The 57,557-nt window shown below is 39.4% G+C and overlaps 1 protein-coding gene across 1 annotated transcript; it reads right to left on the reverse strand.

Moving 5' to 3' along the window:
- Positions 1 to 11,061: 11,061 nt before the first annotated feature.
- DNAJC12 (DnaJ heat shock protein family (Hsp40) member C12) lies at positions 11,062 to 46,587 on the reverse strand. The gene is made up of 5 exons (XM_027596212.2): positions 46,358 to 46,587; positions 31,661 to 31,739; positions 24,013 to 24,152; positions 18,783 to 18,987; positions 11,062 to 11,599 (listed from the first exon to the last, which is right to left on the reverse strand). Exons 1-5 carry the CDS (start codon positions 46,433 to 46,435, stop codon positions 11,505 to 11,507), a joined length of 597 nt encoding a protein of 198 aa, XP_027452013.1. The 5' UTR covers positions 46,436 to 46,587; the 3' UTR covers positions 11,062 to 11,504.
- Positions 46,588 to 57,557: the final 10,970 nt, after the last annotated feature.

Consider the following 57,557-nt stretch of genomic DNA (forward strand, 5'->3'; position numbering starts at 1 on the left):
TTACAAAGAATGCAGGTCTGGAAAGTTCCCTGCAGAATGACAAAGGTTGTTTATAAGGACAGAGAGTGATGGGAGGTCCTTGGGACCAACTGTCAGTTACTACTTCTTCTTGCAGAACCTTTCAGGGGTGAGATGTAGCACTTGAATTTTTTTAGTACCTACATTAATCCAGCACAGTCCCAACTCCTTTGCAAGACTGACTTGAGGTGGATTCTCATTAGAAATGAATTTATTTCTAAAATGCAGGCAAAGAGGCACAGACACTCTTATCTATTGCTTTTCTTGTTCTTTTTGCCATGGAAATTAGCCAATATATCGTTCAGATCTACTTGTGACTATTTGATTTTCATTTCCATTCATCCGGGCTATGAAAAATGACCACTGCTCAGGCAGATTGTTGCTTCCTGAGCCACTCTTTTCTTTTTTTTTTTAAGATTTTATTTATTTATTTGACAGAGAGAGCACAAGTAGGCACAGTGGCAGGCAGAGGGAGAGGGAGAAGCAGGCTCTCCGCTGAGCAGGGAGCCGGGCCCAGGACCCCAGGATCATGACCTGAGCCGCAGGCAGACGCTTAACTGACTGAGCTACCCAGGCACCACTTGAGCCACTCTTTTCTAACATGTATTAATATATCAATACCACCTTCAAGTAGTATGTCTTTCCAAATTATTCTTTGTTCCCCCGCCCCAATGCTTTTTAAGCTTCATTTAAAAACAAAAACAAAAACCCTCTCACCATTTTTCTCGAGACTGTATAAAACATCCAGCCTGCTGCTAACTAGGCCATATCTTCATATTTCAATTTTTTAGTGGCTCTGTTTTATTAACTATTATTATTACTACAGCATTTGAGAATTTCTCATTGGGGCATATGTTTGGCCACTGGAAAAATAGAGATTTTCATCTTTCCAGCTAAACCTCACCACACAGCTGTAACATTTCCCAGTTACAACTCTTCTGCAATGTCACTTTCTAAAAATGATAAAAGTATCAAAACACTTGTATCTGTCTTAAAGTGTATGTTTAATGCTTCTATCTTCATGAAAGAAGATGTTAGTTGAAAGATGTTTTCCATACAGTATTCTTTCTTAGAGTTAAGTATATGACACTTCCTTCATGCTTTCCACATATTTGAAAACGCTTTTGAAGGGGCACGTGCACCCTAATGTTTATAGCAGCAATGACCACAATAGCCAAACTGTGGAAAGAGCCCAGATGTCCTTCGACAGATGAATCGCTAAAGAAGATGTGGTATATGTACACAATGGAATATTACTTAGCCATCAAAAACGATGAAATCTTACCATTTACATCAACATGGATGGAACTGGAAGGTATTAATGCTGAGGAAAATAAGTCAATCAGAGAAAGACAATTATCATGTGGTTTCACTCATATGTGGACTATAAGAAATAACACAGGGGATCAAAGGGGAAGGGAGGTAAAACTAAATGGGAAGAAATCAGAAAGGGAGACAAACCATGAGAGACTGTTAGCTATAGGAAACAAACAGGGTTGCTGGAGGGGAGGTGCATGGATGGATGGGGTAACTGGGTGATGAGCATTAAGGAGGGCACGTGATGTGATGAGCACTGGGTGTTACATGCAACTGATGAATTACTGACCTCTCATCTGAAACTAATGATATATTATATGTTGACTAATTGAATTTAAATAAAAAAATAAAATAAAATAAAATGTAGGTTTTAGGGGTGCCTGGCTGGCTCAGTTGGCGAAGCATGCGACTCTTGATTTCAGGGTTGTGAGTTTGAGCCCCACGCTGGGTGTAGAGACTACTTAAAAATAAATAAAGAGGGGCACCTGGGTGGCTCAGTCATTAAGCGTCCGCCTTCAGCTCAGCTTCTCATCCCAGGGTCCTGGGATTGAGCCCCACCTCAGGCTCCCTGCTCCACTGGAAGCCTACTTCTCCCTCTCCCACTCCCCCTGCTCGTGTTCCTGCTCTTGCTCTCTCTCTCTCTCTCTCTGTCAAATAAATAAATAAATAAATAATCTTTTAAAAAGAAATCTTTTAAAAATAAATAAGTGAAATGTAGGTTTTATTATTATTCAGGTATGGGGAGGCCAACAGATCAGAAGACTGACACTGAAAGGAAAGTCTGTTACTCAGACTAGAGGAGGGGGCACGCCACACCACAGAGGCAATGGGTCTGTCCAGAGGTCCTGCAAGCAAGCAAGGGGGAAATTATGGGCTAGAGCCTTCTTTTTTTTTTTTTAAGATTTTATTTACTTATTTATCAGAGAGAGAGAGAGAATGAGCACAAGCAGGAAGAGCTACAGGCAGAAGGAGAAACAGGCTCCCTGCTGAGGGGAAAGCCTGATGCGGGACTCGATCCCAGGACCCAAAGATCATGACCTGAACCAAAGGCAGACACTTAACCGACTGAGCCACCCAGTCTTCATTTTGGTTTCTGCCAAAAGAAGCTGGTGAGTCAGGGTAAGTAGGTTTAAGATTGGCTGCTGGTTTGAATGATCTCTGCAGGCTCTGAAGCCCAGGGGCCGTTCCTTTTTGTCTGGTACCGGTCCCCAGGACAGATTAGGGCAGGGGAATAGTGGCCTTGAGTGTAAGAGCTTGAGGAAGGAGGCAGTGGGGTGTGGGCTCAGGACTGGTGTGTTTGCAGACAAGAGGCCCAAGAGCAGGTGAATTGTTCCCTGTCTCTAGGAATTGGCTAGCCATGGGAGGGGCAGTCTCTCCAGATTTAGTAAGGTCTCATAGGTCAAAACATCAGAAAGGCAAAAAAATAAAAAGGCATGGTTTATAGTATATATAGTATCAGTCATTATCTCAGCAGGAAGCAGAAGGCACATTCAATTTAGGACAATTCTATATGGGTGGTTTTTTTTTCTCTATGGGTTTAATAAACAATTTACAAAGGTATGGAGAGGGTACAAGGAAACCACAAGGGACAGAAAGCTGTCACCACTCCTACGAGGGGAGGGAATAGCCACCAGAACCCAGAAGAAAAGTTCTGAAAAGAGGGCTGCCCCAGAAAAGCAGTGACCTCCCTTTAGGGGACACAAGTGGTGCAAGGTGACCCTGCAAGGGGGTAACCGCACCTCCTCATTCTTCTCCCTCCCTCTGCTCCCTGGCTGAGCCTCCCCATTGGCCAAATGCAACTGGTCAGCCTCGGCAGCTGAGGACAGCAGAGGGCGGGTCTGAGGGACAAACGGAGAAAGCCAGGACTCTGCCTTACATACAACTTGGGAAGCACACTGTGGAGATGGAGAGGCAAAGAAACAAGCAGGTCTGGAGTCTCTGCACCATCACAGCAACTAGCAAACGCTTTTTGGGTGGATCTTTCTCCTACTATTAGCCCAAAGCTGCCATCTTGTGGCCATCTGAGGAATGGTGACTCGACCTTATAGATTTGAAAAATAGTTTTATTTTTAATTTCTTGAGGAAGCCCTGTCCTGTTTTCCATAGTGGCTGTACCAATTTACGTTCCCACCAACAATGCATAAGAGTTCCCTTTTATCCACACCCTCACCAACACTTGTTATTGTATTGTCTTTTTGATGATAGCCCTTCTAACAGGTGTGAGGTGGTACCTCATTGTGGTTTTGATTTGCATTTCCCTAATGATTAGTGATGTTGCGCACTTTTTCATGTTACCTGTTGGCCATTTGTATGTGTTATTTGAAAAATTGTCTATTCAGTTCCCCTGCCCATTTTTAATAGGATTATTTGAGCTGGGATGCCAGGGTCCTGGGATTGAGTCCCACATTGGGCTCCTTGCTCAGCGGAGAGCCTACTTCCTCTGCCTGCAGCTCCCCCTGCTTGTGTTCTCTCTCTCTCACTGACAAATAAATAAATAAAATCTTTATAAAAAAAAGGATTATTTGAGTTTTTGCCATTGAGTTAGATGAGTTCTTTATATATTTTGGATTTTAACTCACTATCAGGAATTGACTTGCAAGTGTTTTCTCTCATTCTGTAGGTTGTGTTTTCATTTTATTGATTCTTTTGCTGAGCAGAAGCTTTTTAGTTTGATATAGTCCCAGTTATTATTTTTGGCTCTGTTGCTTATGTTTGGTGTCTTATCCAAAAAAATCATTGCCAAGACCAATGTTAAGGAGTTTTTTTTTCCTATATTCTCTTTTAGGAGTTTCACAGTTGAAAGTCTTATGTTTAAATCTTTAATTTATTTCAAGTTCATTTTTGTGAGTGATGTAAGACAGAGATACTATTTCATTCTTCTGCATGCTGTCATCCAGTTTTCCCAACACCATTTATTAAGAAACAATCTCTTCCTCATTGAGTATTCATGGCTTCCTTGTCAAATATTAGTTGGCCATATAAGTTTCCCCCTTCTTATTAAGATACACCAGTCATATTGGATGAGGACCAACCCTAATGACCTCATTTTAGCTTGATTTCATGTGTAAAGTCCCTATTTTCCAAATAAGTTCACATTCAGAGGTTCTAGGAGTTAGGACTTTAAAACATCTTTTTGAAGGACTCAATTCAACCAATAACATGGAGTATTTCAAACATAATACATATGCAAACATATGCAGAAATAGAGAGTCTAGTGTAATGAACCCTATGTACCTATTACTGGGTTCAACAATTATAAATACAGAGCCAATATTGTCTCACCTGAACCTCATCCACTCCCTCCCCTCCTATATTATTTTCAAGCAAATCTCAGACTTCTTATCATTTCATCCATAAATATCTGATGCACCTCTAAAAATAAGGACTTATTTTAACCCAACCACAATATCATTATCATACCTAAAAATATCAATTATTAATATCCAGTTAGTGTTCAAATTTCCAATCATTTCACAAATTGTCTCAGTTTTTTTTAACACTACATTTGAATCAGGATCCAAATAAGGTTCTCAGAGTCATTGACATCTAAACTACCTTCCTAGGAGGTGGGTTAGCTATCTCAGCATCTTTATTCTCCCTCTGGTTGGTTGAGCACTGGATGATTTTGAATATATAAAGGGAACTCTGAATTTTAAATGGATGGAGGGAGATCTAGGCAGGGGGGAAGAGGGAATGAAAAGACAGCAGGAGGTGGGAGGAGATTCAAGAGGAAGATTTAGATCCAGGGGACACAAGACCCTGATGAGAGGAGCCTGTGGGTAGGGGAAGTGGCCCAAATTGTGGTGGGAAGTGGCTACCAGACAGACTATGAGAATAAGGAAGTCTGGTAAATAACATTTTTTACCTTATACATCAGCTATCCAGAAGTTTTCTCTTTCCAAACACACCAAGCATTGTCAAGTCTCCAAGCTGTTCCTCCCACTAAAAATACTCTCTACCACTCCTATCCCAGCTCCTCAGCATGGAGAACTCCTGTACATCCTTCAAAACCCAGTTCAAATATCCACACTTGTGAAGACCTCTCTGACCTCTCCCCCACTCAAAGTTGATTTACTCTCTATTTACCACTCCATAAGGCTTTGGACACACCTCTCCTAGGGTACCCTACAAATTATCCTATCATTACCTCAACTCATGTCTGAGTCTCCCACTAAGCTGTGGGCTCTCTGAGGCAGAGAGGCAATGTTGGTTCATCTTTGTATCCTCAGTCGCCAGCACAGAGCATTCAACAAATTCTTACTAAATGAAAGAAAAATCAGAGGATGAGAAAGAAAAGAACAAAAGGAAAGAGAAAGCAAAGATGAACTCAAAAGAAGAGAAGAAATAGAGACAATAAAGGAGGATATACGTAAGGCAAACAATTGATCTTGGCAAGGCAGAACCACACAGCTTGATTTTCAGGCCACAATACCAAGTCAAATCTGGTATTCAGCAATGCTGAATCAGGTGTTTGTTTAGTAATCAAAATTTAAAACTTACATAAAAATCCAGATTTTAAACAAAAATAAAACTGTCTAGTGTAACCAGGGCCTAACCTCTTCCGTGGTAACCATTGGCTGTATCCGAATACGCTTTCCCAACCCAGTACTGCCAACCGTAGCCCCAGCACAAAGGTTGAGTGTCACTGGCCACTCACCATGACAGACTTCATCCATTTACTTCGCCTGCCTGGCTCTTTTAAACATTAGTTTGTCACCCTTATCCCAGGCAATTTTCTCCATCTAGATGCTCTGTGGCTACCAAAAAAAAAAAAAAAATTATTGTGATAATTATTCTAGAGCTGTACTGTCCAGTAGAACTCTCTAAGATGATAGAAATGTTCTGTAATCTATACTGTCCATATGTATACTGTCCTATATGTGGCACTTGAGCATGTGAAATATGGCTAGTGTGACTGATGAACTGCGTCTCTAAAATTATTTCATTTTAACTAATTTAATTTTAATTGTAATAGCCACATAAGGCTAGTGGCTACTGTATTGGAGCAGTTCTAGGGCAGTGCTTCTCAAGATTTAAAATGCATAGAGATACCTGGCGATCTTGTTAAAACACAGATTACAACTAAGCATATCCAGAATGGGGCACCAGATTCTGCATGTCTAGTAAGTTCCCAGGTGGTGCTGATGATTCTGGGCTTTAGACCATACTCTGGAGAGCAAAATTGTATTGCTCAAACTTCAGCATCCATAACGAACCCATGGAGATTCCAGAGAGATTCCAGAGTCCTGGGCCTTATCCCTCATAGATTCTGATTCAGTAGATCTAAGGTGGTGTCCAATAATTTGCATTTGTATCAAGTTCCTGAGTGATGCTGGAGCACCATTCTAGAGTTTGGGAAGGTGTTGGAAAAAAAGTTTTAGTCACTCTCTGATTTTCTTTCCCAATGGCTACTATTAATAGTTAATATTTTAAAATAGTTAATATTTTTGTCCTACATCGAGGTATTTACTATCCCATTTTACTGATGAGGAAACTGAGGCACAGGGACATGAGTAAACTTGCCCAAGGTTATACTGATGGTTAAGTGCTCTCTGCAGAGCCACGTCTTAACCACATATTTTCACCAAGGATGAAATCATTACGGATGTCTGCCAGTGTAGTGTCCTTGCCTTGATGCATAGACTCCCTGATTCCTTGACTTTAGACCAAAAGAATTAAAACCAGAACAGTCTGGTTTGGGTTCACAATTTTCCTGGGTTCGTTTCATTTCCTGGTACAATGAAGTTTATGTCTCCTCATTTTACAAGAGAGGAAATGGGCTCAAAGAAATGAAAGGACTTGCCTCAGGCTACATAGCCAATCACTTCTCTTTAAGTATTCTCTGGTGAATAACCTTCACATCGGCTTTTTTTCCTAAATTTTTAAGCTTTTATTTCTAAATTTTCTTTTTTTTAAAGATTGTATTCATTAATTTGTCAGAGATAGAGAATGCGAGCACAAACAGGGGGAGCGGCAGGCAGAGGGAGAAGCAGGCTCCCCAGTGAGCAAGAAACCCGATGTGGCACTTGATCCCAGGACCCTGGGATCATGACCTGAGCAAAGACGGACGCCCAACAGACTGAGCTACCCAGCTGTCCCTATTTCTAAATTTTTCAGTGCCACATTTTTATTGTTTAAGCACTGATGGAATTTCTAAAACAGCATTTTCAGCTAGCTGCTACTGGTGGAGACACATCACCCCCACCCCTACGGAATCTCTTGTGCTCATCTGCCCACTCCCCCCGCCCCTCCCCACTGCTCATTCTCTCTCAAATAAATAAATAAAATCTCAAAAAAAAAAAGAAACAGCAAGGAAGAACAAGTTATTAGAAGGGTGGAGAAGACACATCCTCTTTCTCTGCCTTCCCTGTCCTCACTAGTCCTCGACTTCTAAACCACACACTCCTCCTCAGTCCCACACTGTCCTGGCTCCCAGCAGAGGTTGGAAGCAGGCCAACTCTGGACCTGGTCCTGGGCAGAGATCCCGTGTTCTACACAGGGGAGATTCCAGCCGCAGGCAGAAGAAACTGGATCAGAGAGCTCAAGTGATTTCCCCTAAATCCCACAGGTTAGAACAAGAGAAAGATCTAGTTCTCCATAAACCTAACCTAGATTCCACTATGAAAACATTCATGTGGGGCAGCTAATTAATACAAGGAACTGTCCAAGCGAAAACAAAGAAATGAAAGATCCCGGATGGGAGGAGAAAGGATGAGAATGAGCTGCCTGCTACAAAATATTCTCCCTCAATGAGGGTAAGATGACACAGGCAGCTGAGAAGTAATAATGCTGAAGACACAGCCACACTGATGCATATCACAAAACCTGAAATTGAAGGGAACTGAAGCATTTCATTGTGACACATTTCATCATTTTCTCAGTAATTGCATCAGTTTTATAATTTCTTCCATCACTGACTCCCCAGTGGTCCTGGCATCTCCTCATCCTCACTGTGGAGGTGGCGGGTAATGGTGTTTGCCTCCAGGAAATTAAAGACCCCTCTCAATAACTGCATTAGTCATCGGCACTTGCTGCTGTGATTGATCTTGTAACCACCATCAGATCTGGGCACAGAAAGGATATGAAAATTCATAAGCAGGAAAACAATGTTATCTTCCCCTTATCCAGCTCTCTCTTTACAAGAAATAGCTACAAGCCTTTTTTGCATTTCTAATTTGCTCATCAAGGGCCATATTCTTGACAGGCGGGGATCTATCCATTCAGGACTGGAAACTATCCTCAGTCACAGGAAATTGTGAATTCTGTCTCGGTTTTCCAGAGTTGCTCTGTTGAGTTGCCTGTTGCTCTGTTACTCAAAGGAGCAACAATATTTCAGAATTATATTGCAGCATCTCAGGACACCCAGAAGGCAGGAAGCTATAACACTGAAAAAACACACTGTTCTCTTCCTGGCTCTGAGAGAAGTTACTGGAAGAAAAGTATACTCTGGTTTTATTATCACTTTATATCTTGGTCACCCCCTGATATCAAGGTTCTGGGGAGGTGATGGGTAAATTGTTCCATAAGCACAGTTCTTCAAGCTGAGCCACTCAACAAATGCAGCCTAGATTAAAAAAAACAAAACAAAACAAAACAAAAAACAACACAAAAACCTGCAGGCAACAATCCCAAAACCCTATTTTCTGGGTTTTCCAATCCAGTGACCCTAATATCTTTGAAACTTGCCAAATTGCATCAGTTGTTTGTTTAAGAATGTGGTAATCAAATTCTAAATGTACATATGTACTCTTTGATCCATTCTGGTGTTTGCTTTTTACCCGACAAGTGTACTTCACATGCAAGAAATACTATGTACAAAGCTATTCATTACAGTGTTATTTGTGATTGAAAAAAATGTAAAAAACTTTGAAAGGTATCAATAGAGTAGAGGACAAGTTAAATAAACTGTGTGGTTCATCCACACCATGGAATATTATAAAGCACATAAAAAGAACAAGTTAGGGGCGCCTGGGTGGCTCAGTCGTTAAGCCTCTGCCTTTGGCTCAGGTCATGATCCCAGGGTCCTGGGATAGAGCCCTGCATCGGGCTCCCTGCTCCGCGGGAAGCGGGCTTCTCCCTCTCCCACTCCCCCTGCTTGTGTTCCCTCTCTTGCTGTGTGTCTCTCTGTCAAATAAATAAATAAAATCTTAAAAAAGAGAGAGAGAGAGAACAAGTTAACACTAATGCACTAAAATGGAAAAATCTCGAAGACATATCAACTGAATAAATGGAAGGTGGGCAGCACTGTAAATAGTATGCTACCATGTATGTAAAGAAGACAGATACGGCGGCGCCTGGGTGGCTCAGTCGGTTAAGGGTCTGCCTTCAGCTCAGGTCATGATCTCAGGGTCCTGGGATCCAGCCCTGAGTCGGGCTCCCTGCTCAGCGGGGAGTCTGCTTCTCGCTCTGCCCCTCCCCCCTGCTTGTGCGCTCTTTCACTCTCTCTCTCAAATAAATAAATAAAATCTTTTTAAAAGGAGAGAAATACATGTATGTGTATAAATGCACAAGATGTCCAAGAAAAGATATACAAGAAATGATGCCTCTGAGAAGGAGAATCAGGGGACAGGGATTGAGGGGTGGTCCAGGGAACCGAGCCATGCATCTGTTATTGATTATCAAGATTTCACACACAATAACAGGGTGCCTGGCTGGCTCACTCACTAGAGCATACATACATAATAAAACAGTAGGAATATAACTAAAACATAGTGCTTACTATGTGCCAGGGATATTCTAAACACATTGCATACTTGAAATTAATTTGATATACCTCTGTTAAACTATAAGATAAACAGATCCAGCTGTCCCCTAACCAGGCCTCTCCTGAGACAACTCTGTGAAGAGCCCCATGTCCAGTCTGGGCTGAGCTTGAGATTTATTCCTCCTCACACCAACTCCCACACAGGTCCTTCCTCTTTTTTTTTTTTTTTTTTTTTTTTTAGGGGTGGGGAAGGGCAGAGGGAGAGGGAAAATTATAAGCAGTCTCCACCCTCCAGCACGAAACTCAATGCAGGGCTCAATCTCACAACCCTGAGATCATGACCTGAGCTGAAACCCGAGTCAGGTGCTTAAACAACTGAGCCAACCCAGGCACCCCCAGTTCTTAGTCTTTGAATGTTCTTTGAATAAACACTTTATTTTCCAATAAAATTAAAAACAAGCCTTAAAAAACTACTTTGTTTCTATTTTTGAAGTAAAATTTGCAGATATGGTAACAATGCCAAATCACATTTTACTGAAGTGGTAAAAAAAAATTTTTTTACAAGAGAACAAATCTACACCTTTATTTACTTTTCATTAAATTTAAACCCTTGAGGGGTACAGCATCATACGGATTCTGTGGCCAATGGCTTTAGCAGGAAGGTTGTTTCGGTATTTGGCACAAACCATGCCACTGTTTCCATGAGCACGAGTTACTTTTCCCCAGATTACTCTGGGGTTTTGTTTGGTTTGCCACCAGGAGTCACTGTAGTGTTCTTTGCTTTGTACACATAAGCACATCTCTTGCCTAGATAGAATTCCGTTTCATCCCGAGCATTAACAACTTCGGTTTTAAGAAGAGCTGTGTGCTCCCCCTGGTTCCGGAGACCCCGCTTATAGGCAGCAAAAATGGCCTTGGACCACAGCCTTCCAGACATTATTTGGCATTATAGGAGTCCTGTTCCCAGCAGGCTGCACTTATTTGCACCCAAAGTTCAGCAACAAGAAATTACAAATTGATTGTGAATTTTGGGAAGTTATTTATTTCGCTCTATAGGATTTAGACACATAATTTCACATTTCATTTTAAGTCAAGAGTCAGAAAACATTTCTTGTACAACCAGCACTAAGAGAGATCATGGTATATCAATGAATTATTCAAATACAGAGATAGCTTTTTAAAATGGAGTTCTATAAATAACATTAACAGGAAAATACATACCATACAAGCTAACTTTGGATCTAAGAGCTTTAATGTATTCAAATATTAAAAGAAACTAGTCTGAAATTTTTCTCATTTAAAAACACATTATGATAGAATGGGTTTAAGGATAGAGGAATCAATCCCTACTGAGTGATTCACAAACATGACAAAGAAACATAACATTTTTAAGATTTAAACAAGGACTTGTTGGCAGCACAGGAGATGGTCTTGCTTTCTGTCTCTCCTATCGAGCAGGGACTTTTCATATTTCATAGTTTCTGAATTTCCTCAGGAGTTCTGAGGGAGCATCCCTAGACCAGCGGAAACGTAGGTGCCAAGAGTTCACATCTGAAAAACCTTTAAAGCACAGAAGAGATTTTAAAATCAGAAAGGTAGGAAAAGAAAAGTCACAGTGTCAAGGCAAAATAGCTTGCTGATAAGATATCACTGCAATAAATAAAATGCAAGAGTAAGTCTTTAATATGGATTATCAATATCTTATAGAAACTGATTATCTTAAGCAGACTTTTGAATCCTTTTTTCAGCACACACACACTTTGATTTGGCCTGGTGCATCCATTCATTTATTCATTTGTAAAGAAATATTTATTTAGCACCTATTACATATTTCCAGCCTCTATGCTGAGTACCGTGAAACAACAGTGCATGTCTCCTGATGGGGGTCACAGAAGAATCCAGAAAACTATTAATGTGGCCAAAAAATAAATTAAAAAAAATATGGAGGGAAACACATAGGAGAATGGGAGACCAGAGAAAGGCATTCAGTGTGGACTAGGTAGAATAAAGGTAGAATGAGAAAAGACTTCTGGAAGGAAGTCACATTCAAAGTGACCAGGAGTAGGAATTAGCTAGACCAGGGTGTCTCAAACTTGCATATGCATAGTCATTACCTGGCGATCTTGTTATATGGCAGATTCTGATTCTGGATGTCTGGGGTAGAGCCTGAGATTCTGGATTTGTAAGGAGCTTCATTCCCTGACCACTTGATCCAAATAGTACCCAGCCCCCACCTCCATACCTCCCTGACCCCTTACCCTGCTTATTTTTCTATAAAGCCCTTGTGAATATTTGATATTAAATATTCATTTATTTATATATTATATACGGGGAGACCCCATTCAAAAAAAAAAAAAGAGGAAGGGACTTCTCTGTGGTCACAAAACATAACAGTAAAATGAGGAGTAGATCCCAGATTTCTTTTCCCTTTGATTTATCTACTTTGATTTTTTCTATTTTAAAATTTTTATTTTTTGAGTAGGCAGTATATTCACATGGCTAAAATTCAAAAGGCACAAAGATTTACTCCAAAAGTCTTCCACCTTCCTCTTCTCTGATATTCCCAGTAGACAAATTTGTTACCAGTTGCCTGCCTATCTTTCCAGAGATAGTCCAGGTATATAGAAGCAAATACATGCACACATTCTCCAACACCACCTTCCCACCCCTTCTTTATCCTAAATGCTAATATATGGTCCATTATTCTGCATTTTGACTTTTTGTTTCTAATATATCTTGACGTTTGCTCTTTATCAGTATATGAAGAGCTTTCTCATTCTCTCTTACAGTGTAGGAATATTCTATTGTACAATATACAAAAACGCAACCCTACTAAGGGGCATTTATTTGCTATTCTGCAGTGAGTAACATGGCACACTAGTCATTTTGCACATGGGTGATCTGTAAGATAAAATTTGTGAAAATGGGATTGCTGGGTCAAAGTCATTGTGCATTTGCAGTTTTAATAGACATTGCCAAACAGTTCTCCATAAAGCTTGACCCAGCAGCAGCTGATTTTCCTACACCCTCATTAACACTGTGTTAACAAACAGTAACCTTAGCCAGGCGGATGAGTACAAAAAACTTAGTAACCTTTGCCAAGACAGATGAGTAGGAAACAGTGCCCTTTTAATTTGCCTTTCTCTTGGTATGAGTGAGTTTAAGCATCCTTTCATATGTTCCAAGGCTATTTGTGTATTTTCTGTTCTATGAACTATCTGTTCATTTCCTTTGTTCATTTTTTTTAACTGGATGGTTGATCCTATGTCTCACTGATTCATAGAAGCATACATTAAGAGAAGTTATCATTTCACTAATTACATTGAGATTAACATCTTTTTATATGTTTAAAAGCCACTGTATTTTCTCTCCTAAACTATTTATATAGTTTCCCTCCGTTTTTCTTTTGGATTATTGATCTTTCTCTTCTTGATTTGTAGAGCCAACTTTCGAATTCTTATCAGCAAGAATTAGTTTATATGGATCAAAGAACCACATGTGCTTAAATGATTAATAATAAAAGGATATTTATAGATGTCTCCAGTGGTGGGAATTTGGGCAATTCACTTGCAAAGAAACTGGAAACAATTTTCCAACAGCTGCCAAAAGTAAAAGGTCAATGGTAAAGGATCTCTGGAAATACAGATAATTTATTCCACAATAGTAAGATTTCTTTAACTCTAAACAACTTTGTTAAAAATTAAAGAAAAGGTCATTTTCCTTCTCTACTAGAGGGAGGGTAAATTGGCATTCAATTTGGCAAAATTTATCAAACTCATTAAAATGTGTAAACTTTTAACCCAATAATTCTACTTCTAGAAATTTATCCTAAGGAAATAATCACAGATGTGCTCAAGGGTTTAACCATAAGGATATTTATCATGACACCATTTATAAATCTTTTTAAAAATCAAGAAACAATCTAAATCTCCAGCAATAGAAAGTTGGTTAAAATCTTTGATATAGTCATTAACAATTTTTTAATATTTATGGTCATAGAAAAATTCTCATAACATATCACTAACTGACAGAGAGTTAGAAAACAGTTTATAAGGACGCCTGGGTGGCTCAATCAGTTAAACATCTGCCTTTGGCTCAGGTCACGATCCCAGGGTCCTGAGATCGAGTCCCACATCCGGCTCCCCGCCCAGCGAGGAGTCTGCTTCTCCCTCTCCCACTCCCCCTGCTTGTGTGCTCTCTCTCTCTCTGACAAATAAATAAATAAAATCTTAATAAAAACAAAGGTTACAGAATAATGTAGAAAATATGCTTCCATTGATATTTTAAAATATTATCTAAATATCTGATCAGAAAAATATGCACAGAACAGTTGACAGTGGTTTTTTAAGAAAATGATCCGTTTGTACTGTCTTTAGAATTATCAGAGAACTCTTAATCTCAGGAAACTGAGGTTTGCTGGAGTGGTGGGGGGTGGGAGGGATGGGGTGGCTGGGTGATGGACACTGGGGAGGGTATATGCTGTGGTGAGCGTTGTGAATTGTATAAGACTGATGAATCACAGACCTGTACCCCTGAAACTACATAATACATTATGTTAACTTTAAAAAAAAGAATTATCAGAGAAAACAAATTTAAGAATTTCCTTTTAGGGAAAAAATAAAAGGAAATTTCTGAAAACCTGTGATTGAAATACACACACACACACACACACACACACACACACACACACACAATATGTACAGTATGATCCTCTTAGTTTTAAGATAATATGAAAATATACCAAAAGATCAAGAATAGATATGTCTCTAGGTGTTAAGATTACAAATTGTATTTTCTACCTTTTGTTTGGCCACATTTCTCACATTTCTACTGTAAATATACTTGTTATTTTGTAGTTTGAAAAAGGTGTTTTCTAGCTTGGGTTCCAATAGAAATAGACCCCCCAAACAAGAATTCGAATGGAAGAGGCTAATTTGTTATTTGTTTTTCAATAGGCTCCACACCTAACATGGGGTTTGAACTCACGACCCCAAGATTAAGAGTTGCATGCTTGGGCATCTGCATGGCTCAGCTGGTTAAGTGTCTGCCTTTGGCTCAGGTCATGATCCTGGGGTCCTGGGATCAAGTCCCACATCAGGCTCCCTGCTCAGCGCAGAGCCTGCTTCTCCCTCTCCCTCTGCCCGTCCCCCCTGCTCATGTTCACATGCTCTCTCTCTCTCAAAAAAATAAATAAAATCTTAAAAAAAAAAGTTGCATGCTCTTCTGACTGAGCCAGGCTCAATAAAGTGGCTTAATTTGAAAGGTGATTCAAGGAGGTCCTGGTGAGGGACTCCTGGGTGGCTCAGTTGGTTAAGCATCTGCCTTCAGCTCCAAGTCATGATCCCAGAATCCCGGGATCAAGTACCGTATCAGGCTTCTTGCTCAGCCGGGAGCCTGCTTCTCCCTCTGCTTGCCGCTCCCCCTGCTTGTACTCTCTCTCTCTCTGTGTCAAATAAATGAAATCTTAAAAAAAAAAAGAGGTCCTGGTAAGAAAGTAGGGAAAGGAACCAAGTTTATAAAAGGTATATTATCAGGCAAGTTGCTACCCTGGGCAACTGGGGCTTGATTGCATTGGAGACCCCTGGAAGACAATATAAAAACCCCTCAGAGTTAATCCAATTTGAGAAGTAAAGGAGCCTCCCATTCACATTCATCAGTATCTGATGACTACATCCAAAGGTGTTTATTCCCTGGCACTTACTGCCTAGCCGGCTCAATTGCCAGAGAAAGCCCTTTGGTAGAAACCATAGAGTTGGTTGGCAATGGGAAGGCAGATGTCCAGAGACTATGGCAGCACACATCTGCTACATAGGATCTTTTTTTTTTCTTAATTCCAGAGTGTTACACAAACTATTTTATTCTAGAATGGCATTTATCAGAAGCCATATTTATTGCATATTTAAGTGGAAGGAAAGGAAAAGTGAGATTGTCTCACACACCAGTTTTCAGAGGCTGTGCTCCATATTTTACTGGTTGCAGTGAAGAGTCAGAACAGGATGGGGACTATGTGACAGACGTTCATCACAGAAGAGGCATCAAAAGGCAACCTCGAAAGCAAATATCAACCATTGCTTAAGGAAATTAATAAATATGCGGAAAAGGTATGTGAGAAGCCACTCCGGACTCGGTAAAGCTCACATGAATAATATTTCTTAAATGTTGATGTTACAGACATTTACGCTGCAGTAAAATAAAGTTATAAATAATCATACGACTGCACTTTGGTATATCAAACTCCAACTTTACGGTGCTAGTCATTACAGCCAATAATCTCTTAAACAGCATTAAGAAATGGTAAATGCAGTTTTTAGTAAAATTTCATAATTCTTATTCTCCAACAACAGCTTCTCAGAACAATGACCCTCCTCTCACTGCTCCCCCCCCCACATCCTGCCTTCATTCCTCAGTCACAGTAAGCGAACATACTTCACCATGTGAGGGCATCAAAACTGACATCACACATGGCACACCTGAAACTAACATAGCACTGTATGTTAACTACACTGGAATTTAAAAAATAATAAGACAGGAGTACCAAAAAAAAAAAACCCAAAAACCTGACATCACAATTTATTTTGAGTAAATTACAATCTATCTATCCTGTGGAATACTTAACCTGCTGTTTAAAAGGACATAATAAAAAAATAAAAATAAAAATAAAAAAAGGATGAATTCATTCTAAATCTAAGAGTCTAAGGAGAGGCCCCATAATAATAAAAGCTAACACCAAAAAAAGCACCTACCAGGTACCTGGTCTAAATATTTTACATAATTTATTTATTCACTACTCAAAAAAACCATAGGAGGTAGACACTAATGTTTTGGCCATTTAATAAGAAAACACAGATACAGAGAGGTTAACTTGCTTGCCAAAGGTCATGCAACTCATCAGTGGAAAAGCAGGGATCTGGTTACAGAGTTTGTGCTTTTCAGCACTGTGTAGCAGTATAACACCATTCTTTATTTTTAAAGCCCTCATGAGTGAACATATATTTCTATATGCTTGTATTAGCATAGAGAACAATGTGGAAGGAGACGCACCTGGGCATCTGCACTGGTTACTTCAGGAAATAGAAGCAGAGAACGATGGGAGCCTGGGGTAGACATTAAGTCATTGTCTATATATGATTCTTTGAATTTTCTAATAACAAGCTCCTATTAATTGGGGGTTTTTAAATATTTAAATAACTAGTTTTTTAAAGGAAGAGAAAATTTCATAGAATCTGATGCAAGGGATTCCAGCCCCGTTCCTGAGTCTCTGAAGTGATCAGCCACAAAAGCCCCCGCCCCCGCCGCCCCTGCCCCCCCCCCCCCCCCCCCCGTTTCTGGTGAACTCAGACTAGGTCTGAATCTGAAACAGAGTCACAGGGAGGCCCTAGGGGTTCAGGAAGCACAGATCTGAACATTCCAGGGCTGAATAGAGAAACATCTGTATGTTTGCTTGTGCGTAGGTGTTTGTATGCATGTATTTGCTTAAAACACTGTTTTTTCTTGAAATTCGGGCTCTGCTTTGATCAGTTTGTTACATTATAACCATGCCCAGATATGAGGCTTGATGTAATCAATGTGCAGACTCCACAAAGGGATATCTTGAGTAACCAGCACAGACACCTGAATCACACCCTGAGAATCCTTATTCTAGCAGGTAATGAGCATATAGAAGTTCTTCCCAAAGGGAGATTTCAAGTGACTATTTCTAGAAAGACTATAAGTCACCACAAACTATCTAATTATCTTATTTTCCTCACAAGGACCCTCAGGAGCCTTTGGTTTAAAGGCTAAATTCTAAAGAGGTGTTGAATCACAACCCTGAGAATCAAGCAAGAATCTGAAGGACAATGACAGTGTGTGTACATAACACACCTATAGATCAACACAGAGGGATGGCTGGAGACACAAAGAAATGATAACAATAGCTGACATTAACCCAAGACCAGCTTGGTAGGTGAATCACTGTGCTAAGCATTTTGCATGGATCTCATTTAATCTTCATGATAACTCTATGAGAAGGTACCATTATGATCTTGATTTTATAGATTAGGAAACTGAAATCTAGAGAAGTTAAGTAACTTTTACCAAGTAATAGAGATCATACGTAGTAGAGCTAGGTAGTGTACCTTGGGAGCTTAACCTCTATAATGCACTGCTTCATTGGATCTATATATCATTCAGAATGTCTACAGAGCTACTTCCAAATAAGGTACCTTCTCAAGGTAGTGCAATGCCTTACAAACAGACTCTGAAGCCAAGTTGCCTTAGTTCAGCCCCCTCCCCTGCTGTATACAAGCTGTAGAGCTTTGGGGAAATTACTCAGCCTCCCTGGACTTCAGTTTTCTCATCTGTAAAATGATAATAATATTGGTGCCAATCTCACAAGCTTGTAGTGAGGATTAAATAAATTAATGTATATGAAATGAATATAAGACAAGATAATACATGTAAAAGTAATGCACATAAAGAACATTCCTGTACATAGTAAATACCCAATAAATGGCAGTGTTATTTCAGTCCAGCAAAAGACACTCCCAGAAATGCCTCAAATTTTCCCTTGCAAGGAATGTATGGAGGAATGTGTCTTCCAGTGTCTATATCAGTGCCAAGTAAGTATCTTTTAAGGTGATAAAGCAATCCTTTAATTTGGCACTACTATTTAGTTGGAAGAGGCTGAGAATAAATACATTATAAACCAAGCCCTTTAATTTCAGACTTTCTTTGTTCTGCAAAGCTGCATGACTACACTTACTTGGAGAATCAGGATTTTGTGGGGAGAATGACTTCTCCAAGGACTTGGATTCTTTCTGCTCCATTTTCTCTGTGATTGAACCCAGCTCCTCTTTCTTTATATCTCTTTGCTTGTTCCATTCCTCATTTTCAATCTTGTCGGTATGAGGCTGGTCAGATTCTTCCAGCATCAGATCTTTTTTACCTCTGACAGTCCAGTGCATTGACTACATTAATTAAAAGCAGACACATAATATAAAATCAAAATTATATAGTATTCTATATTTAAAGTTCAATGTGTGGTAAAACCTGACCTACTATTATGAATTTTTCTGTAGGTTTTATTTCAAAATAAAAATGTTAATTTTGAGGTGCCTGGCTGGTTCAGTCAGTGGAGCAGGTGACTTTCGATCTCAGGGTGGTGGCTTTGAGCCCCAGGTTGGGCCTAGAGCTTACTGAAAGAAAGAAAGAGAAAGAGAGAAAGAGAGAAAAAGAAAGAAAGAAAGAAAGAAAGAAGAAAGAAAGAAGAAAGAAGAAAGAAAGAAAGAAAGAAAGAAAGAAAGAAAGAAGAAAAGAAAGAAAGAAAGAAGAAAGAAAGAAAGAAAGAAAGAAAGAAAGAAAGACCTGGGTATCTCAGTTGGTTAAGCAGCTAAGTCTTGATTTCAGCTCAGATCATGATCTCAGGGTCCTGGGATAGAGTCCCGTGTCAGGCTCCACACTCAGCCAGGGAGTCAAGTCACTCATGGATTCTCTCCCCTCTCCCTCTGCACCTCCCCCTGCTCATGCTCCCTCTCTCTCTCTCCAAAATAAATAAATAAATAAATAAATAAATAAATAAATAAATAAATAAATAAATAAATAAATAAATCTAAGAAGGAAGGAAAAGAAAAAGAAAGAAAGAAAGAAAGAAAGAAAAGATGGAGAACTTGATTGGCTCAGACAGTAGAGCATGCAACTCTTGATCTTGGGGTTGTAAGTTTGAGCCCCACACTGGGTGAAGATATTACCTAAAAATAAAATCTTTAAGGGGCACCTGGGTGTCTCAGTAGGTTGGGTGTCCATCTCTTGATTTTAGCTCAAGTCATGATCTCAGGGTTGTGAGATCAAGCCCTGCATAGGGTTCCATGCTCAGTGGAAGTTTGCTTGGGGTTTTCTCCCTCTGTCCCTACCCCCACCTCTCACTCTAAAATAAATAAATAAATCTTTTTTAAAAATAAAAATGAAATCTTTTTTTAAAATATTAATTTTAGGGGCTCTTGGGTGGCTCAGTCGGTTAAGCGTCTGCCTTCAGCTCAGATCATGATCCCGGGGTCGTGGGATCAAGCCCCACATCAGGCTCCCTGCTCCGCAGGAAGCCTGCTTCTCCCTCTCCCTCTGTCCCTGCCCCCAGCTCATGCTCTTTCTCTCAAATAAATAAATAAAATCATCTTTTAAAAATGTTAATTTTAAAAAAGGGCAGTGGCCTTAGCTGGGGCAAAAAAAATCTGCTTTTGGTTTGGTTGATTGGGGTCTGTTGTTGTTTAGTTTGATTCCTTTTTCTGCATGTGCAGAGTAGAAGAGGCTAGTCATTGGCATCCTCTGTGGAGGGAAAGGATATTGGGAAGGTCAGTGAAAAATAGAAATAAGAAATTCAAGAATTCAGGGCCCAGAGAGCTGAAAATGTGGTCCCTCAACATCACAAGTCAGCTAAGTGTCCTGTACAGTGTATCTACTCCGCGTCAGTACTTCTTGGAATAAAAGTGCCTACTATTTTCCTTAGATGGTGTTGAGGATTCATGACTTACCTACAGTAAATGCTTTGATAGCCAGCAAAGATATTCTGAGATAATAGTTTTACTCATCCATCTACTTTATAAGAATAAAATATTTTATGGGGCGCCTGGGTGGCTCAGTCGTTAAGCGTCTGTCTTCGGCTCAGGTCATGATCCCGGGGTCCTGGGATCGAGCCCCACATGGGGCTCCCTGCCCAGTGGGAAGCCTGCTTCTCCCTCTCCCACTCCCCCTGCTTGTGTTCCCTCTCTCGCTGTGTCTCTCTCTGTCAAATAAATAAAATCTTTAAAAAAATAAAATAAAATATTTTATCATCAGACCCTTGTATCTGCTGATCCCAATTAAAGAAATACACAGGGAAAAAAATCCCAACTGTATCTAACCTCATATTCAGGTGGCTCTCGTGCTTTGTACTTCAATCAAAGGACATGTAAGAGCAATGCTAAGCAGCCTGGTTTGCTGGGACACAATTAGGTCTCATGTCTGTGTTTACAGAGTGTATTTCTCAGTTCCCCTAAAATATGAACTGGGCAGAACAACATTTAACATCAAGCAAACTAGTGTGGAATGACTCAGTTCAAATGATCATCAGTAAAAATATCAGATGATAGCAGCAGATAGAGACTAAGAGGGAGATTAGGGGCGCCTGGGTGGCTCAGTTGGTTGGGCGACTGCCTTCGGCTCAGGTCATGATCCTGGAGTCCCAGGATCGAGTCCCGCATCAGGCTCCCTGCTCGGCAGGGAGTCTGCTTCGCCCTCTGGCCCTCCCGCCTCTCATGTGCTCTCTCTCATTCTCTCTCTCTCAAATAAATAAATAAATAATCTTGAAAAAAAATAAGAGGAAGATTAGGAAAAGGACAGTCTGTACAGCAAAATAATGAATTGCCCCAGACAAAAACAATCACTGTGTGCAGGGGGTGAACTAACGCTAAACAGACACCAAGACTGGGTGCAAAGGTCACTGTCCTACAGTCCGTGAAATTGGTATGTTGTTTATTCTACCTTCTCCACTGACTTGCTTACCAGCTTTCTTTTTTTTTTTTAAAGATTTTATTTATTTAATTGACAGAGAGACACACACACACACGCACAGCGAGAGCAGGAACACAGGCGGTGGGAGCGGGCGAGGGGGAAGCAGGCCTCCCGCCGAGCAGGGAGCCCGATGTGGGGCTCAATCCCAGGACCCTGGGATCATGACCTGAGCCGAAGGCAGTCGCTTAACCGACTGAGCCACCCAGGCACCCCGCTTACCAGCTTTCTTTAAGGTGTTTTTCCCCCTAGGAAGTCGTTTTTTAAAATTCTGGATGTTGGGGCACCTGGATGGCTCAGTCTGTTAAGCATCTGCCTTCGGCTCAGGTCATGATCCCAGGGTCCTGGGATCAAGCCCCGCATCGGGCTCCCTGCTCTGCGGAAGCCTGCTTCTCCCTCTCCCTCTGCTGCTCCCTCTGGCTTGTGTGCTCTCTCTCTCTCTCAAATACATAAAATCTTTAAAATAAATAAATTAAGTTAAGTAAGTAATTTAATTTAATTCTGGACCTTGTTTAATAATAAAAAATTGTGCCTACATGCCAGTAAACATTAAATAGACAATAGAAAAATAAATAAATAGAAAAAAAGTCAATTGACTCGTGAGCCATGGATCAGCTGAATATTCAAAATTGACTAGTTGTTTTTATTCTGGATCAACATGAGTGAATTTTTAACTTGTCTGGGTGATCTTTGACATGCTTTTGGATAACATTCAATTTGGACAGACCGCCTTCTCAACAGGCCCAAAAGGTGTTGAATTACGAACTGTTTCCCCTCTGACTGGGGAAAGTGTAATCAAACAGGCATAGTAGGAAGCTTCTCCGGTTGTTTGTAGCCAACTGGACTCACGCCAAGGACACCTCACTGAGCCCAGGAAACCAAACACAATTAGACAAATAGACTCATGTGAAGGTAACTGGCAGTCCCAACAAGCCTTCACAGAAGCAATCGATGTCAAACAATCAATTCACCAAAAATGTGTTCCTATTAACTTTTTTTTAAAGGTTTTATCTATTTATTCACGTGCGAGAGAGAGAGCACGAGCAGGGTGAGGGGCAGAGGGAGAAGCAGGCTCCCCACTGAGTGCTGAGTCTGATGTGGGGGCTCAACCCAGAGCTCCACCCAGGGCTCGGGGTTTGTGGCAGGGCTTGACATCAGGACTCTGAGATCATGACCAGAGCCCAAGTCATATTTTCTCTATAATATATAAAGGTTGGGGTGCCTGGGTGACTCAGTCAGTTAAGGGTCTGACTTGATTTCAGCTCAGGTCATGATCTCAGGATTGTGAGATCAAACCCCAGTTTGGGCTCCATGCTGGGCATATAGCCTGCTTAAGATTCTCTCTCTCCCAGGATGCCTGGGTGTATCAGTTGGTTAAGCATTTGCCTTCGGCTCATGTCATGATCCCAGGGTCCTATGATCGAGCCCCACATCAGGCTCCTTGCTCAGTGGGGAGCCTGCTTCTCCCTCTGCCTGCCTCTGTCTCTCTCTTTGACAAATGAATAAATAAAATCTTGAAAAAAAAAAAACAGATTCTCTCTCCCTCTGCCCCTCCCCTCCTAAATATATATAAATATACATATTTATATATAATATGTTTAATAATATATACAAATATATATTTTTATATACTGAAATATATATATAAAGGTCAATGTAAGAACAAAGTAAGTGTATAACACAGTAATTATAGTGATTATTTTTATATTTAGTTTTTTAATAGCATGAAGAAAGAGAACACAATGATTTAAAAAGTCTCTCTGCATCATCCAATGACTCTTTCACCAGAATTTGTAACAAGAATAAATTTAAAATAATTTACAGCTTTCTTTAATTAATCAGGCTCTTTTTTATGGAATTTATAAGCCTTGAGAAGAGAATAGGCCGATATGAACTAAAAAGATGGAGGAGATGAATTTGCATTGGTTCAAAATTCAGCAGTATTATATGAGCAACTTGAGAAGCACAGTTGTCAGAAAGTATAAAACATAAATGCTAATGAGGAGTGTATACACTGACTCAAACAGCCAAGGAGAGACTTACAATTGTAGTCATCAGCTCTTCTGGTGCTGACCCATTGAATTCCCCTTCACAGGATTTGTGGACGCTGAGTTATATCTAGATTCCACCAGCTTCTTGGTCTTCTCCGTCCTATTGCCTATTGACTTTTTTTTTAAGATTTTATTTATTTATTTTGACAGAGAGAGAGAGAGAGAGAGAGAGAGCACAAGCAGGGGGAGGGGCAGAAGGAGGAGCAGACTCTCCGCTGAGCAGGGAGCCCAATGCAGGGCTTGATCCCAGGACTCCGGGATCATGACCTGAGCCGAAGGCAGATGCTTAACAACTGAGCCACCCAGGCGTCCCTGCCTATTGACTTTTTAAGCTGCTACATGAGTCTCATCCATGGGCAGCCTGAGCTTCATGAATTCACTACATCCCAGAGAGGAACCTACCGTTTTCACAGAGTCACTCAAAGCTTCCCACTGCTGGAATGGCATCGACATCTGGCTCCTGCGCCAGTGGTCATAGCGAGCGCGACTCTCTGTATTAGTCAGAATATCCTTTGCCTTCTGCAGTTTCTGAAAAGTCTCCACTGGAAAACAAATCAAAAGATGAGCACTTCTCTCTTGAAGGAGTTATTTTAAACTCCCAAGCAAAGTGATCTCACTGGAATAGGTCTGTTATTTACTGGCTATGTGACCTTGGGCCAGTTCACCTCTTCAAGCTTTCATTTCCTCACGTGTAGAGTGAATTGCAAGGACAAGTGAGATCATGTATGTAAAGGGCCTGGCTCACAGTTTATCCACTCTCTTCACTGAGCTCCAATGATGTGCCAAGTGCTATTCCAGGTGCTGATGACACAGGTGTGAACAGGAGACATGAACTATTTAGTGGGATTGACATTTACAAACACCAAAAAAATTATAGTTTTGTCTACTAGGAAGAAAACTACCTTTTCCAGTGGTAGTTGTGAGGAAGGGTAGTGATCAGGCTAGAGGAACAGTGTAAATGAAGACTCTAAGGCAGGAAGGAGCATAGTGATTTAAAGAAAGTAGAAAATGCCCATGTGACACAGGGCTGGGAAAGAACAATGAGGAAATGAGGAATGGGCCTGTAGAGTAGACAAGGGCCCAGTCATCCAGGACCTTAGAGGCCTAAGGATTCTGGTCTGTTTTTGTTGTTAAAACAATAAGAAGTTATTGGGAGGGTTTAAGCACAGGAAGTAACATGGTAGGTGGTTGATAAATGGTAGCTTTGTCGCTGATCTATTTGACCAGATGGCATGCAATAGAAACCATCCATGTCCCTTTTGTAAACACTTCCAATGTCTCTTCTGCTCTTCAGTGAAGCTCCAACTTTCTATAGAACAATACACAAAAATCAATTGTGTTTCTATACAGTAGCAATGAGCAATCTGAAAGTGAAATTAGGGAAGGAATTCCATCTACAATAGCATCAAAAAGAATAAAATACTTAGAAAAAAATAGTAACAAAAGAAGTGCAAGACTTATATATTGAAAACTGTAAAACACTGTTGAAAGAAATATCTAAATGAATAGATATCCATGTTCAAGGATCAGAAGACCTAACATTTCTAAAATGGTAATATTCTCCAAACTGCTCTATAGATTTAATGTAATCTCTGTCAAAATCTTTTTTTGTGACAAGTTGATCCTAAAAATCCATATGTACAGGCAAGGGTCTCAGAATAGTCAAAACAATCTTGAAAAACAAAAACAAAGTTGGAAGAACTCACACTTCCCAACTTAAAACTTTCTACAAAGCTACAGTAATGAAAACAGTGTGGTACTAGCATTAGAGTAAACATAAATAAATGGGATAGTATGAGTCCAAAATAAATCCTCAAATTTACAGTCAAATGGTTTTCTTTCTGTTTTTTTTAAGATTTTTTTTAAGATTTTATTTATTTATTTGAGAGAGAGAGAAAGAAAGAGGGCACAAGAGGGGGAGGGTCAGAGGGAGAAACAGACTCCCTGCTAAGCAGGGAGCCCAATGCGGGACTTGATCCCGGGACTCCAGGATCATGACCTGAGCCGAAGGCAGTCGCCCAACCAACTGAGCCACCAAGGTGCCCAAGATTTTATTTTTAAGTAATCTCTACACCCAGTGTGGGGCTCAAACCCACAACCCTGACAGCAAGAGTTGCATGCTCCACTGACTGAGCCAGCTAGGCGCCCAAAGTCAATTGGTTTTCTACAAAAGTACCAAGACCGTTCAACTGAGGAAAAAATCATCTTTTGGGGGCACCTGGGTGGTTCAGTCAGTTGAGTGTCTGACCAGGCATCCATATGGTTTACTTCCTCCAAATGTCATCTCAGACCCTGTCTTGTAGAGTGGGGTCTTCCCTGACTATGCTATATAAAATGACTGCCCACCAGCCCCATGCCTTTATCTCCCTTGCCCTACTTTACTTTTCATTATAGTACTTGCCCCCAGCCATTAGGTAGTTTTTTATGATCTATCTCCTCTACCACAATACAAACTCTGTGGAAACAGAGACTTTATCTGTTTTGTTCTCTGACGTATCCTTTGCACTGAAACAGCATAGCCTGTGCTCAAAAGGTATTTGTTCAATGAACCAATAAGTGAATGCTTCCTATCTTGAGTGTGAGAAAGATAATATATAGTGCTATTCCCTGAGCTCCAAACAGCAAAGAAATGACACATATCATTAAAACATTTTGTGAATTAGGAATATTTTAATACTATCAGTGGGAAAACTAATTTAAATTGCCCTGATAGTGTTTAAAAATACCTCATGGGGGGGGTGCCTGGGTGGCTCAGTCCGTTAAACTTCCAACTCTTGATTTCTACTCAGGTCATGATCACGGGGTCATGGGGTCTAGCCCCATGCCGGGCTCCATGCTCAGCGCAAGTTTCTTTGAGATTCTCGCTCTCCCTCTCCCTTTGCCCCTCCCCCCGCTCACATGCACTCTCTCTCTCTTTCTAAAAATAAATAAATAAATAAATAAAATCTTTGGGGCACCTGGGTGGCTCAGTCGGTTAAGCGTCTGCCTTCTGCTCAGGTCATGACCCCAGGGTCCTGGGATCGAGCCCCACATCAGGCTCCCTACAGGGAGCCTGCTTCTCCCTCTTTCTCTGCTGCTCCCCCTGCTTGTGCTCTATCCCTCTCTCTCTCAAATAAATAATAAAATCTTAAAAAGAAATTATTTAAATAAATAAAATCTTTTTTTAAAAAACCCATGGGAAGTAATCCAGAGTCTCTCAAACAGGTGTTGAGGCAAATGTACAGTCAATACTGACAGTATTGAAAATACTGAAATATTCTGTACCCCAGTTGGTAAAGAATTGCTATTCCTGAGCCCCCATCCTCCAAACACCACCACTTTTAAGTGTTTCCCCAACAAGATACTCCCTGCCACAGCAAGGTCCCTCCAAGACCCTGCCCCAAAGCTGGACAGCACAGTACCTAATAGGCCATTAACTATTTAATATCACCACTGGAGGTAGTAGCCATTAGTGAGTTAAAGGGAAGACCCTAAAGATGAGGCTATTGAAAACTACAGGAAAATAAATAAACTAATAAAAAGCATCTTGCCATAGCAGCTTGCTCCAGTGAGTAATCCTTCTACCACTGATGACAATTTAAATATCTCACTGTACAAATAAGATGTCACTTTTTCCAAGGCGAATAAAAAGCTCATTAAATTATCACCACAGATGCACATGCCAGTTACTACTACAGCAGTGTTTATAAAGATTTACATATTTATCTATGAGTCACCTTCTCTTTGCACATTACTGTTAGCCTGGTTTCAGAGTCTGCAGAATGAAAGTAGCCTGCCTGGGATTATTCTGATGTCAATCCCTCAACAACAATTGATAAGCAGAAAGCTAAAGATACTTTATTTTGCCTGATACCTGGCCTTTCCTTCTTCCATCCTCTCTACCACATTAAAAATGAGTTTGGGTTTATATTTGTGCTTTAATATGTCAGCTAATCAAATGAGTCACACAAGATAAACATTTACCAGTTCTGGTAAGAGAGATCTCATTTTACAAGCTTATATGAGCAAATGATGCCAGGACCTTTGAGAGATATTCTGTTTTAACTCCTAGATCTACTCTGAAAATACAGAGGTTCTTTTAAATTCATATTTCATGATTGAATTTGTATTATTATAGTCACCTTTAAATGTAGACCACTTACAATTACTTGAAAAATAATAATAAAAACATAATGTCAGACCATACTATGAAAAAAATATGGAAGAAAATATACCATTGTTAATAGTGGTTCCCTGGCAGGGAGCGATAAGAGCAGACTTTCACTTTCAACATTATTTATTACTGTATGTTATTTTTATTCAAAGGGGAAAAAGCAATTAAGAGTTTTTAAAGTGAGAAAGCATGGAGACATGGAAAGATATCAGTTAGCAAGGACAAGGAGCTCTCCTTCAAATATCCAAATGTCATTGCAGCCTACAAATCAATAACAAAAATGCCATTTCACAGATCTTCAATTTAGTCTGAAATCCCTTTCTTCAGGGTCAGGGAGAAGTTAATAAAGCATTTGCCTGAAACATTTACTGTCATGCACATACACAGGATTGGCATGAGCACCAGCCAGGAGTTTTGCGCTCAGTGACACAATTTCTACAGCACACCGGGTGTGGAACCTGCTAAAGATTCTCTCTCTGCCTCACCCCCAACCTGCTCTCATGCACAAATGCACATGCACTCTCTTTCTAAAATTTAAAAAAAAAAAGAAATTTTTTTTTATCTTGGAATGCTGTATAAAAACAAGAAAAGAAAGTCCACTGAATCATAATTGCCAACATTCATTGAGCATGCAAGCTACCTCATTTGTCCTTCATGTTAGATGCATGAAGCAATATATTACTGGTCTACCCATTTTTCCTATGAGAATGCTGAGGCTCAAGAGATTGCCCAAGGTCAACTAGCTCATCAGTGGGATCAAGGAGCAATCCAGACAGACAAGACTGTGCTCTATATCTACTACTCCATCATGCTAGCAAATTAGTAATTATAGTGGAAATGGTTGAGACTACACTTAATGAACCAAAAAGGTATATATATACAAGTTTAATTGCTCCTACAGGCAGTTGCTCTATAAACTTTCACCTTGATGAAATATGTTTCAAAATCTGCCTAAATGTAGTCTGGATTTCTGCCAAACTAAAATTCAGCATCTGGGTGAATTTTTGTTTAATATTTTTTAAGATTTATTTATTTATTAGAGAGAGAGTGCACGCACGCATGGGAGAAGGGGTAGGGGCAGAGAGAAAGGGAGAGGGAGAGAGTCTCAAGTGGACTCCCTGCTGTGCTCAGAGCCCAATGTGGGGCTTAATCTCTTAACCCTGAGATCATGACCTGAGCTGAATCCAAGAGTTGGATGCTTAACTGACTGAGCCACCCAGGTGCTCTGTTTAATATTTTAAAACATTTTTATCAGTACCCTTAATCCTTCTTCAAGTGTATAAAGAACCACTTACATTTTCAGAAAGTCATATCAATCCAAATTGAGTAAATGGATGCTTGAACAGATTTGAAAACAATTTCTACCCACAGGTGGACTCATCTATCAACTGCAAGCCTCACAGGGGAAGATATTGATGTCTGTGTACCTTTCATTTTAAACAATACTTACATTTAAATGTTTCTCTGAACAAGAAGCCTCGAGGTAGCCCATATGTGAAAACTCCCATTACTATGGCAACCAGAAATGGCAATGATTGCACAGTGATTCATCGTGTATCCCAAATAGAAATTGTTTGCCAGGGACAGAGAAACAACTCAAAGCCATGCTTTATTGAAAAAGAACCCAGTTAAAGAATAACCTGGGGTGGTGGTTGTTTTTAAGTGTGTATTAAATTTTTATACTTTTATGTTAGGACATCTATCTTTTTTTTAAAAGAGGGAGAGAATGCAAGCTGGAGGGAGAGGGAGACTGAGGGAGAGAGAGAATCCTCAAGCAAACTCCCCACCTGAGCTCAGAGCCCCATGCGGACTCAATCCCAGGACTCCGAGATCATGACCTGAGCCGAAATCAAGAGTTGGCCACTCAACCAACTGAGCCACCCAGGCGCCCCAGGACATTTATCTTAATAGTAACTCCAGTTCAAAGAGGTAATTAATATGTCTCCTAAAGAAATGTTCATGAATTTATTCATTCAGTCATTTAATAAATGATTTGTACAAAGTGTCCTCCATGGTAGGTGCTATGTGAGGTGTGGGGCATATTAACTGCAAACAAGATAGCAGGAAGCCTGCCTCACTGAGCTTTCAGTATGACTGACAAGCAAACAGGCAAGGAGACAGTGTGATACACAGTTTTCTGCCTGATGTATAGGGTGCTCTGAGTAAGTGGGGCACAGGTGACTTCCCAGAGGCAGCGATGGCTAAGCTGAAACCTGACACAGGAGTGACCTAACCAATCAAAGCAAAGCAGAGAGGTGTGCAGGCCTCAGAGGGAGCCAGACAGAGGAGGCAGCAGGCATAAAGGTTTGAAGTGGAGGGGCACCTGAGTGGTTCAGTCAGTGGTTAAGCATCCAACTCTTGATTTCAGCTCAGGTCATGATCTCAGGGTCGTGGGATCAAGCCTGCACCAGGCTCTGCACTGGGCATGGAGCCTGCTTAAGATTCTTTCTCTCCGGGGCGCCTGGGTGGCTCAGTTGGTTAAGCGACTGCCTTTGGCTCAGGTCATGATCCTGGAGTCCCGGGATCGAGTCCCACATCGGGCTCCCTGCTCAGCAGGGAGTCTGCTTCTCCCTCTGACCCTCTTCCCTCTCATGCTCTCTATCTCTCATTCTCTCTCTCAAATAAATAAATAAAATCTTAAAAAAAAAAAGATTCTTTCTCTCCCTCTGCCCCTCACCCATCCCCTCCCCGCTCTCTCCTCTTTAAAAAAAAAAAAAAAAGGTCCGAGCTCTGAAGAGTAGAAAACAGGGCATGTTAAGGGAAAAAAGGTAGTTCTGTGAGGCAGAAACATGGAGTAGTGGGTATGGTGGTGGAGAGAAGATGAAAATGTAGAGATGGGCAGGGGCAGGGAGCACATGAAGGGGCTTGTACCTAAAAGGCCAGCAATGACAAAGAATGAACTATCTCTACATGTACAAAATGGGCAAATATCACAGACAAGGTAAAGCAAAAGAAGCTACACACAAAGGAGGACTGTATGATTCCATTTATGTGAAATTAATTCAAAGCCACACAAAACTAATCAGTGATAATAGAGATCTTAGGAACCTTAGAGCAGAAGAGAAGGAGTCACAACAGAGACAGAAAGATCAGCCTGCGAGGTTGGAGGAAAAGCATGAGTGTTTATCTTGGTATCTAAGAGAAAAGTGTTTGAAGGAGGCATGGTCAACAGTGTCAATTTCTGATGCAAACACAGGGAAGATAAGAACTAAAAAGTAACCCTTGGATTTGGCAGCCAGGAAGTCCTTGGTGGCTATTCCAAGAGAGTTGAGGAGGAAGTCAGACTGGGATAAACTGAAAATTGGTGAAGAAAAGTAGAGATAGCAACTGTGAACTTCTTTCTCAGGAAGTTTGGCTCTAAAAGGAAAGAAAGAAGAGGAGCAGGAGGGAGACAGGTCAAGGAAGGATAATTGGTTATATTTTTTCAAGCTGAAATATACATAAGCATTATGTCAAAATTTATGATAAGGGAATTTAAATTATGATGAAGAAAAACAAAAGTATGATATATTTATCATAGTTCTACAGAGACATATTCAGTTCCCCAGAATGAAGAAAATACAGCAAGGTTCAAATCAAGGCAATCACCTGCTACAAACATACTTAAGACATGTTAACACTCAAGACCTAGTGAAATAAAGCATAAAATGGACACATTTTAAACCAGGAAGCAGCACATTACAGCTAAAGAAAAATGGAAGTTCAATACTATTGGAGAAAAGATCCTACACAGTTCCTCCCCTTCTGCCATCCAATGGTGCAAAAACATTCTTGGGCATTGAATGAAAGAATAAGTGTGAGCATAACATACAAAAGGAAATTTAGTTATTATTCAATAGCTTTTTAGTTCTAGATGCTATTCATTTTCGTGGGAAACAGGCATTATTAAATACGTACCAGCTTTGGAGTTCTCAGGATGTTTGTCAGGGTGACATTCCAAGGCTCTGACTTTAAATTCTGCCATGATTTGTTGAACCTAAAATAAAAATCAATGTTTAAAATAAGGAATCCAACTTAAATGGCATAAAGGAAGAAGCTGGGCATCATTTCTTCTCAAAACAGCCGTATTCAACCCAACTTTTTCTTTTGATCCTTATATTTGTATTTTGACTTTTTTTTTTTAAGATTTTATTTATTTGACAGAGACACAGTGAAAGAGGGAACATAAGCAGGGGGAGTGGGAGAGGGAGAAGCAGGCTTCCCACAGAGCAGGGAGCCCAACGTGGGACTCGATCCCAGAACCCTGGGATCATGACCTGAGCTGAAGGCAGATGCTTAACTAACGACTGAACCACCCAGGTGCCCCTTGACTTTTTACTCTAAGAAATAATTTCTTCTAGGGACACCTGAGTGGCTCAGATGGTTGGGCGTCTGCTTTCAGCTCAGGTCATGATCCTGGGGTCCTGGATCCAGCCCTGCAAAGGACTCCTTGCTCAGCGGGGAGCTTGCTTCTGCCTCTCCCCCTGCTCTGTTCTCTCTCTCTGTATCTCTCTGTCTCAATGAATAAATAAAATCTGAAAGAAAAGAAAGAAAGAAAGAAAGAAAGAAAGAAAGAAAGAAAGAAAGAAAGAAAGAAAGAAAGAAAGAAAGAAAGAAAGAAAGAAGGAAGGAAGGAAGGAAGGAAGGAAGGAAGGAAGGAAGGAAGGGAGGAAGGAAGGAAGGAAGGAAGGAAGGAAGGAAGGAAGGAAGGAAGGAAGGAAGAATTTCCTTATAATAAAACTCAGAAAGCATCCAATAAAAACTTCTATCTAAATAATAGTCTGTGATGACAACTGAACTGCATTTAGATGACGGCCCAAGACACCTGTAAGCCTAATATATATTTAAATGTCAAAAATAGTCAGATAGGTTTATCCTAAGAATACATAAATTTAGATGTGTTCACTCACCTGAGTTCATTTTTTTCATCATCTGAGTTCTTTAAAAGATGCTTAGCCATCATTCATTATTCAAGGATGAGTGTCTAGTTTATAAATTATCCATTATAAAGTTCCCTCTTTCTGCCTTTGCCCCCTCTTTTTTCTTTAAGAATTTCGAAAAAAAAAGAATTTCGCAATTTTTAAAAAAGGACAGAATTCAAACCTGTTAATTTTGTTACCAATCAACAGTGTGGCTGGAGACTTTGATTGGGAAAAGAGAAACTTCTCCCAAACTAACATAAGGCTTGAGAGGCATTTTGATTTGATTTGATTTCACTCAGCCCTTTAATCCTTGTTACCATGAATCATCAAGACTTGTCTTTGTTAATTGTAATTCCAATGACAGCAATGGGAGACAACAGTGGTTATGTGGCTCAGCAATCTGATTGCTTCATTTTATTTATTTATTTATTTATTTATTTAAGATTTTTATTTATTTATTTGAGAGAGAGAGTGCACGCACAAGAGAACAGGAGAGGTGGAGAGGGGCAGAGGGAGAGGGAGAAGCAGACCCCCACCAATACAGGGATAGGTGAGGGGCTTGGTGAGGGCCTCATGAGGGGCTCGATGCAGGGCTCCATGAGGGGCTAGATGTGGGCCTTGATGCGGGCTCGATCCCAGGACCCCGTGATCATGACCCCAGTGGAAGACAGATGCTTAACTGACTGAGCCCCCCAGGTGCCCCTGATTGCTTTGTTTTAAATCCCAGTTCTGCCCTGAGACTTTAGGCAAGTTATGTAACTTCCATGTGCCTTGGTTTCCTCATCTTTACATTGCATGCTGGATAGAAATAGGGCCTTTAACACAAAGCCTAATCATAGTAAGACCTCAATAATAATAGCTAAAACCAAAGGTCGGTGGTTAAGTAACTTGTCTGAAATCATTTAGCTAGATACTAAAAAAGCTGAATTTTTTGTTAACTAAGCAGTTGGACTTCAAATCCAATAATCTTAACTACTGTTTTATACGGCTGAATTCTTCAGGCTTAGGGACCTATTATCAAGTTCCATATTTACTATCCACTAATTAATGAAAGCAAATTACCTCTTGTTTGAGAAACAAATTCTCAAGCAGCTCTGCTCAATATGGTAACAAGACTCATGGAAAAAACATAAATTGATCAACTCTGGGTCATCCTTAATCAATTCTTAAAAAAAAATCTTTAATCAAAAAAAAAAAATTTCTTCACATTTATAACCCAGACTGTATTAGATAAGCATATGCATTAAGTGCCCAGACTAATAACTATTCTTTTCCGTATTAAGCATCTACTGAGAATCCCTTGGAATAACAGGAAGGGAGAGACTTCCTGTTAAGAACTGTAATTAAGGATGCCTGGGTGGCTCAGTTGGTTAAGCGACTGCCTTCGGCTCAGGTCATGATCCTGGAGTCCCGGGATCGAGTCCCGCATCGGGCTCCCTCGCAGGGAGTCTGCCTCTCCCTCTGACCTTCTTCCCTCTCATGCTCTCTCTCTACCATTCTCTCTCTCTCAATAAATAAATAAAAAATATTAAAAAAAAAAGAACTGTAATTAATTGTGTTTCTTCTTCCTGGGTGTTCCCTTTAACCATCAGTCACTATAAACTGCTTATATAACAAAGAAAATTAAGAATGACACTTGCTTTTAAATTTTAAAATATTAAAAATTCTAAAGATTCTAATAGTAGTAAGCATTTTTTAATTAGGTTACTTATGATTATTCACAATCTCTCTTCGAAAAAGTTTATATGAGGGGCGCCTAGGTGGCTCAGTCTTTGGGCGTCTGCCTTCCACTCAGGTCATGGTCCCGGGGTCCTGGGATCAAGCCCCACATCGGGATCTCTGCTCCGCGGGAAGCCTGCTTCTCCCTCTCCCACTCCCCCTGCTTGTGTTCCCGGTCTCGCTGTGTCTCTCTCCGTCAAATAAATAAATAAAATCTTTTAAAAAGAAAAAAAAGAAAAAGTTTATATCAATACGGAACAAAAAGTAAAAGCCACTTTATTCCTCATCCCCCCAGGATAACAGGTTACACCCTTCAAGACACACAGCTATACACATATTTATGTATATATATTGGAGGATTTTAATAAGATAAATAGATAAAATTATACCTATCTATCAAAGGTAGAAAATTTGGGAGGTCTTGTTGTTACTGTTTTATTTTTTCATTCCTATCCCATTAGAAAACATTCTAGTAAAAAAAGAAAAAAAAAACACATTCTAGTATTAGCCCATGGAAGCAAATGTATCAAAATGGTTAATTCTCAATAGTGCTAATGCTTGTGATTGTTAGTTTCTTCTTTATATTTTCTTTACTTTGCCAATTTTCTACTTTAAAAAATCAAGAATACTCCATATCTGTCTTTCATTACTCTTTACAGTTTTAGTGTCACAAAATTTGTCACAAGCCACTTATGTAGGACTGGTTCTGGGTAAACTAACTAGTAAAGTGGGTTAGTTTGTTTTGAGAATGTTCTGTTTATCTCTGGGCATCTCCATCCCATGTGCCTGTGCCAACTGCAGCCCATGGACAAATGAGGCCCTCCATGTCAAGGTCCACTGAATCCTGCCTTCCTGATGCAATGTTCAACGGTCTGGAAAACTGCCTATTATGCTGGCCAATAAACATACAAACAAATGTTCAACTTTACTCAAAATCAAATAAATCAAAACATCCAAGGCATGATAATGACCAGTGTCACTGAGGGTGCAAAAAAATGAACATTTTCATGCTCTCCCAGTGAGGATGCAAATTTCCCAGAAATATATATGTACATATGTATCAAAGAATGATATAATTAGATATATATGTATATATACATATATATATATGAAAAGCCCATAATTTTTTCACCCTTTGATATAACAGTTCCAATTCTAGGAATTTGTATAAGAAGATAGTCAGAGGTGGGAAAATTATTTAGTTATAAGAAGGTTCATTGAAACATTAACAAAAGAAAGAACAAGAATCATATGATCCTCTCAATAGATGCAGAAAAAGCATTTGACAAAGTACAGCATCCTTTCTTGATCAAAACTCTTCAGAGTATAGGGATAGAGGGTACATACCTCAATATCATAAAAGCCATCTACGAAAAACCTACAGCGAATATCATTCTCAATGGGGAAAAGCTGAGAGCTTCTCCCCTAAGGTCAGGAACGCGGCAGGGATGTCCACTCTCACCACTGCTATTCAACATAGTATTAGAAGTCCTAGCCACAGCAATCAGACAACAAAAAGAAATCAAAGCCATCCAAATCGGCAAAGAGGAAGTCAAACTCTCACTCTTTGCAGATGATATGATACTTTATGTGGAAAACCCAAAAGACTCCACCCCAAAACTGCTAGAACTCATACAGGAATTCAGTCAAGTAGCAGGCTATAAAATCAATGCACAGAAATCAGTGGCATTCCTATACACCAACAACAAGACAGAAGAGAGACAAATCAAGGAGTTGATCCCATTCACAATTGCACCCAAAACCATAAGATACCTAGGAATAAATTTAACCAAAGAGGCAAAGGATCTGTACTCAGAAAACTATAAAATACTCAGGAAAGAAATTGAAGAAGACACAAAGAAATGGAAAAACGTTCCATGCTCATGGATTGGAAGAACCAACATTGTGAAGATGTCAATGCTACCTAGAGCAATCTACACATTCAATGCAATCCCCATCAAAATACCATCCACTTTTTTCAAAGAAATGGAACAAATAATCCTAAAATTTGTATGGAACCAGAAGAGACCCCGAATAGCCAGAGGAATATTGAAAAAGAAAAGCAAAGCTGGCGGCATCACAATTCCGGACTTCCAGCTCTATTACAAAGCTGTCAGCATCAAGACAATATGGTACTGGCACAAAAACAGAGACATAGGTCAATGGAACAGAATCGAGAGCCCAGAAATGGACCCTCAACTCTATGGTCAACTTATCTTTGACAAAGCAGGAAAGAATGTCCAGTGGAAAAAAGACAGTCTCTTCAACAAATGGTGTTGGGAAAATTGGACAGCCACATGCAGAAGAATGAAACTGGACCTTTTCCTTACACCACACACAAAAATAGACTCCAAATGGTTGAAAGACCTAAACGTGAGACAGGAGTCCATCCAAATCCTAAAGGAGAACACAGGTAGCACCCTCTTCGACCTCAGCCGCAGCAACTTCTTCCTAGAAACATCACCAAAGGCACAGGAAGCCAGGGCAAAAATGAACTATTGGGATTTCATCAAGATAAAAAGCTTTTGCACAGCAAAAGAAACAGTCCACAAAACCAAAAGACAACCGACAGAATGGGAGAAAATATTTGCAAATGACATATCAGACAAAGGGCTAGTATCCAAAATCTATAAAGAACTTATCAAACTCAACACCCAAAGAACAAATAATCCAATCAAGAAACGGGCAGAAGACATGAACAGACATTTTTCCAAAGAAGACATCCAAATGGCCAACAGGCACATGAAAGAGTGCTCAACATCGCTCGGCATCAGGGATATCCAAATCAAAACCTCAATGAGATACCACCTCACACCCGTCAGAATGGCTAAAATTAACAAGTCAGGGAATGACAGATGTTGGCGGGGATGTGGAGAAAGGGGAACCCTCCTACACTGTTGGTGGGAATGCAAGCTGGTGCAACCACTCTGGAAAACAGTATGGAGGTTCCTCAAACAGTTGAAATTAGAGCTACCATTCGATCCAGCAATTGCACTACTGGGTATTTACCCTAAAGATACAAATGTAGGGACCCGAAGGGGTACGTGCACCCCAATGTTTATAGCAGCAATGTCCACAATAGCCAAACTGTGGAAAGAGCCAAGATGTCCATCGACAGATGAATGGATAAAGAAGATGTGGTATATATACACAATGGAATATTATGCAGCCATCAAAAGGAATGAGATCTTGCCATTTGCAACGACGTGGATGGAACTGGAGGGTGTTATGCTGAGTGAAATAAGTCAATCAGAGAAAGACATGTATCATATGACCTCACTGATATGAGGAATTCTTAATCTCAGGAACAAACTGAGGGTTGCTGGAGTGGTCGGGGGTGGGAGGGATGGGGTGGCTGGGTGATGGACATTGGGGAAGATATGTGCTACGGTGAGCGCTGTGAATTGTGTAAGACTGTTGAATCACAGATCTGTACTTTTGAAACAAATAACGCAACATATTTTAAGAAAAAAGAAAAAGAAGAAGATAGCAGGAGAGGAAGAATGAAGGGGAGTAAGTCAGAGGGGGAGACGAACCAGGAGAGATGATGGACTCTGAAAAACAAACTGAGGGTTCTAGAGGGGAGGGGCTGGGGGGATGGGTTAGCCTGGTGATGGGTATTGAGGAGGGCACATTCTGCATGGAGCACTGGGTGTTATGAACAAACAATGAATCATGGAACAGTACACCAAAACAAATTATGTAATATATGGTGATTAACATAACAATAAAAAATTTTTAAAAAAGAAGGTTCATTGAATAAAATGTTATAAATTTTAAACAAAAACTTATGTGTCCAACAATAAGATATTAAAGTTAATTGAAATACTACTATAGGCTGAAATATTTTGCAGTCATTAAAAAAATCATCTTGTAGTAGACTTTCAATAATCTGAGAAAAATTATGTAACATATTTCTATGAGGAAATGTAAACTACAAAGCATTATATGCAGCATAAAACCATAATATTTTACCTTAAAAAGGATAATGTAATGTATATGCATATGTGTATATAGATGATAACAATAATAATAATAGCTAAGATTTTTTTTTTTAAGATTTTATTTATTTGACAGAGAGCGAGAGCAAGAAAGAGCACAAGCAGGGGCAGCAGCAGGCAGAGGGAGAAGCAGACTCCCCACCAAACAGGGAGCCCCAGGCGGGGCTCAATCCCAGGACCCTGGGATCATGACCTGAGCCGAAGGTAGACACTTAACCAACTGAGCCACCCAGCCACCCCATAGCTAAGATTTATTGAGACTTACTATATGCCAGGCACTGTTCTAAGCACTGTGCATATAACATCTCATTTAATTCCCATAGCAACTCTGTGAGGTACTGTAATTTTTCCCATTTTACAGATTAGGAAACCAAGAAATAGAAAAGTTAAGTAATTGTCCCAAGACCACACACCTAGTGGCAGAGCCAGTATTTGAATGAAGGTAGTCTGATCCTAAATACACATGGAAACGCACTTACAAATATTTACACATGGGGGGCCTAGGTGGCTTGGTCAGTTAAGCATCCAACTCTTGATTTCAGCTCAAGTCCTGATCTCAGGGTGGTGGGATTGAGCCCCACATAGGGCTCCCTGCTCAGGAGGGAGTCGGCTTCTCTCTCCTTCTCCCTCTGCTCCTCCCCCCCCCTCACGTGCAGGCTCTCTCTTTCTAATTAATAAATAAATCTTTAAAAAATATATTTACATATATGTGCATGTACCTACATAACACATCAATAGGGGTGCCTGGGTGGCATAGTCAGTTAAGCATCTGACTCTTGGTTTCTGCTCAGGTCATGATCTTGGAAGTCTTGAGATCAATCAAACCTCACCTCAGGGTCCATGCTCAGCATGGAGTCTGCTTGAGTTTCTCTCTCTCTCTATCTCTCGCTCTCCCTCTGCCCCTTCCCCTTTTTCTCTCTCTAAAATAAATAAATAAATAAGATCTTTTAAAAAAAAAGCCATAAATACAGCATATGTGCACACACCCATATGTCATACTCCAAGATGTTAAGCATTAGGTTAACATTTTTCTCTATTGTATCTTCATACTCCATATTTCCCTATTGAAAATATATTAGTTTTAGAAATTAAGTTTTAAAACTTAAAAACTTATTTTTCCATAGCCTATTAGCACAATATTTTGATCTGTTCAGGGAATACTCGAGTGTGCAATAGGCACTCATTTGATTCCCACTTGGATGGATCCTCTCCAAATTTCCCTGGCCACACAAACACCCTCTGTCTTTCCCTCCATGTGTCTGAACTTTTACCTAGTAAGATCATTTCAAGCCTCATCTCTTCTCTGAAATCTTTTCAGATATTCTTCCTTTAATTCCTGTTGCACTTATAAATAGTACCACATAGCACAGCACTTACTTTTTCTCAAATTGTTTCCTTTGCATTAGCTTTGGCTCCTGAGCTGGATGCCAGGTTTCTTATACACTTGCACTATTTTCACCTTTTGGTTTGGTTTGGTTTGGTTTTACCCCCATCACTTCCAGTACTGGCCGGATGCCAGGTGTTGAATAAATACTTGACTATTGACTGACAGATGTTCTTTAAATAACATGATTACAGCATAATAGGAGCCTTCTGGAAATTGTGATTTATTCATTAAAAGAATGAATTGATTCTAGGGGCGCCTGGGTGGGTCAGTCATTAAGCATCTGCCTTTGGCTCCGGTCATAATCCCAGGGTCCTGGGATTGAGCCCCACATCGGGCTGCGGGAAGCGTGCCTCTCCCTCTCCCACTCCCATTCCCCCGCTTGTGTTCCTTCTCTCGCTGTCTCTCTCGCTGTCAAATAAATAAATAAAATCTTAAAAGAAAAAAGAAAGAACTGATTCTAGTGATGGAAACTGACATGCTGTAGAAAAGACTCATTTCAATAAGCGAATTAATTAGTATCCAGTGGTAACTATCTGAGCTGAGTATCTATGAGGATTCATTGTTTCTATTCTACTTTTATATATGGTTGAAATTTTTCATAATAAAAACATTTTAAGAGAAAAAAATCAGTATCCATCACTTCAATTTATTTAGCGTGAAACTGGATTTCCCCCCTAAAACTCCAAATATTAACAATATCCCTGAAATAAACCCATGGGATGATCCTACATCGTTCTAATCAAATGATAATCAAAACATGAGCCAGAGAAACAATTTGATCCACAAAATATATAATGGCAGTATTGTGTTATAATCCATAAAATGCAATAACTATTATCCATAGTGACGAAAATAGTTGAATAAATAAATAAATATGGGAGAAAGGATAACTTTACGGAAGAATTCTGAGAAATAAATATAAAACGAATGAGGAAAATAGAAAGCCACCATTAGGCAAACGCTATAGTAGTAATTATTATAGGCAAGATCCACCAAAGGATGCTAAAATCAGTGGGTGAAAATCTGAGGAGACACACTACAGTCTCCAAGAATCTTCACCAAAAATATTTGTTAATTACAAAAGGGAAACTAGTAACTCTACAATGCAAAAACCTGGCAGAAGAAACCTGACAGACACCACCTTAACTATGTGTTCAGGTCAATAAGACATATCAGCATCGTGTAGCCCTGAGGTGATACACTGAAAAAGGTACAATATCGCTTCGGCAGTGTTCTTTCCAAAAACACATAACCTCAGTCTAATCAAGAGAAAATCTGAAACAAACCAAAATTGAGGGACATCCTGCAAAATAACTGACCATTACTTTTCCAAGTGTCCATATCATGAAAGACAAGGAAGGTATGAGAAATTGTCACTGTGGAGGAAACTAAGGGAAAAAGACAACTAAGTGTAATAAAGAATTCTGGCTTGGATCTTGGAAGAGAAAAAGGACATTAGTAGAAAAACTGATGAAATTACAATGAGACCTATCCTTTAGATCAGAGGTTGACTAACTCTGGCCCAAAGGCCAAAACCGGCCTGTCACCTGTTTTTTAAATAAAGTTTTATTGGAAGATAGCCATCGTCATTCATTTCACATATTATCTATGGCTACTTTCTTGCACTGGCAGAGCTGAGTAGCTGTGACAGAGACCATAATCCTGCAAAATCTAAAATGTTTTCTAGCTCAAAAAAAAAACGGGGGGCTCTCGATGGCTCAGTCAGTTGGGTATTATTCTCTTGATCTCTGCTCAAGTCTTGATCTTGGGGTCATGAGTTCAAGCCATGCTGGGCATGGAGCCTACTTTTTAAAAAAATAATAAAATAATAAAATAAAATAAAAATAAAGTAAAATGTTTGCTATCTCAGGGCCAGCACCAGGGTGAGACAAACAGTATGCCTAGGTTTAAGGAGGTTCGTTCTCTCTCTCTCTCTCTCTCTCTCTCTCTCTCTCTCTTCTCTCAGGTTTCTGCACTTGCACAACCCTGAGAGTTAGTGCCTCCTTAAATTTTGTGTCCTGGGCGCCTGGGTGGCTCAGTCGTTTAAGCGTCTGCCTTCAGCTCATGTCATGATCCCAGTGTCCTGGGATTGAGTCCCACATCAGGCTTCCTACTCAGCAAGGAGCCTGCTTCTCCCTCTCCCTCTGCCTGTCACTCCCCCTTCTTGTGCTATCTCTCTCTCTCTCTCTCTCTCTGACAAGTAAATAAATAAAATCTTAAAAAAAAAACTTAAAAAAAATTTTGTGTGTGTCCTAAGTGCCCTGTTTACCTCACTCTAGTCCTGACTCTGTCTAGCTGGTCTTTTACAAAAAAAAAAAAAACAAAAAAAATTGCTCGCTGGCCCCTGGTTAATACTTTTATACCAATATTAATTTTCTGATAATTATTGTATAATTTTACTGTGCATGATAACTGTAAATATGATGCTAACATTAAGGGAAGCTGGATGCAGTGTATATAGGAACTCTGTATTATTTTTACAACTTTTCTGTACGCCAAAAATTATTCAAATAGGTGGAGCACAGAGGATTTTTAGAGCAGTGAAACTACTCTGTATGATAAATGTCATTATACATTTGTCCAAACCTATAGAATGTACAAACCCAAGAGTGAACCATAATACAAACTATGGACTTTGGGTGATAGTGACGTGTCAATGTAGGTTCATCATTATAACAAGTGAACCATTCTAGAGGAGATATTGTTAACAGGGAGGCTATGCCTGAGTGGAGGGAAGGAAGTGTAGGGGAAAGTTTTATACCTTCTGCTCAATTTTGCTATGAACCTAAAACTGCTCTTATAAAGTCTATTAAAAAATCTTTTTGGGGGGTCGCCTGGGTGGCTCAGTTGGTTAAGTGCCTTTGGCTCAGATAGTGATCTTGGGGTCCTGGGATGGAACCCACTGTCGGGCTCCCTGCTCACTGGGGAGTCTGCTTCTCTCCCTCCCTCTACCCTTCCCCCACCCCCCTTGTATTCTCTCCCTCTCTCTCTCTCAAAAAAAGAAATAAAATCTTTAGGGCATACCTGTGTGGGGCTTGGTTGGCTAAGCGTCTGCCTTCCGCTCAGGTGGTGATCCCAGGGTCCTGGGATCGAGTCCTGCATCGGGCTCCTTGCTCAGCAGGAAGCCTGCTTCTCCCTCTCCCTCTGCCTGTCACTCCCCCTGCTTGTGCTCTCTCTGTCTCTGACAAATAAATAAATAAAATCTTAAAAAAAAAAAAAAAGAAAAAATCATTTTGGAGGGCACCCGGCTGGTTCAGTCGGTGGAGCGTGGAACTCTTCCACATTGTGTGTAGATATTACTTAAAAATAAAATCTTTTCTAAAAAAAGATCATTTTGGGGCACCTGAGTGGCTCGGATGGTTAAGCGCCTGCCTTCAGTTCAGGTCATGATCCTAGGGTCCTGGGATCGAGGCCCACATCCGGCTCCTTGCTCAGCAGGGAGCCTGCTTCTCCCTCTCCCTCTGCCTCTCTCCCTGCTCATGCTCTCTCTCTCTCTCTCTCTCTCTGTATCTCCGTATCTCAAATGAATAAATAAAAATCTTTTAAAATAAATAAATAAATAAATAAAAATAAATTTAAAAAGATCATTTTGGGTCACCTGACCGGCTCAGTTGGTAGAGCATATGACTCTTGATCTTGGGGTTGTAAATTCAAGCCCCAGGTTGGGCATAGAACTGACTCAAAAAAAAAAAAAGGAAAAAATTTTTCAAAAATAAAACATTAAAAAAATAATGTCAATTATGGAGTAGTCTAAATTTACAAAGTTCCAAGTATACAGTATTAGTGTGAGGCCAAAACAATGTCCATGCCCACGCCCACACCACAATGTGCCAGGCACTGTTCTAAGCACTTTATTTATCATGTCTCATTTAATCCCCACAATAACTCTATGAGGTGGGTACTATCATTACCCCTATTTGCAGATTAGGAAACAAAGGAATAGAAAAGTTAAACCATTTCCTAAGGTCACATAGCTAGTAAATGGTAAGATTTGAACCCAGGTGGTCTGAAGTCAATAAGAAAGAGAACTAGAAACAAAAAATAAGTGTCTCCATTTATCAAGTTTATGCTCAATTTTTAAATCTGTGAAATCTTGAAATCAGGATTGAAATGGTGGCCAAATATCAAAAAATCAAGTAAGTTATAAAAAAGAGAGGATGTCTTATATCACCAGTGTGTGGTGTATGCATTAATAAGGACTTTAGAAGATTTCATAACATGTGTCTTTTGTGTAAAATCTGATTCAAGGCAAAAAAGCTGACTAACTTGGAATCAACCTTCAGTAAATGTTTTTGAAATGAGGGTATGCTGTTTTCTACTCAACAGTGTGGAAACCCTCCCAGGGTTTATCTATGTCATTTCATTAATTTTCAACAGAAGTTTTAAATTGTAAGAACTATATACTAAAGCAAAAGAATTATATGTGTGTGTGTGTGTGTGTGTGTGCCAACACAGTTGTTATAAATAGAATCAAAATATGAAGTTGCTTTGAAATTACAAATGCTAAATTGCTTTCGAGTATGAACAGTTCTGGTCAACTTTTTAAAGCATCAAATCAAGGAATATTTGAAGTAAAAGAAATCCATCCAATACAAATCAAGTAAAGGAAACGTCACACTAAATACTCAAAAAATGGAATTAAAATATTTTTAGGGGCGCCTGGCTGGCTCAGTCGGTAGAGCATGTGACTCTTGATCTTGGGGTTGTGAGTTCAAGCCCCATACTGGGTGTGGAGATTATAAATAAAAAAAAATAAAATCTTTCTTAAATGGGAAATATATATATGAAGAGGGGAAAGATACATATAAAAAGAATTGACAAAATTGTGACAGATCATTTCATTTTAAATAAATGATTGTAATCTAAACATGCTATGTCATTGACAGAATCAGTAAAGAAGGAATGGCAAGACAATGCTTTCATTCTCCTTTTAATATATGCCACATATGCCATGTGACAAAATTGCTAGCTATAATGAAAGAGACTGTTATAAACATTATAAATAAACAATAGGATCATTTTTTTCAGTCTATTCAAAACTTATCCTTCTCCTTCTTTGTAGACTGAGGAAACAATAACATAACTATAAAAGATAGACTAAAAGGGTCTAGGGATTTATTTATGGGGATATAATGACCTTTACTTTATAACTTAGAATAACAATATTTTTTTAAATCCAAATTGTGAAGCTTATCAAGTTAAATTATGTTCCTTTGATTTTAAAAAGCTCCTTCAAAAACTAGTTGGCAATAGTATAATTCATAACAGATGGTAAAAATGTCAATAAGCTTTCTCAATTGCTATAAAAGTAAATCACCACTAAAGCAAACAAGAGTAACATATTATCCTAAAGGAGAAACACACAACTAAAGGAGTATTATAACCAGGTGTGTGTGTGTGTGTGTGTGTGTGTGTGTGTGTGTGTGTGTGTGTGCTTAACTAGAAGATTCTTAAGATAACTCCCTCAGTGTGATAACAATAGAGATTTTAATCCTTTATGTCCACCATCACATTCTATTTTCCAAACAAAATTAAGCACATTTTGTTACTTAACTCCAGCCTTATGAAACAAAGATAAATAGAAAAATATTTTGATTTAAAATATTTTAATATTAATAGGCATATTTTAGTAATAAAATAAAAACATTTTGATAATTATATAAAATATATTTAATAATATAATTGAAATATACTTCCTATTCATCTCAACAGTATCTAAAACATTGAAAAACTAGGAATAAATGAAATATTTAACAATAAGGGAATAATCAATTGTGATACAACAATAAAACAAAATGTGCAACATTAAAATATGTATGAAGAGTGTTTTTAATAGCATGGAGAAATCCTTGAGTGGGTAAAAAGCAGGAATCAACAAGTAAATATATATCTTCCCAAACATGTCTCCAAAAACCGTAGGAAAAAGACTGAAGATTAATAAACCAAGCATTAATAGTGTTATCCTTGGAAAGTAGAATTATAAATGAGTTTTCCATAATTTAAAAAACTTTTACAAACTTCATCATTGTGTAGCCCTTTAAAAACATTTCATTGTAGATCAAGTGAACAACTACAGAGTTTTTCACACATTTTGTTTCAGAAGCCACACTTTTAAGTAATTTCTCTCACATGATTTAAAACGTTAACATAAAAGGACGTTTCTTGGCTTATATAATTCAACTGCTTATATAAAAGTACATATTTTAATAAAACATTTTAAATACACTACTAGAAAATTACATTGATCTCAATTTTAGTATAAAATACCATAATAAAGATTTAACTTATGTATTCTGTGAAACATGGCCAAGAGCACTACAATAAAATTTCAAATACATATTTTTAGTGTATTTGAAATAGAGTCTATGGCCATGTGACAGAATACACATATTCAATCACAAACATCTATAAAATTGCAAAAGGACTCTACCCAAGTAAAGACCCAAGATTTAAATACTTAACTTTCTCTAAGCCAAACATGCTTTAAAAGAATATAAGATTAGGTTTCTAGGCAATGTGACTAAAAGTTCAAAGTTACCACCTTAAATAAAAACTTGAAAAAGAAGAGCATTATCCACTGTCTTACCGAAGACAGTTCATCACACCCCAGCAGCATGTAGTAATCTTCAGTGTCTTCTGACCTGTAACTTAGTATTGCATCCATTTCAATTACTAAATCAGCTTCTCTTCCCTCTGAAACAAGAGAGAGAATAAGCTGCGAATTAATCGGAAAAGCCTTTTTAGATCTGGTTTTCAGCAGCCCGTCCCAAACAGCAATAACTTGATTTGAGGCTGACCGCAGTCAATACGCCAGATGTCATCCTAGACCTTTGTAAACTCTACCTTTCATTGGCTGTTTGCAGAAGAGAAAAGAATAGGCCACGTGCCGAACTGTTGCAATGCTGCCTGGGATCTGTAGTTTAAGTTTATGTAAGTAATGCACTTGAACCATTCATTTTATGGGTTGACAAAGACTGACCATTTTTACATACTCCCCAAATTAGCCATTTCTCCATTTCCTGTATATTTTTAACTTTTTTCCTTTTTTTAAGAGATGGAAGAAAATTTGAAGCAATATAATAAAACTCTTAGAATTTGTTAAATCTGAGTAGTGGGTGTTTTTCTGAGTGTTTAGAATATTTCATAATTTTTTTAAATAGTTTAACAGTAGAAGGAAATAGACTAGGAGAGCAAATTTTCAATCATTTGATAATTTATTCATTCAACAAGTATTTATTGACCTGGTGATGGGTATTAAAGAGGGCACATTCTGCATGGAGCACTGGGTGTTATGCACAAACAATGAATCATGGAACACTACATCAAAAACTAATGATGTAAGGTATGGTGATTAACATAACAATAAAAAAGATGAAAAAAAAGCAAGTATTTATTGAGAACCTGATTTGTGCCCAGTGTGATTGTAGGAAAAGGTGTAAGTCAGTTCTTAAGGAGCTTACATTCTGATGGAGGGGGACAGACAGGAAATATGCAAACAAGATCAATTAAAATAGTGATTTATACTATGCAGGAAATAAAACAAGACAGTGAGAAGGAGAACTGTATGATGACCAGGTTTAGTTCACTGTACCTTTGCTCCCGAGCTGGCTATCTCCAGACTCGTGTGTCCACCCAAGGTAGGTTCAGGGAGTGTGTTTCAGCTCGATGTGGCCCTAGGATATGCAGGTCAGGTCTAGGATTTAGAGAAGAAGGTGACTGGTCACGGATGCAACATTTTAACCACCCTTAACCCTTTAAACATTATCACCTTGAAAAAAAAAAAACACGTTTTCATTGAGCTCACGTATATGCATCTTCTTTAAGGTTTATTTTGGAAAAGAAATAAAGCACTGAAGCACCATTTTTACAAAATCTTTATTGTATATCCTCTCTTACTAAACTTCTATATGGAATTTTATTTATTTATTTTTAAAGATTTTATTTATTTGACAGAGAGAGAGACAGCAAGAGCAGGAACACAAGCAGGGGGCGTGGGAGAGGGAGAAGCAGGCTTCCTGCTGAGCAGGGAGTCTGATGTGGGGCTCGATCCCGGGACAATGCGAGCATGACCTGAGCCAAAGGCAGACGCTTAATGACTGAGCCACCCAGGTGCCCCTCTGTATGGAATTTTAAAATAAAGTATAGCTATTTTTGTTTTGAGAAATTTACATCCCTTGGGGTATTTGGGGCCTACTTGGGTATCACAAAATACTGACCAGAAGAACCGACAAATGGCTTTAAAATGATGTGAAGTTGCTGCTATGGAAAATAGGGTGGCGAGTCCTCAAAAAATTAAACATAGAATTACCATACGATCCAGCAATTCCACTTCTAGGTGTATACCCAAAAGAACTGAAAGCAAGGACTTGAACAGGTATTTGTACACCCATGTTTGTAGCATCATTATTCACAATAGCCAAAAGGTAGCAGCAGCCCAAGTGTCTGACACAGGAAAAAATAAAATGCAGTATAGCGGCACCTGGGTGGCTCAGTCCGTTAAGATTCAGCTCAGGTCATGATCCTGGGGTCCTGGGATGGAGCCCCGCATTGGGTTCCCTGTTTAGCGGGGAGTCTGCTTCTTCCTCCCCCTCCCTCTGCTTGTGCACGCGCACTCTCTCTCTCTCTGTCAAATAAATAAATAAAATCCTTTGAGTAATAAAATGATGTGGAAACATACCTAATGCCTGGGAAATGTTCACTCCATTTTTTTGGTGAAGAAAAGGTTACAAGCCTGTATGTACTATGTCAAAATTCACTAAGCAAAGAAGACTGTACATGTCACTGGGTCAAAATATAAATATAAAATTTAAAATATGTACGGTACAATGCCAGTTTTATAAATATATATGTTATGTATATTTATAAAATATGAAAAAGCTTATATACCAAAACAGCCCAGTTATCACTAGATAACGGGGTCACAGATGGTTTACATTTTATTCTTTTTACTCATATACATTTGCTAAGGTGAACATATATTATTCTTGTAATAAAAAAGGAGCAATAAAAAACAAGTCAGTAAAAACTGCAAAATGCCAAACAGCACACAGCTAATTTACTGCCTTATTAGAGATGACAATTCAGAGGGTTTTTCCACTTGGTTTGGTTTGGTTTGTTGCACACCCTACTGTGGCTGTGTAACTAACCAGTTTACTCATCCTGGGAAGCTAACATTGTGCTGTACAGTTGACAAAGAAGAATAAAATGAATGCTGCCATCACAAGGTGTCCCCTCTCACAGGTGTCTCAGCTACTATCTATTCCTATTGGTAGGTCCAATTGTTGTATCTTCAGAAAGACTCCTTGCTTACAGGAATCATAATGCAAGGTAAACAATGCCAAACTCTGCTCCTTATTCCTAAATGATGTTTATACTTCTGAACTTCTTCTAAGGATAAAGTATTGCACTGTTATAACCAAACTAAAGTTGTGATCAAAAATACCAAAATGGCAAGAATATACCATATACTATATAGAATATACCATATACCATAGCTCTGAATAAAAGCCAACTCTAAATTTCACCAAAAGACAATCCAAAAAAAATAAAATGTTGGGTCTATATATGTATATATTAATAATCAAATGCCTACATATAATACTTTCATTGTTTAGTTACATACAAAATGATCAAATGACTTCACAATATTTAACTTTTAAGATTTACTTTAACCTACATGTTTCAAATCATATATTATGAAAAATGTATTGTAAGTTTATAAGTACAAGGCATCTACCTTTTATTCTAAAGCATGATTTGGGGGAAAACTTTGCCTTATATCTAAACATACATAACGCTTTTTTCAATTTGGGAATTCTACTTCAATAATTCTCACTTTTAAAATCATTTTCATAATTTTTTTCTCTTTTTTAAGTTGTATATTATTTAGAAAAGTTTTCATTACTTATTTTAATAAATAGAAGCAGCCCTTATGGGGCATTGTTCAGAAAAAGCAATAATACAAGATAAGCAGATGTTTTGAGAAAAGCTGGAGTGCCACTTACTTATTTCTATTCTTTCCCCAAAATAAACCTCCAATCCTGCCATAATATCTCATTATAGGGTATGTTTTTAATGTTCACTGGGGCTTTTTCCTCAATAAAGGTAACAAAAATCATTCTGGGACCTCTGGGTAGTATTTGGAGAAATGATAAATGATAAAGCTAGAACCATTCCTCCTTATGCCAAAATAAATTGCATATAATCAAATAACCCAGAAGTCATAGAAAAAATTAATAAACGTGAGTACATAATTTTCTTCTTAAGTAGGCTCCATACCCAGCATGAAGCCCAACATGGGACTTGAGCTCAGACCTTGAGATCAAGACCCAAGCTGAGGGCGCCTGGGTGGCTCAGTTGGTTAAGCGACTGCCTTCAGCTGGGTTCATGATCCCGGGGTCCTGGGATGGAGTCCCGCCTCAGGCTCCTCGTGCTCTGCGGGGAGCCTGCTTCTTCCTCTCCCTCTGCCTGCCACTCCCCCTGCTTGTGCTCTCTCTCTGTGTCAGGTAAATAAATAAAATCTTAAAAAAAAAGAAAAAGACCCAAACTGAGATCAAGAGTCGGAGGCCTTAACCGACTGAGCCACCCAGGCCCCCCAACGTGAGTATATCAATATAAAGTGCATTTGTGTGGCAAAAAAAAAATGCAAAATCAGAAGGTACTAGGAGAACAATTTCACATTTCCCATAATAGACAAAAGACTAACTTCCTTAATTTTCAAGAAGCGCCGACAAATCAGTAAGAAAAAAATTAACAACGCTGTAGAAAATTGAGCGGAGAATATGGCTACTTTCGGAAATACAGATGGCCAATACACATAGGAGTGCAACCTCATTTATGACTATGAAACTGCTAATCAAAAGAAAACAAATTGTTCACCTTTCAGAGAAGTGGAATCTCTGAAGTTTGATAATACCCAACACTAGAGCAGAAGTGAGGAAGTGAATACCTTTATACATTATTGGATAAGAGTGTTGATTGGCACAATTTGGCAATTTGGTAGTATTTATTAACTTACAAAGCTGTATCTCCTTAACCAGGCAATTTTGTCTCTATGAATTTACCGTGTGGATTTACACCAAAATATGTTCAAGGCGATCATTGCAACATTCTTTGCAACAGAAAAAAAAAATTAGAACCAACCAAAATGTCCCTCAATGGAACAGCGAAGATGGCAGTAGATGAATAAATTATATTTGTGGAATAAACTACTATACAGCCATCAAAAAGAGAGTAAATTAGCTCTCTCTGTGCAAGTATGGAAAGATCTCCAAGATGGATTATCAAATGAAAAAGGAAGTTTGAGAAGAGTATTATAGCACTATCACTTTTGTATACTTTTTAATAATATGTACATTTGCACCTATATTTTTTCTTTAAAAGGCTGGTGTTTTTCTTCTTAGGAGGGAGCTGAGCAGGTACAGAAGAAAGGCTTTTAGTTTCAGTCTATACCTTTCTGAACTGTTGGTACCAAGTTAATGTAGTCATACCACCACTTTTGTTTTCTTGTTATGCTTTTTAATATTCTAAAAGAGCAACTACCATTCATTTTACTTACACATGGTGATTGAAAAAAAACCATTAAAAAATACATACTGCAAAATATATAGTAGGAATCATGCAGAACTTTTTAACAGAGTTAAAGCTCTTTGCACCTCAAGACTCGCTGAGTCAGATGCCCAAACCCAGAACAAACCAGATCAGAAAAAACACCTAATCTCCCCTGGCCCGGGAGGCGTCGCCCACCCCAGGACTACAACTCCCAGGAGGCATCGCGGGATTAGCGTGAAAGGGGCATCGCGGGAAGTCCCAGTTACGTCCCGCCTCCAGGAACCATCCCTCCGGAAGTGTTTTTGTTTTTTGTTTTGTTGGTTTTTACCCCCCCACCCCCATCAAATGCGGTAGTCTTTAAGTGGGAAGGAAAAAACAGCTAAAGGTTGATGGAAACAAAAAGGAGAAACGCTAGAAGTTTGGAGCCTACAAGCCTCAGAAGCGCCGAGCAAGGAAAGAAATTAGGGAGCCTATACGTGGGCTCCGCGCAGCAGCCAGAGTCGTTCTCAGACTGGCCGCTCTCCTGCCCCTCTTTTCCTTCCAGTCTCGCGCCAGATTCCTGTCGTGCTAAACAAAACCGGCACTTTTCCCTTGCCATTTTTCGCCTTTTCCTTGAAGGCGCTAAATCCAAGTTCCAGAAACTGCCTTCAGCCGTTCGTCCTGATTTCCCACAACGCAGGCCCCCGCTCCTGCTCAGGCTGGGATCCTGGACACCGCTTGTGCACTGTGATTTAAAAAAAAAAAAAAAAGTTGCAAGCTCCTAGCTCCCAAAGCCTGCTCCTCAAACGCTACTGAGCTGTTCCAGCGTGAGATCCAGTGGAAAGAAAACGGAGCCTGCCAGGACCTTAGCCTCCATGCGTCAGTGTCACCAATTTGTAAAATAAACTAATAAAATCCCTTCCTGGCCTTGAGCAAAACAGCGTTTTGAGACCAGCACAGGGTGTTAAAAAAGGAGTCTTTCTGTTAAGTCAGACATAGAGTAGAATTTGTGAAAGATTCTTTAAAGGTTGTTGATACCTTAGCACCTTTACTCTCAAGGATTTGTCAAAAAGAGTGACTAAAAATTCCTCTCAAGGCTAAAAATAAAAATAATAACTAAACTATGGTAATAATGCCTCTGGAAAGATACAGAAAAAAATCCATGAGTACTTGCCTTCAGAGAGGGGGACTAGATGGCCCAAATATAGGAATGGTAGGTAAATTTTACTGTATACTTTTACACCTTTGGAATTTTTACTAAGTGTATGTATATTTTCAATTTTAAAAAATTACTCATTTTAATGATCATAAAAAAGGTGGTTAATATGCCATTTGTTAGTAAACAAAGACGTCACCAAGTTACTGGTTTGTGTCTATTACTCTAACAGATTTATTTTTGTTAAAGATTTTATTAATTTATATAATTGACAGAGAGAGAGAGAGACCGCAAGAGAGGGAACACAAGCAGGGGGAGTGGGAGAGGGCTTCCCACAGAGCAGGGAGCCAGATGCAGGGCTTGATCCCAGGATCCTGGGATCATGTCCTGAGCTGAAGGCAGTCCCTTAACCAACTGAGCCACCTAGGCACCCCTATAACATTTATTTTAAACAGTGAAATTCCTTAGTTACTTGATAATGTTTGGGAAGGAAGCACTTAAATACATTCCTGACAGGGGGTACCTGGCTGGCTCAGTCAGTGGAGCATGCAACTCTTGATCTCGGGGTTGTGAATTTGAGCCCTGTGTTGGGTGTAGAGATTATTTAAAAATAAAAAATCTTTTGGGGCGCCTGGGTGGGTCAGTCAGTTAAGCGTCTGCCTTCTGCTCTGGTCCTGATCCCAGGGTCCTGGGATCGAGCCCCACATCTGGCTCCCTGCTTCTCCCTCTCCCTCTGCCTACTGCTCCCCCTGCTTGTGCTGTCAAATAAATAAATAAAATCTTTAAAAATTAAAAAAAATTTTTTTAATTCAATAAATAAGTCCCTGACATTTCAGCGTTTTCCCCCCTTCTCAAATAGAATTACGGTGGAGTATATTAGTAATACAGTAATCAAATCAGATACGATGGTAATTTTAGGAAAATAGTGACTTAAGGGCATGAAACTGGACCAAATCATTCATGAGATAACTCCTGGCAGTAAAATCTGTGATTCTCTGGTCCTATGAGTTCTGATTCCCAGAACCTAGACAAGTGATCCTCTAGTGTGGCTACATATTAAAATCACCTGGTGAATTTTGTGTGAACACACACACATATATTATATGTATATATGTATACCTACACACATACCAATGCCAGGACCATCCTGTAGACTAATTAAAAAGTAGTCTCTGTGGGTGTGGCAGGAGTATTTTGTAAAGTTTCTCCCAGTGATTCTAATGTGCATCAAGGTATAACCAAGACTGAGAATATTAATCTGAGGATTATTACTCAGGCAAATTAGTGGAATAAAAACAAGAAACTTACTATTTTTTAAATTTTATTTTTTTAAGTTATCGCTACACCCAAAGTGGGGTTGAACTCACAACCCCAAGTTCAAGAGTTGCATGCTCTACTGACTGAGCCAACCCAGCATCCCCAAAACAAGAAATTTTATTTCTTTCTTTATTTATTTTGAGATTGTATTTATTTGAGAGAGAGAAAGTGAGAGAGGGCACGAGCAGGGGAGAGGGGTAAAGGGAGAGGGAGTAGCAGATTCCACGCTGAGCAGGGAGCCCCATGCGGGACTTAATCCCAGACCCTGGGATCATGACCTGAGCCAAAGTCAGACACTGAACCGACTGAGCCACCCACGCGTCCCCCAAAAGCAAGAAATTTTGATGAATATTTTCATCGTAGGCCCCATCCTCTTTAGTAAATTCAGAGAATCCATTTGATTTTGTGGTAAATTCACAGATACCGTATGATTCTGTGAAAGCCCAAGCTGCCAAATGAATGTTTGCCAAAAGGAATTGAAATCTAAATATACAGTAATACTCATGAGCAGCTTCATGGCTGAGCACAAATTCTTTGAATACATGGTATGTACCCAGCACTGTGAAAGATCTAAAAGGAATTTGTTTCAAGTGGTTCCTCACAAGGAACTTGCATTGCAATTAAAGAGACAATATTGAACTTGTGACCCACAGATCAAATCAGGCCTACCAAACCGTGTTCCTCGATGTGAATTAGTTGCCAACATTTTAAAATAGGGAAAATTTACATAAAACTCCAGGCTTCTATTTCCTTTTGAAACACTGGAAGATCTGACAATTTGGGGTTCATTTGCCATTCCAAGTGGCAACATTTGCCTGGAGCTAAAGTGGGACTACCCCCTTATAGAAGGAGCCTGTGTTGTTGTGTCAGTCTCCTGATTCCCTGTTCTCTGACACTGAGGCCAAGTGTCAGTTGCCAGGCATTATCACTTACAGTTTTATCATACAGCTAAGAGAAAAGTGAAATATTTCTTGATCCCTATTTTTATCCAATGTAGAACAACAAAAGACAGAGCAAGAAGGCCCTATGTTTCAAGAAAAACAAGAGGACATATTCCTTTGAGAAAATACAGAGTGTAATATCAAGTTCTCTGCATTCACTTCCTAGTCGCTATACACGAGTTTATGATCCATGATCTACACTGATTAAAATATATATGCAATATCTGTCTAGATAAGAAGCCATATATTCAAGTATAGGTAACTGGTTGAATGCATATGGTCTAGTCAGATAGGGATTCAATTCCAAGCTGCCATTTACCAACCATGTTCCTATTATAGGGGCCTGTGCCTTAGGTTGCCCTTCTCCATATGTATAAGGGTAGTGAGAATAGCAAGTACCTCACAGGGCTGATTTGAGGACTGAACAAGGTAGCATGAATTAACATGGTATCTGGTACCTAGTGACAGCTCCCTAAATGTCAGCTATTTTTATCCTGGTCAGGACTTCCTTAGGGACGGGTTAAGAAATGGACAAAGTGAGCTGTTGGGGAAGCTGTGCAGAGGGATGAGCTGCCGAAGATAGGAGAGAATCATAACTTATCCAGGTGGAGGGAAGACAAGGCAGTGTAAGGCCTGAGCAAAGGCTCAGAAGAGATGGTGACCAGGGCCTGGATAGTTGCAAGACAACTGACCTGCAGCATTTTCTTCATGTTTTAAAATCTGAAGGTTTGGGGGCGCCTGGGTGGCTCAGTCGTTAAGTGTCTGCCTTCGGCTCAGGTCATGATCCCAGGGTCCTGGGATCAAGCCCTGCATCAGGCAGGCTCCCTGCTCCGTGGGAAGCCTGCTTCTCCCTCTCCCACTCCCCCCTGTTGTGTTCCCTCTCTCACTGTGTCTCTCTCTGTCAAATAAATAAATAAAATCTTTAAAAAAAATCTGAAGATTTTGCTGTCCCTTGCTTCATGATGTACAATAGGTGATTGTGACAATCACTGTAGCGATTTGGGGGTTTTTTTCCACCCACCATTTGGCAAGGATTACACAATTTCAAGAATTTAACCTTCTAAATGTGTCAGAATTTCATTGAAGATTTTTTGGCTCTCACCCTAGGTTGCTTGTGCTTGGACATAGCCACCAGAAGTACCCCATGATGGCCACTAGAGGGACCAGAACCAAAGGAATCGTCGAGCTTCTAGGGATAGTATTCACTTTACTAGATTTCTACTCAATATTCTGCATTAAAAAAACTTTTTTGAAGCATATTTCTTATTTTATGCATTTTTATTTATTTTAAAGATTTTTTATTTATTCTTTAACAGAGAGAGAGACAGCGAGAGAGGGAACACAAACAGGGAGAGTGGGAGAGGGAGAAAGCAGGCTTCCCATCAAGCAGGGAGCCCAATGCAGGGCTTGATCCCAGGACCCTGGGATCATGACCTGAGCTGAAGGCAGATGCTTAACGACTGAGCCACCCAGGCGCCATTATTTTATGCATTTTTAAATACTTTAAGAAATCCGGACTTCTCTTAAAAATAGAAAATTTAAAGAGTCCCCAATACCCAACCACAAAACAGCCACTTAATAATGTTAAGATTGTGTGTCCTTCAAATATTTGCAATTTCTGTATAAACATATTATTTTTTAATTTAAATCCATTATTTGTTCCCTGACTACCACTCTGACTTCATCTCCTACCATTTTCCCCTGTTATGCAGCCGGTATTCCAGATCTTCAAACTTGACGACTTGTTCCAGCCTCAGGACCTTTGCACTCGGTACATTATTTTCTTAAACCACTTTTTTCCCACATCCTCCTCATTCAGATGTCAGCTCATTTGTCACTTCCTCAGGCTTTTTGTGACATCCACCAAATAACTATTTCCCAACCCAAGTATCTATTACCTTTGTTTATTTATGTGCTTGCATACCTACTCACTCCTAAAATGTAATCTTTTGATAGCCAGAGCCTTGGCTGCCTCGTTTACTTCTATATCCCTAGATTCTAGAACATAATTAGGGACTTAAAAGTATTTGTTAGATGACTAAATGAAAAAGTGTTTTACAGGGTGCCTGGGTGGCTCAGTTGGTTAAGCGACTGCCTTCGGCTCAGGTCCCCCATCGAGTCCCGGGATCGAGTCCCGCATCGAGTCCCGCATCGAGTCCCGCATCGAGTCCCGCATCGAGTCCCGCATCGAGTCCTGCAATGGGCTCCCTGCTCAGTGGGGAGTCGGCTTCTCCCTCTGACCCTCCCCCCTCTTGTGCTCTCTCTCTTTCAAATAAATAAAAAATTAAAAAAAAGAAAATCTCTCAAGGTTTAAAAAAAAAGAAAAAGTGTTTTACATACTATTCTGCAACTTGCTTTTTCACTTAGTGTATCTTGTATAAGTTGTATTTTACTTTTTGTAGATAAGCTTTATTCTTTTATTCCAGTTATATTATTAATTTTAATTTAATTTTTTAGGTTAGATATTCACATGGCTCAAAAATAAAACAATATAAAAAGGTATTCAGTGAAAGTTCTCACATCCACTTCTATCTACCATCTACCTAGTTCCCACTTAATCAGATAATCATTTATATTCATTTACTGTGTATCCTTCTTTATGCAAATACATATATATATTCTTATTCTTATTTTCTTCCCTTTTCACACAAAATAGTATATGCTATGCCTTCATTCGTTTAATCAAGCACAAACCTATAATGTATATGGATTTATAATTTATTTTACTTAATTATTAATGGACTTTCAATTTTTAATAATATTTTTCAATTGTAATCAGTGTTGTAATAATTATTTTAATGCTTAATAAATGTACAGTAGAATAAATTCCTGGAAGTGGCATG

The sequence above is a fragment of the Zalophus californianus genome, chromosome 15, assembly GCF_009762305.2.
Source record: "Zalophus californianus isolate mZalCal1 chromosome 15, mZalCal1.pri.v2, whole genome shotgun sequence".
NCBI lineage: Eukaryota > Metazoa > Chordata > Mammalia > Carnivora > Otariidae > Zalophus > Zalophus californianus.

What these genes read in the sequence shown, in the direction of transcription:
- DNAJC12 (XM_027596212.2), bottom strand. Translation starts at nt 46,435, where the DNA reads ATGGATGCAATACTAAGTTACAGGTCAGAAGACACTGAAGATTACTAC. An exon ending in TCCTGAGAACTCCAAAGCTG is followed by an intron (nt 24,153 to 31,660) that starts GTACGTATTTAA and finishes TTTGTTTTCCAG; the next exon opens with TGGAGACTTTTCAGAAACTG. An exon ending in ACAAAATCCTGATTCTCCAA is followed by an intron (nt 11,600 to 18,782) that starts GTAAGTGTAGTC and finishes TGTGCTTTAAAG; the next exon opens with GTTTTTCAGATGTGAACTCT.